The following is a 72,089-nucleotide window of genomic DNA, read 5'->3' as shown; positions in this document are numbered from 1 at the left end:
TGAGAAGAGGACATTTGGTGCCCACAGCACCAACAGTATGCCAGCTACCAGTCATGGGAGATTAGGCATGGGCAGAAAAACACATCTGTATGTTCAAAAATATGGAAATCACTTTTGAAAGGGCTCCCAAAAAACCTATTTATAATCTGGCAGATTATGGATGATTTAGTGTAACAGAGGTGCTCGTGAAGTTCAAGGTTACCTCAAATCCTTTAACTGATCAGCCTTAACTGATGTATATATGATGAGCAGCCAGTAAACTAGTCCAAAGTGCCATTCCTTAGGGGGTACTAATGCACATAAGACTTCACTGAGGGAAAACAACAGTAACTTGGCAGTTATCTAAAATATACAGCAACCGGTTTACAGATCCAGCTCAAGACTTCAGCACTCAGAAAAGTACTGGTTACTCAGCATTTTATTATCTTCTGTGGATTAGCTCTCACATATTTGTCATTCTAGAAGAAAGGTCCCTAAGTAGCAGCCACAGAAATTTTCTAAATGGCTCTAGCTGCCAAACACTGCCAGTTCCTGAGTACTCCTCCTGGTTGCCTGGGCCTGCTTTTCCCTTCTAACCAAGCTGAGCTCCATGCTGTGAATGAGGGAAAATTGCGAAGTGAATTGAAATCTGATTTCTCTATGCTTAGCACTCCAAAGTATTTCACTGATCTAATTTAATGGAAGCCCTAACACTCCAATAATTCATGCTCTATGCAAAGTTCCCCAAGTGGCAGATGAACCACTGCAGAACAAGCAAGAGTGCAGCAGAATTAGAAACAGAATCACACTCTTCCCAGACAATTTTTCAGAATACCCCTCATATGCTCTGCTTAACAGTAGCGTCCCAGTCTGGTGCTTTATAAACAACTCCTATACTGAATTATTTAGAGGCAAACAATTATGCTTTTGGGTTTTTTTTAGTTGTAGCAAAGGAGCTGGACACAGGATGGTTGTTATCTAATGATCACCTCCCAGGATAATAACCTGGGAGAAATATTCACTAATAATACAGCAAGAACAATTTAAGATTGCGAGGGATACATACAACTAGGGCTGAGAGCGCTGCAGTATGCTTGTTTGCTGAAGGACAACGGGAGCTCCAACTCTGCTGAACAGTTTCTAGCCCTCAACTGGTTTGGAGTTCTCCTCTCTCACCTCCTCTTCCCAGATTTTCGGTTCAGGTTTAACTAGTTCTAGGGTGGGGTCTGTTCAATGAAAAACCCCACAAAACCAAATAAAAAATGAAAAAACAGGTTTGGCTTGTTCAATACAAAACATATACAAAGAGGTGGTTCCTCTTCTCTCAGGGAAAATGAAGTGTCATCTAGCAGTGCCCTAACAAATGCCCTACCAAGCAGCTGACAAAATATTTGAGGAAAGGGCGTCCTCAGCCATTTTTTAACTACTTAGAACTCTTCACTATCACAAATGCATAAAACGTTAAATGATGTAAAATCCAGCCCTACACTGTATATGTCATTAGGTCTCCAGAAGATCTTGATGTAAGTTGGCCTATACTCTTGCATTTTCCCAGTCCAGACCTTCACTTGGATTACCATACAGGAAAAACTTCCAAAAATCTGGAGAGTGCCTGGCCAAAGCCAGGGAGGAGCTATAAAATGCAGCAAATAGGCAAAGATATCACTGCTGCATGTGTTGCACAGTACAGCAATGTCTCATCTTCCAGAATGTACCACCAGAGAGACAGAGGAGCACAGCGAGATCCATGGAGGATGCATTATCCATGACTGATTTTTCACACTGACTATTTATGTCAAAACAGCTGTCATGAGCAGCAACAACAACAACAAAACTAAAACTTAATCTTGGCAGTACATTCCCAGATCTAAGAGCCATCTATGATGCACCCAGACAAACTGGCAAAAACATGGATAGCTGATGAAGAACTGGCCTTCTCCTTGCAAAAGCTGCAGATGAAACATTCTTCAGTATCTGGGTTCAGTCATTCTCTGACCTACATGTTACCTTAAATGTTGGCACAGCCACATTGTCTGAATACTGCAGCAGACAACATCATTAGCTAAATGCAACTAAACCAGTGTCAGATACAGTCTACTTCCGTGGTGCTTCTATTGCCTACAAACTACGCACACTGCTGACCAGCGGTGCCTAAAATAAGAGTTGCTTCTCTTTGTGACACTAGAATCATAGAATCATAGAATGGTTTGGGTTGGAAGGGACCTTAAAGATCATCTAGTTCCACCCCACGCTGCCACGGGCAGGGATACCTTCCACTAGATCAGGTTGCTCAAAGCCCCATCCAACCTGGCCTTGAACACTTCCAGGGAGGGGGCATCTACAACTTCTCTAGACTCAACCTTTCTTCACCTGTTCACAAGAGGTCAAAAAGCTGCCAAAATGAAAATTTGTAATAGCCTCCACAGTAAACTACCACATACCAATGACACTTTGGTAAGCTCTTGTTCTTAAAATATCCTGTGAAATATTATATACCCTTCAGTGCTTTTCATAGGTTGAGGATGTGCAGTAGCATACAGCTGTGACAGTGTATGAGCAATGATACATCTTACAAGGATTGCTAAAATAACCATTGTGGCCTCCAATCCATCTCAAAGACATTAGTCTCAAAATGTTAGAGAATACCCTTGTTAATCGTGATCTACCATTCTACATGGTGTCCTGGTTTCGGCAGGGATAGAGTTAATTTCCTTTCTAGTAGCTGGTACAGTGTTTTGGATTTAGGATGAGAACAAAGTTGATAACGCACCGATGTTTTAGTTGTTGCTAGGTAATGCTTACACTAGCCAAGGACTTTTCAGCTTCCCATGTTCTACCGACTGAGAAGGCTGAAGGTGCACAAGAAGCTGGGAGGGGGCACAGCCAAACTGGCCAAAGGGACATTCCATACCATGTGACGTCATGCTCAGTACATAAACTGGGGAAAACTGGCCGGGGGGGCCGCTGCTCGGGGACTGGCTGGGCATCGGTCAGCGGGTGGTGAGCAATTGTGCTGTGCATCACTTGTTTTGTGTATTATTATTATTATTATCATATTATTATTATCATTTTATTTCAATTATTAAACTGTTTTTATCTCAACCCACGAGTCTTTCTAACTTGTGCTCTTCCAATTCTCTCCCCCATCCCACCGGGGGTGGGGGGAGTGAGCGAGCGGCTGCGTGGTGCTTAATTGCTGACTGAGATTAAACCACGACAGTCCTTTTTGGCGCCCAACGTGGGGCACGAAGGGTTTGAGATAATAACAGATTAACCGGAGTGTATTAAGGAACTTATATCTGTTAATAGTTGTGGGTCACAATGTTGGTTTCTCTGTTCTCGATATTGATTTGTATAATCTGCATCGCGCTCTTTTTCCTGCTGTACATGTTAAAGATTGGTGTTGGGTTTTGCAGTTTGCTGTGGTCTGCAGTGATTAGTGATGTCTCGCTTGTGAGGTTTGTTTTTAGAACATTGACTTTGACGTTTCTGTGGTATGTAAACTTCGCAATGAAGCCGTTACTGTACCATGGATACCATATCGTGGAGACAACTAGCAATTGCAGTAACTTTTCTGAGAGTTTTTTTACGGAGGAAATACAGAATGGCAGGGTCACTACCTTCTTCTATGATGTTTCCTCCTTCATTACAGTAATTTTTCAGTATTTTGAGCATCCTTGGGCAGTTAAGATACTTCTATTAATACTTCTTGGGAATATTGTTTCGGTTTTGTCTAAAGTTGGTAAGCAATTTAAGAATATCATCCAGAGATCTGCCCCAAGGGTGAATAATTATGAGTGGCAGGGTGTGTGGGACAAGATGGGCAAGTACCTAGGCCAATGGGCACCCCCAGTGTTTTGGAACTTCACCCCTGAGCAAATGCAGAATCCTGAAAAGTTAGTAGAATATTTGGACAAAGTATGCTGTCACCCTGGCAACTCTAGAGAGATGCAACTCATTGCAACGTGCTGGGGCCTGGCCCATGCCTACCGAGCCCTGTTCAACACCATTCAGTACCCTCAAAGGGAAGAGAAGGTCTCTGGCTCTGACAGAAAAACAACACGCACTGCGGCCACTCAGACCCGGGCAACAGGCCGTGCAGCCACTCAAACCCGGGCAACACGCACTACGGCCACTCCAACCCTGGCGACAGGCTCTGCGGCCACTCAGACCCCGGCGACAGGCCCTGCGGCCACTCCAACCCCGGCGACATGCACTGCGGCCACTCCAACCCCGGCGACAGACCCTGCGGCCACTCAGACTCCGGTGACATGCACTTGCACTGCGGCCACTCCAACCCCAGCAATAGGCCCTGCGGCCACTCAGACTCCGGTGACATGCACTTGCACTGCGGCCACTCCAACCCCGGCAACAGGCCCTGCGGCCACTCAGACTCCGGTGACATGCACTTGCACTGCGGCCACTTCAACCCCGGCGACATGCACTGCGGCCACTCCAACCCCGGCGACATGCACTGCGGCCACTCCAACCCCAGCGACATGCACTGCGGCCACGCCAACCCCGGCAACAGGCCCTGCGGCCGCTCAGACTCCGGTGACATGCACTTGCACTGCGGCCACTCCAACCCCAGCAACACGCCCTGTGGCTGAACCAAAGAACGAGCCTGTGCCAGTATCAGTCGCCCCTGTACACAAGAAGAAATCTTGGAAGCGAAAGTCAGCTCGTTTAGTAAGGGAGGAAGAAGCTTCTTCTAAAAGGGAACCGGAGGAAGAAGTATACGAGACAGATGACCCTAGAGAAGGACCATCACGAGAACGGGAGGAGGAAAGCCGGCCGCTGATCGGGGAGGAGGAAGAGGAAGAACTCATAAACGAGACAGTGACCACCCGATCTCTATCCCTGAGTGAGCTGCGAGATATACGAAAAGATTTCAGCCGCCGTCCAGGTGAGCATATTGTCACCTGGCTGCTCCGATGCTGGGATAATGGGGCCAGTAGCCTGGAATTAGAGGGTAGGGAAGCCAAGCAGCTGGGATCCCTTTCTAGGGAAGGGGGCATTGACAAAGCAATTGGAAAAGGGACACGTATCCTCAGCCTTTGGAGGCGACTCCTGTCAAGCGTGAAGGAAAGGTATCCCTTTAAGGAAGATGTCATATGTCGCCCAAGCAAGTGGGCCACCATGGAGAAGGGTATCCAGTTTCTGAGAGAATTAGCTGTGCTGGAGGTGATTTATGATGACCTGAACAATGAACAACTATCCAAAGATCCAGACGAAGTCAAGTGCACACGACCCATGTGGCGGAAGTTTATAAGGAGCGCACCATCGTCATACGCCAATTCATTGGCAGTGATAACCTGGAAAGATGGAGAGGAACAAACAGCGGATGAATTGGCTAGTCAACTCCGGCAATACGAGGAAAGTCTTTCTTCCTCCATCGTCTCGGCTGTGGAGAAACTGTCCCGGGAGATCCAGCAACTCAGAGAGGATAGGTCCTACTCCTCACCTGTACGGACCAGTATCTCGGCTATTAGAAGTAAGCGTTCTTTTGCTCAAGAGAGAGAATATAAAGGATACACACCACGGGGCACCCTATGGTTTTACCTGCGTGACCACGGAGAGGACATGAGGAAGTGGGATGGAAAACCTACTGCAGCCCTAGGGGCACGGGTACGTGAATTACAAGGGAAAACAATCACAGAAAGAGGTTCTTCCAGGAAAATTGCTGCTCCAGTTTCCAGCGGGCAGTTCCCCAGACAGAGTAGAAGGGCTGATCTTACTCTTGATCTTAATGAAGAAACTTCTGACCCGTACGTACAAGAAATGAGAAATGAGTACTGTGATGAGGATTAGAGGGGCCCTGCCTCCAGCCAGGGGGAGGAAAGGGACAACCGGGTTTACTGGACTGTGTGGATTCGGTGGCCTGGCACATCAGACCCACAGAAGTATAAGGCTCTGGTAGACACCGGTGCACAGTGTACCCTAATGCCATCAAGATATATAGGAACAGAACCCATCTATATTTCTGGGGTGACGGGGGGATCCCAACAGCTATCTGTATTGGAAGCCGAAGTGAGTTTAACTGGGAATGGGTGGCAGAAGCACCCCATTGTGACTGGCCCAGATGCTCCGTGCATCCTTGGCATAGACTACCTCAGGAGAGGGTATTTCAAGGACCCAAAAGGGTACAGGTGGGCTTTTGGTATAGCTGCCTTGGAGACGGAGGAGATTAAACAGCTGTCCACCTTGCCTGGTCTCTCGGAGGACCCTTCTGTTGTGGGGTTGCTGAAGGTCGAAGACCAACAAGTGCCAATCGCTACCACCACAGTGCACCGGCGGCAATATCGCACCAACCGAGACTCCCTGATTCCCATTCATGAGCTGATTCGTCGACTGGAGAGCCAAGGAGTGATCAGCAAGACCCACTCACCCTTTAACAGTCCCATATGGCCAGTGCGGAAGTCTAATGGAGAGTGGAGACTAACAGTAGACTATCGTGGCCTAAATGAAGTCACGCCACCGCTGAGTGCTGCTGTGCCAGACATGCTAGAACTTCAATACGAACTGGAGTCAAAGGCAGCCAAGTGGTATGCCACAATTGATATTGCTAATGCATTTTTCTCAATCCCTTTGGCAGCAGAGTGCAGGCCACAATTTGCTTTCACTTGGAGGGGCGTCCAGTACACCTGGAACCGACTGCCCCAGGGGTGGAAACACAGCCCTACCATTTGCCATGGACTGATCCAGACTGCATTAGAACAGGGTGGAGCTCCAGAACACCTGCAATACATTGATGATATCATCGTGTGGGGCAACACAGCAGGAGAAGTTTTTGAAAAAGGGAAGGAAATAGTCCAAATCCTGCTGAAGGCCGGTTTTGCCATAAAACAAAGTAAGGTCAAGGGACCTGCACAGGAGATCCAGTTTTTAGGAATAAAATGGCAAGATGGACGTCGTCAGATCCCAATAGATGTGATCAACAAAATAACAGCCATGTCTCCACCAACTAGCAAAAAAGAAACACAAGCTTTCTTAGGCGTGGTGGGTTTTTGGAGAATGCACATTCCAAATTACAGTCTGATTGTAAACCCTCTCTATCAAGTGACCCGAAAGAAGAACGATTTCAAATGGGGCCCTGAGCAACGACAAGCTTTTGAACAAATTAAAGAGGAGATAGTTCATGCAGTAGCCCTGGGGCCAGTCCGGGCAGGGCAAGAGGTAAAAAATGTGCTCTACACCGCAGCCGGGGAGAATGGCCCTACCTGGAGCCTCTGGCAGAAAGCACCAGGGGAGACTCGAGGTCGACCCCTAGGGTTTTGGAGTCGGGGATACAGAGGATCCGAGGCCCGCTATACTCCAACTGAAAAAGAGATATTAGCAGCATATGAAGGGGTTCGAGCTGCTTCAGAAGTGATCGGCACTGAAGCACAGCTCCTCCTGGCACCCCGACTGCCGGTGCTGGGCTGGATGTTCAGAGGGAGGGTCCCCTGTACACATCATGCAACTGATGCTACGTGGAGTAAGTGGGTCGCACTAATCACACAACGGGCTCGAATAGGAAACCCCAGTCGCCCAGGAATTCTGGAAGTGATCATGGATTGGCCAGAGGGCAAAGATTTTGGAATATTGCCAGAGGAGGAGGTAACGCGTGCTGAAGAGGCCCCAATGTATAATGAACTACCAGAAAATGAGAAGCAATATGCCCTGTTCACTGATGGGTCCTGTCGTCTTGTGGGAAAACATCGGAGGTGGAAAGCTGCTGTATGGAGTCCTATGCGACAAGTGGCAGAAACTGCTGAAGGAGAAGGTGAATCAAGCCAATTTGCAGAAGTAAAGGCCATCCAGCTGGCTTTAGACATTGCTGATCGAGAAAAGTGGCCAGTGCTCTATCTCTATACTGACTCATGGATGGTGGCAAATGCCCTGTGGGGGTGGTTGCAGCAATGGAAGCAGAGCAACTGGCAGCGCAGAGGCAAACCCATCTGGGCTGCCGCATTGTGGCAAGATATTGCTGCCCGGGTGGAGAACCTGGTTGTAAAAGTCCGTCACGTAGATGCTCCCGTACCCAAGAGTCGGGCCACTGAAAAACATCAAAACAACCAGCAGGTGGATCAAGCTGCTAAGATTGAAGTGGCTCAGGTGGATCTGGACTGGCAACATAAGGGTGAATTATTTCTAGCTCGGTGGGCCCATGACACCTCAGGTCACCAAGGAAGAGATGCAACATACAGATGGGCTCGTGATCGAGGGGTGGACTTGACCATGGACACCATAGCCCAGGTTATCCATGAATGCGAAACATGTGCTGCAATCAAGCAAGCCAAACGGTTAAAGCCTTTTTGGTATGGAGGACGATGGTTGAAATATAAATATGGGGAGGCCTGGCAGATCGATTATATCACACTCCCACAAACCCGCCAAGGCAAGCGCCACGTGCTTACAATGGTGGAGGCAACCACCGGATGGCTGGAAACATATCCCGTACCCCATGCCACTGCCCGGAACACTATCCTGGGCCTTGAAAAGCAAGTCCTATGGCGACATGGCACCCCAGAAAGAATTGAGTCAGACAATGGGACTCATTTCCGAAACAACCTCATAGACCCCTGGGCCAAAGAGCATGGCATTGAGTGGGTGTATCACATCCCCTATCATGCACCAGCTTCTGGGAAAATTGAACGATACAATGGACTGTTAAAGACTACGCTGAGAGCAATGGGTGGTGGGACATTCAGACATTGGTATACGCATTTAGCAAAGGCCACCTGGTTAGTCAACACTCGGGGATCTGCCAATCGAGCAGGCCCTGCCCAGTCAGAACTTTTACGTACTGTAGATGGGAATAAAGTCCCTGTAGTGCACATCATAAAAAATATGCTGGGGAAGACAGTCTGGGTTATTCCTGCCTCAGGCAGAGGCAGACCCATCCGTGGGATTGCTTTTGCTCAAGGACCTGGGTGCACTTGGTGGATAATGCGGAAGGATGGGGAAGTCCGATGTGTGCCTCAAGGGGATTTGATTTTGGGTGAGAATAGCCAATGATCTGAATTATGTGATGTTAAGTACTAATTATAGTTATAATAGTTATACTAATAATACACAGATATACTAATAATACTAATAATATTATATGCCATACTAATGTTATTATAATAGGAATCACCCAGATTAATGAAGAATAACTTCAGTGAAACCAAGCAAAGCACAGTGATGATGGTACCAGAACTGACTTCAACCTGAAACAATCCAACACCACATACCATCTCCATTTTTCCTGCCCTGAAAGATTATTATGACAGATGGAGCCTGAAGTCATGGACTAAATGAACTCACCGAACATTTTAGAGGGATGGCCCACAGACTAAGGGAATGATATCTGTGTATGTGTGTGTATATATATATATAAGGGGGTGGTGATTAATGAAAATGTACTGGAAAATGTGAGACTTGAGCATGATGCAAATGGTATAGAATAAGGGGTGGATATTGTCCTGGTTTCGGCAGGGATAGAGTTAATTTCCTTTCTAGTAGCTGGTACAGTGTTTTGGATTTAGGATGAGAACAAAGTTGATAACGCACCGATGTTTTAGTTGTTGCTAGGTAATGCTTACACTAGCCAAGGACTTTTCAGCTTCCCATGCTCTACCGACTGAGAAGGCTGCAGGTGCACAAGAAGCTGGGAGGGGGCACAGCCAAACTGGCCAAAGGGACATTCCATACCATGTGACGTCATGCTCAGTACATAAACTGGGGAAAGCTGGCCGGGGGGGCCGCTGCTCGGGGACTGGCTGGGCATCGGTCAGCGGGTGGTGAGCAATTGTGCTGTGCATCACTTGTTTTGTGTATTATTATTATTATTATCATATTATTATTATCATTTTATTTCAATTATTAAACTGTTTTTATCTCAACCCACGAGTCTTTCTAACTTGTGCTCTTCCAATTCTCTCCCCCATCCCACCGGGTGGGGGGGGAGTGAGCGAGCGGCTGCGTGGTGCTTAATTGCTGACTGAGATTAAACCACGACACATGGACATCTGCAACCACATACAGTTAATTATGATTGATACAGCCTCCCTGATCCAGCATGTCACAACAGCTACAGTCATGACCTTTTATCAGTGATAGCAAACTGAATCCTTGTCAGTGATCCTATCACCTGCTTTTCTAATATATATATACACTTTTTTTTTTTTTATGTTGCACCATTATAGCCCGTTCAGCGAGGTCACTGAATTGGCTGCATGGTGACCTTAACATTAGCATTAATGCCAGGAAAAAATGTTCCCAACTGAAACAGTTTGGCAAAAAACCTATGAAGCATTTCAAGTAACTTCTGGCAAATAATATTGACAGAATATTTTGTCCAAATCTACAATACATTTGAACCATGAGAGGGATGAATGCATCAGTATGAATATTCTCCCAAAGTCACCACATTTCAAAACACAATTATATCCCAGTGTTGTGGGAATTTGTTTTTCTGACTGATTTCCTATTCATGTCAGGGTTCTGAGGGTACCAGCAGGCCTTACAGCCCGGCCCAGCCTCCCCCAGGAGCCCATTTCACACAGCCCAGAGCTGCCAGTCCATGCTCCTGCCTAGCCATGGACCTCGTTGATTGTGACCCCTACCTGCGGGCTGATGTCCCGGCCCAGCCTGAGCCTATACCTGTACCCAGGGAAGTGCCCAATGTCTGGGACTGGGGCTGCCTGGCTCCCTGGCTGAGTGCTGGGATGGGCCCTGGCTGCCAGGCTCTGACTTGCCACGCCAGGGAGCCTCTGTGGCCCCCATGGAGCTGCCAGCCCGTGCAGTGCCATGAGAATTCAAATGAAGAAACATCATTTGCATTTTGGACAAAGGATTGCTTTGAATGATTTTAAATTCAGTAGCACACAATGAAGACTGAAAAAAAACTACAGATGAATTTTTTTTTCACACTACTGAAAGAACCATAGCACTTATTAGCTCCAGTTTATAAACGCATGACTAAAGAGGTACCTGAAGTACAGATGAAAATAATGAATGGTGAAGTATCACAGCCCCAAAATAAATCTGATATGACACAGAACAGAATTATATGGCACAGCCTTTTTCCTCCCTCCCTCTAATAGTACCTCCAATGCGTGAGAATTTACCCCATGTTTTTCTGCTCAGCGGCACATTTTTATCTGACAGGTAACTCATATTAAGCACTTTAGTCTTGTTCAGTATTATCTGTCCATTTACCACTGTTCAGCCAGAAAGCAATGCTATAAAGACCAAGGCCAAGTGGCATTAAAAAGGTGAAAGCTGGCATTCAAAGCAGCATACCACTTATGCATGTGTAAAAAAATAGCAAATTTGACTAGCTCAGACGATACAATTAGGTGATAACCAATAGATAGCTGGAAAGCATATACATTATCTGAAAAGGGGATAAGTGCCTATATGGACAGCTGCTTAAAGCTGATTGATAGAGCGTTTTTGAGGTAATAAGTGAATCAGGCTGCAGAGCCTTGGTTAATCACAACAAGACACCTTTCATCTGACTTATATCAGCTATGGAAATGGCATTGCTCAACAAGGACAGAGACCAGGAAAGATCTTAATGTAACATTTACCACAGACTGGATGAGTGACACTAGTGGCCATGCATGCTTAGCATGTGAGTAGAGTTATTAACTAATTAGGTGAAACCAGGACAATTATACAGATGCAAGAGAGGAGCGATAAACAAACCTTAGTGATTAGGAAACAATAAACTTGGAGTTACAATTCCTTCTCCATGGTCACTGAACTAGGGCTGCTACAGAGAGGACTGCACAGGGTGCACTGCCAGACTTCTGCTTGTTCCTTGCTACATTAGATCATAAAGCACTCTGAACGATGAATCTGAAAGTCAAGTCAAGTATTAAGTCTGGGCAAGGCAGGATAAGTGGTTTCTGGAAGAGGTGCAACTAGAAGCAGCCAGCTGTAAACTGTAGGAAGAAAGATTGAACATAGCTATATTGAGTCAGGTTGTCAAGTTGAACACACAGTCTCTAACAGGAGCCCAAACAGATGCCTAAAAGTGAATATAAAAGTAGTGTAAGCAGATAGCGATGCTTCCAAAAAACATTCACCCAGACTCCAACAACTTGCAGCTCAGGGACCCTTGAGCCAAATATATTTAACAATTCTCAGAGGATTTCTCTCGCATAATCATGTCTTGACTGCCCTAAGCCTTCTGGTACTCACAACAACCCCTGAAGTAAGGAGCTCCTCAGGTCACCAATATGGTGTATGAGGAGCCTCATCATCATATCTCTTGAACCTGGCTTCTATTAACTTAATTTGAGGACTTAAGCTCTTAGAATCATAGAATCATTAAGGATGACCTCTAAGATCATTGAGTCCAACCGTCAACCCAACACCACCATGCCCACTAAACCATGTCCCTAAGCGCCACATCTACACGTCTTTTAAATACTTCCAGGGATGGGGACTCAACCACTTCCCTGGGCAGCCTGTTCCAATGTTTAACCACTCTTGCAGTAAAGAAATTTTTCCTCATGTCCAATCTAAACCTCCCCTGGCGCAACTTGAGGCCATTTCCTCTCGTCCTATCGCTAGTTACTTGGGAGAAGAGACCAACACCCACCTCGCTACAACCTCCTTTCAGGTAGTTGTAGAGAGCCATGAGGTCTCCCCTCAGCCTCCTTTTCTCCAGGCTAAACAGCCCCAGTTCCCTCAGCCGCTCCTCATAAGACTTGTTCTCCAGACCCTTCACCAGCTTCATTGTCCTTCTCTGGACATGCTCCAGCACCTCAATGTCTTTCTTGTAGTGAGGGGCCCAAAACTGAACACAGCATTCGAGGTGCGGCCTCACCAGAGCCGAGTAGAAGGGCACGATCACTTCCCTACTCCTGCTGGCCACACTATTTCTGACACAGGCCAGGATGCCATTGGCCTTCTTGGCCGCCTGGGCACACTGCCGGCTCATGTTCAGCCGGCTGTCAACCAGCACCCCAGGTCCTTTTCCGCCAGGCAGCTTTCCAGCCACTCTTCCCCAAGCCTGTAGCGCTGCATGGGGTTGTTGTGACCCAAGTGCAGGACCCGGCACTTGGCCTTGTTGAATCTCATACAGTTGGCCTCGGCCCATCGATCCAGCCTGTCCAGGTCCCTCTGCAGAGCCTTCCTACCCTCGAGCAGATCAACACTCCCGCCCAACTTGGTGTCATCTGCAAACTTCCTGAGGGTGCACTCGATCCCCTCATCCAGATCATTGATAAACATATTGAACAAGACCGGCCCCAAAACTGAGCCCTGGGGAACACCGCTCGTGACCGGCCGCCAACTGGATTGAACTCCATTCACCACAACTCTCTGGGCCCAGCCGTCCAGCCAGTTTTTGACCCAGCGCAGAGTACACCTGTCTAAGCCGTGAGCCACCAGCTTCCCTAGGAGAATGCTGTGGGAGACGATGTCAAAGGCCTTACTGAAGTCCAGGTAGACCACATCCACAGCCTCTCCCTCACCCACTAGGCGGGTCACCTGGTCATAGAAGGAGATCAGGTTGGTCAAGCAGGACCTGCCTCTCATGAACCCATGCTGGCTGGGCCTGATCCCCTGGTTGTCCCGCTCATGCCTTGTGAGTGCCCTCAAGACTTGATTGTTGGACTCGATGATCTTAGAGGTCTTTTCCAACCTCAGTGATTCTATGATTCTATGATTCTAAGATGAACCGCTCCATAATCTTCCCTGGCACCGAGGTCAGGCTGACAGGCCTGTAGTTCCCCGGATCGTCCTTCCGGCCCTTCTTGTAGATGGGCGTCACACTGGCAAGCCTCCAGTCGTCCGGGACCTCCCCCGTTAACCAGGACTGCTGATAAATGATGGAGAGCGGCTTGGCGAGCTCCTCCGCCAGCTCCCTCAGCACTCGGGTGGATCCCATCTGGCCCCATAGACTTGTGAGCATCCAGGTAGCGTAGCAGGCCGTTAACTGCTTCCTCTTGGATTATGGGGGGTTTATCCTGCTCGCCGTCCCTGTCTTCCAGCTCAGGGGGCCGAGTACCCTGAGGATAACTGGTCTGCCTGTTAAAGACTGAGGCAAAGAAGGCATTAAGTACCTCAGCCTTTTCCTCATCCTCAGTGACAATGTTCCCCCCCGCATCCAATAAAGGATGGAGATTCTCCTTGGCTCTCTTCTTGTCATTAATATATTTGTAAAAACTTTTTTTGTTGTCTTTAACGACAGCGGCCAGATTGCGTTCTAGCTGGGCTTTTGCCTTCCTCATTTCTTCTCTGCACGACCTAACGAGATCCCTGTACTCTTCTTGAGTTGCTTGCCCCTTCTTCCACAAGTGGTAAACTCTCCTTTTTCTTTTTTCCTGAGTCCCAGCAAGAGCTCCCCGTTCAGCCAGGCCGGTCGTCTTCCCCACCCATTCTTCTTACGGCACATGGGGACAGCCTGCTCCTGCGCCTTTAAGACTTCCTTCTTGAAGATCATCCAGCCTTCCTGGACCCCTTTGCCCTTCAGGACTGTCTCCCAAGGGACTCTCTCAACCAGCGTCCTGAACAGGCCAAAGTCCGCCCTCCGGAAGTCCATGGTTGCGGTTTTGCTGGCCCCCCTCCTTACTTCACCAAGAAGCGAGAATTCTATCATTTCATGGTCGCTAAGCCCAAGACGGCCTCCGACCACCACATCTCCCACCAGTCCTTCTCTGTTTGTAAACAGCAGGTCGAGCGAGGCACCTCCCCTGGTAGGCTCACTTACCAGCTGTGTCAGGAAGTTGTCTTCCACACACTCCAGGAACCTCCTAGACTGCTTCCTCTCTGCCGTGTTGTATTTCCAGCAGACATCCGGGAAGTTCAAGTCCCCCACGAGAACAAGGGCTAGCGATTGTGAGACTTCTGCCAGCCGCTTGTAGAATATATATATATATGAGTATATACATATACTCTTGTATATGAAAAGATCCTAGCAATCAATTATTTTGCATCATCTCCAAGCTACTTTGATCTAACACACCTTTATCATATCTCCTGTCAGCAGTCTCTGTTCTGGGCTGGAGAGTCTTTGGTTTAATGAGTAATTCCTGGAATGTAAGCCATCTCATCTCTCTCACCAACCTTGTCACATTCTTCATTGTATTTTTGCTAGTTCTACTAGATTGGTTCTTTTAGATGGGGAGGGGGATACAGTCACTTATAAAATTGCTACTGATCATTCTCATCTAGCTTCTTTCTTGTCTCTCTATCCCTGAAAAGGCCTTTGCTTTTATTCAATGCTTTTATTCAAAGCTTTGTTTTTATTCAATGGCAGTTTCTTTAGGACCCTGTGGTAAGGGAGCTCAAAGAACACCTCTTCAAAGTCCAGGTAGACTAGATTGAGGAGATCTCACTCCCTGTGGCTCAAGATTCCTAATGCCTCTACACAATTACTCCTCTCCACACGTTTATCCAAGTATCCAGGAATCATTCTTTATTACAGTTTTCTACTAATTTGCCTGTTACAGATACCAGGATTAGTAGATTTTAGTTCCCCTAGATCTCCCATACAGCCCTTTCTAAAATTACCGTCACACCTGAGACCTTTGAGTCCTGAAGTGCAAGGGATTTTTAAACATGTGGCTACACACTCCAGTTAACTAGTTCAGAGATTTCATCCTTGAGCTGAACTTTCATAAGTCCTGGGTAAATACTGTCTGGTCCTGGCTGTAGTTCAGTTTCTGTTTGTTCCACAATTTCTTCCACTAACACTTCACTTTGAGACAAATACTCTGATGAATTCCCCCTCAAAAGAATTCCAGCATACAAACCTCTTGAAGCTCATGTGCATTGAACAGAAACCTCATTTAGTTTTTCTGATAGATGTTTACCTTCTCTGAGTGCTCTTTTCACATGGTGGTATCTATTGGCCCAGCATACCCTCTAGAAGGCTCACTCCTCCTGATGCCTTTGGAAAAAAGATTTTGACACTGGACTCGGGGTTTGGTTTCTGCCTTTTGCTAGTTGTTCCTCCAGCTTTCTTGATTGTTTCATTATGTTTTACGTTTAACTAGCAAATACTTCCAATGTTGCTTGAGCTTTCTGAAAGATACCTTTTTGCTTTTAATAACCACTTTTCCCCTTATGTTGATATTTAGTCATGCCAGCATCCTTTTGACTTTTCTTAGGGATTTATATTTCTTTATTGGGTAAGTGGTATGCATTTGCTCTGTACCTCTGCTATGGTGCCCTTAAATATCAGCCAGAAACATCCAAAACTACACAGTTGGCCATCCAAGAGATACAAAACTGATTCTGCACTCTGCTCATTTGCTCAACTCAGTGAATACACAGGGATTTCAAATGTCATTTTAATTTCCTCCTAAATACTCCAAAACTTTCTCTAAGCTATAATCTCAAAACTTTTGTACCTTGAAGATATTTCTTCCCTTTCATTGCCCAGGTCTCAGATCCCTATATAAGCTTGCGTATCTGCAGCTTAGTCACCACTATCAGTGTTTAAAGATTGCGCAATAATGCGATAGAAAGACTGTGCTCTCCCATCTTACATTGGGGAGGGAAAGGGGTCAAATGTAAGGAACAGTTTCTACCCATCCTCCATCTCCCAAATGTATGTAGAGCAAAGACAGAGATTTGATTCTTCTGTTATGGAGAAGTGTGTAAGATGAAAAGACTTCATATGACATAATAAAAAAAATGAACTTTCTTGGTTTGGGAACCTAACTATTAAGGAACAAGGGACTGGGCTGGAATTTGTGTCTTTGCTCTTCTATAGAGCAATATCTGGTATTTAGACTCCCAAATATTAACTACTGAAGACTAGTAATCTCACAATTTATTTTTTTTTTAAATGAAAGTGCAGTCTCTATTATATTCTGTCCCTATCTTTGTCTTCTCTCATCTTGAGTCACACTGACAGCCAGATGGTTTTTCAAAAAGAAAAGCTAGAGAGAAATGGAGAAAAACTACAGCAATTTCCCTATTTCTATTATCAGAAGATAACACTGAACAAAAATTCAGTGAAATTGTTATGTTTCAGTGAGATCACCATCATTTTCCCCCAAAATTCTCATTCTTGCCATGAAATTATATGGTCATGGTTTGTAAATAATACCAGCCAGAATCTGATCTCATTTGCATCAAATTCAACCAAGGACAGCTGCATTGGTGTAATGAAACCAAAATTAGAATGTGATTCCTTTGCAATTTTTTGGTCTGTACTTTCTACAGAGTCCCAAAGCTCTTGGCAAACACAAACAGCATTTATCGTGCCCTCTTGCTAGTACCAGAGCAATTACAGTCCCTGAGACATGGGAATTCAGTGACTGCTCCCTAATGTCCATATCTTAGAGCATCTTGCACTGCACTGCCATAGTGCCTTGAAAAATGGGGCATTCCCTAAAAGATAGGAAGGTAACATAGGACATGTATCGAAGACCTGTAACCAGGCACAGCCCTCACTCCCTGGCCAACCCTACATTCTGTATCTGTGTGCATAATGTCTGTGAGCACATAATAAGTGCCCCAACAGCCATCTAGAATACATGCCATACATAACAGCCACATTCATTTAATGACAAAAACAAGACAGAGGTATGAGCTAGGGAAGGGTGCAGGATGGAGAAGTAGAAACACAGCCATTAAATTTAAATGAGGGTAGTTCTTTAGTCTCAAACTTTCTGCACATGCAACCAATTTTCTCTCTCTAAAATTAAATTCCTGTATGGATACTGATTTCCAGTACATCTAGGATAATTCTGTCTCTTTTCTCTTGTTTTCTTAGGAATGGCAGTATATAATACAATTATATAAAATGTTTTGTAAATAAATTTGTCCTTGTTTCAGCTGGGATAGAGATAATTTCTTCCCAGTAGCTGGTATAGTGCTGTGTTTTGGATTGAGGATGAGAATAATGTTGATAACACACTGATGCTTTAGTTGTTGCTAAGTAGTGCTTACACTAGTCAAGGACTTTTCAGCTTCTCATGCCCTGCCAGCGAGAAGCTGGGAGGGAGCACAGCCAGGACAGCTGACCCAAACTGGCCAAAGGGCTAGGCCATATGACGTCATGCTCAGTATATAAACTGGGGGGAGTTAGCCGGGGGGGCAGTGACCGCTGCTCAGGAAATGGCTGGGCATCAGTCAGCGGGTGGTGAGCAATTGCATTGTGCATCACTTGCTTTGTATATTCTTTTATCATTATTATTATTATTTTCCCTTCCTTTTCTGTCCTATTAAACTGTCTTTATCTCAACCCACGAATTTTACTTTTTTTTCCCCCAATTCTCTCCCCCATCCCACTGGGTGTGGGGGGGGAGTGAGCAAACGGCTGTGTGGTATTTAGCTGCCTGACGGGTTAAACCACAACAGTCCTTTTGGCACCCAACGTGGGACAATAAGGGTTGAGATAACGACAGATCTGACCAGAGCGTGTTAAGGCAAACTTGTTATAAGCATTCATCATATTGGTTTAACAGTCACTGGTCACAATGTTGATTAATTTACTCCCAAAGTTGTCGTGCTGGCTCTCAAAGTTGTGTTATGTAACACCTTACTTGCTGCATATGTTCCCTGTTGTGCTGCCTATCACCTCTGGGAGCTGGGTCAAGGATATCATTTTGCTGTACTGTGTAACACTACTGGTTTATGATGTGATAAAATTTTTGGTCGTGAGACTAATTTTTGTATTTGTACTCAGCATTGCCATCATCTCCGTACATCAGGAGCCACATTTCAGAAACTATTAATAATTACACCTTTTACCTTTTCTCCTCGGGGAACCAGTCTACGGGGGAAACGGGGGGGGGGGGAAACTTTCCCCTGCTCCTTCACCTTCCCTTTCTCCTTCAGGCTAGTTACAACAGCTCTTGAGAATTCTGAATATCCTTGGGATGTTCAAACCCGAATGTTCCTATTGCTATGTCTCCTGAATGTGGTTCAGGTCTTGTTTAAGGTTAAACAATTATTTAAGAATACCATCCAGAGATCAACCCTGGCGACAGGCACTGTGGCTACTCAAACCCCAGCAACAGGCACTGTGGCTACTCCAACCCCGGTGACAGGCACTGTGGCTACTCCAACCCCCGCGACAAGCACTGTGGCTACTCCAACCCCAGCTACAGGCACCGCAACTACTCCAGCCCCCATGACAGGCACTGCAGCTACTCAAATCCCAGCGACAGGCACTGCGGCTGAACCAGAGAAACAACCCGTGCCAGTATCAGTCGCCTCTATACACAAGAAGAAATACACAAGAAAATCAGCTCCAGCTTCCCTTCAAGGAAGATGTCATATGTCACCCAGGCAAGTGGACCACCATGGAGAGAGGTATCCAGTACCTGAGGGTATTAGCTGTGCTGGAGGTGATTTATGATGACCTGAACAATGAGCAGTTATCCAAAGATCCAGATGAAGTGCAGTGCAAGACCCATGTGGCGGAAGTTTGTACGGAATGCACCATCGTCGCATGCCAACTCATTGGCAGTAATGACTTGGAAAGACAGAGAGGAACAAACGGTGGATGAATTGGCTGGCCAACTCCGGCAATACGAAGAAAGTCTCTCTTTCCCCCCTATCAACATTATTCTCATACTAAATCCAAAACACAGCACTATACCAGCTACTAGGAAGAAAATTAACTCTATCCCTGCCGAAACCGGGATAAAATTGTACAAAATCGCACTAGATAAGATTGTGCTGTTTCCCCCAAGATAACATAACTAAGGGCTTGGATAAGATTTCAAATTGCAAATTGTAAGAGGCACATGACACCTTTTACCTAACAAAGCACAAAAGTAAAATTTTCAGAGGAAATCTGAAACCCAGCACTGGTATTCCACAATAAACCAAGACTTGCCAAAAGACGTTATTATAAAATGATGACATGCATAAATTTACATGCCACAATTTAATTAGTTTTTACTAATCTGCATATTGTAACAATAAAATAAATAACATACACCTCTGTGATTCTGCTCAAACAGTGTATAGCCTGCTATTAATAACTCTCAGTAAATGATACAGAGGAGAATTAGTATATACTATCGCATTTCCATACAAAATCCTTGAGGCGTTATTGCAGCTTTGACTACAACAACATATATTAACATCTTTTCCCTTTTTGATATCTTTACTAATGAGAATAAAATGATAGCTCAAATCACTTGATAAATACCTAGATAAATAGCTTGATTTTATTCTTTTATTGTTTATTTTTTTGCATTGTGAAATTGTCAAATTTAAAGAAAATAAATAACATGCAATCTCAACCTAGTTTTCACCTGCACACAACTAAATGTAGTTTCTTTCATGATTAACCTTCTCAGAAATTTCTTTAATATTGCCAGGGCAATGGCTATGGAGTCGAAGGCATAGGTCTGGGTACAGTAGGAAGCCTTTGCTTCAATATTCTGAAGACTCAGGCTCCTGAGAAAACCTGCAAAAGAATTAAGCATAGGAAGTTTATGCAATATTTTAGAGTTGCTTTCCATGTCTGGAAATAACTCTGCAATTCCTTTGATTTGTGTGGATATTGTATCACTCTGGATCTTCAGTGTTGCATCAAAAAAATGTACAGTTTCAGTTCTGAAAGCATACATGTACTTTCCTCCCCTGTTTCCCCAACTGACATTGAAAGCATCCCACTGAGAAGTACTTACACATCAGTACATCAAAAATTTGAGGTACAAGCAGATATAGACATGGGAGGATAGAAGTGTGCTGTAACAAGCATTTTAGGATTAATTCCTTTTATCTTAGCAGTCCAAAATGAAGTGAACATTTTGTTTTGCTTTCTGAGAAGAAAACAAAGCACAGCTAGAAGGTATTACAATCCATTCTAAACTAATTTTTTGCATAAAAGCATTCCACCCATCTAAATGAAACTATCATTCCCTTCCTAAATTATTTGAGGAAGAGAAATATGTCAAAGGCTCTAGTCTGTCAGGATATTACTATTGAAATGTTCATCTCTTCACAGTACTTGCTGTAATACCACATCTCTACAAACCTAAAGTCTTCAGAACTGGTTAAGTGCAACATATTTAATGGACTAATTGCTACCAAAGCTGAAGTATTTCTAGATTCTAGCAACAAGGATGTTACACCCACTGAAGGTGTTAGTTGCCCAAAATGACAACTTGTCCTGAGATTAGGAAACATTTAGATGTCCTAGCAATTGTTCACTAATAAAAGTTCCTCCTCACTGTCTGGATCTCTCTTGGAGGACTCTCCCAGTGATTATTCTGCAGTTTCCCTCCTGCTGACAAAGATGTGGAAGAACCAGGCTTTCAGACTCCAGAGAAGAGCTTAAGGGACTTATTTTCATGCTGAACTCTTAATATGGTTCCAAGGAGTAAAGAGTAGCTTTGCTTTTGTTGCAACTTATCAGAAATACTAAGGTTAAAAGTAGGTTGGTTGTCATATCTGTGGCATGCCTAAGCCCTTGAGTGCAGATGCAGGGGGCTCCCATTTTATAGGAATTCAGTGAAGAGTAGCAAATGGCATCAGTCAGTTGGTAGGAAACAAGATGCAAGAAACAGTTTAAAAGGGGAATGGTTTGTTGTGGTCTTTATCCTAAGGTCCAGCATTACAAATTAAGTCTCAATGCTGATAAAGTGGCAGTAGCTAGTACTATTTCTTTTTAACCATTCACCTCACAGAGCCTGCTAAGGGATAACACTTGATCTGGCTAGTTTTCTATTCCCACAGATTATTTTCTATTTTCCTGCTCCCATCAAAATTAACAGCAAAACTCCTATTGATTTGCAGCCAAAGCGTAAGTAACCTTTAGATTATCTTAAGGCTCAATTCTAAAAGCTAGAGATAATACTACCCAATTTGGTCAAGCAGAGAAACATGAACACCAAGGCTTAGTGGCTTGCCTGACAATTTTGCAGTCAGACAGTGGCAGAATAATGATTAAGATGTTTTAGTTCCCTTTCTAAATCCGTTTGAATATGCTGTTCCTGTGTAAGCAGTTTGGGATCTAAAAATCCCAATTTTCACCTGCCACTTTGAGAGATTTGCTTCAGTTTCTGGGTTTCCAGCACTGCCACAAAATGGCACAATGGAGGCAACACTTTAGGTATAACCTAGCTATAACTGCAATCTAAGAAAGCCTTTTCTCATAGTTTTCTGCCAAATTTCTTCATGAACCACCTCAGAGAAATCCAGATAAAAAAATAGGAATTCTGAATTCCAATGTTTCCCCATTTTTTTCCTATTATTGCCCTCTTTTTTCATATTTCCATCATAACACTATGTTCAAACAACAATAAAAAAAAAGGCAAAGGAAGTTGGCTGTAAAGGTGGAACCCTTAGGGTAAACAGGCAACTTAATATATCAGTCATGACAAGAAGGATGCTATGGAAAAAAACCCACACAGTAATTTTTCTTTTAAAGTTTTCTTGTACCCAAAGGAGAAAACAAAATAAAACTGAAAAGAAAGCAAGAGCTGAATGTTTTAGCCAAAAAGTTGTGCGATATTTCTTATGTTTCTTTATAGAAGAAATCCATCTGAGATCTTTGTTCAGCAATGCTCAGGTTTTCTATGGTTTATTTAAAAGCTACACAGAGAACAACTTTGACTCGTGTCTAGTGTGATATGTAGCTTCCATGCTGAAATCATCATATTCAAACTGATGCTTAAGGTCTTTTCTCAAATATGTTTCATGTCAAATTTACAACTGTGAATGGAACCATTTGTTCTACTTCTCCTACAATCATTTTTTATTTCCTATAACACACAGAGTCTACTGTTGGCCATGAGGGCATTTAAATTCTTCTGGAAGAACCATGTCCCTGTGACATCTGCAAAGAACGACCAAGGAGATACTTAGACTTTATGCAATTCAGCTACTTGGTAATATCAATGGAAAGATCAAATTATAAAAAGAGAAACCTGTCATGCACTTCAGATTTTCCTCCAAAAACTGCCCCCCTTAAATTTCAGAAAAATTCCATCTTTCAAAATACATTGTCTGGACTGAGGACGTCCTCCACTCAACCTCTGTCCCAAGTTGGTTTTGTTGTTTCATTTAAAATATCACTCAGGTCATTGTGTGTTCCTAATGTTGCTAACATTCATTACTGAAACTAAGTGTTTTCTATTGAAAACCACGCTTCCTGTACCTACAGGCTTTCTCCTTAGTAAGGAGAAGAGGCTTAACGAGGTTTTCTTGTAAGCTAATTCCAGTAATAAATGCATGAACTAGGAACAAGAAAGAAATTATGAGACTGCTGATTCCCTGTTTTCAGGGTCTTCCTTTCAAAACAGCATGTTCTCTTTAAAGTCCTCAAATGTTGTAGCCCCATGAAAGGCTAATATATTTTAGACTTTGGAAACATGAAGGCTTAACAAACTCTCAAACAGATAACATCTATTTTGGTTCTAGTTCTGTAGGCAGTAACAGAACCACAATGTTATTTCAGGTTATGGGTGTAAGTTACAGTAGAAACAAGGGAGAATGCCCCTTATATAGAAAAGCGTGACACTGGCACAGACCAGTCTTCGTTCCGAGACTTGTATTGGAAAACAAAATGAGAAATTCAACTGTTGCTTGTGATAAATGTGTGAAGGAAACAAGCAGCAGTCAATTGCCTACTGCATAGGTGAAAAAAAAAAAAAGTTCTGCAGAAGAAAACAAACACCACAAGAAGAAAAAATCTCTTCTAAAGAAGCCAGGTACCAGCCTGTGTGAGTTAACAACATATTTGAACACAGTCTGCTTCAATGTGTATTTGCAAACAGAAGGGAAGCAAGCGAGTTACTATGTATGCTAATGTCCTGGGTTTGGCTGGGATAGAGTTAATTTCCTTCCTAGTAGCTGGTACAGTGCTGTGGTTTGGATTTAGTATGAGAATAATGTTGATAACACACTGATGTTTTAGTTGTTGCTAAGTAGTGCTTACGCTAGTCAAGAACTTTTCAGCTTCCCATGCTCTACCAACTGAGAAGGTTGGAGGTGCACAAGAAGCTGGGAGGGGGCACAGCCAGGACAGCTGACCCCAACTGGCCAAAGGGACATTCCATACCATGTGACATCATGCTCAGTATATAAACTGGGGGAAAGCTGGCCGGGGGGGGGGGGCGCTGCTGCTCGGGGACTGGCTAGGCATCAGTTGGTGGGTGGTGAGCAATTGCAATGTGCATCACTTGCTTTGTATATTATTATTACATTATTATTACCATTTTATTTCAATTATTAAACTGTTTTTTATCTCAACCCACGAGTTTTTCTCACTTGTGCTCTTCCAATTCTCTCCCCCATCCCACCAGGGGCAGGGGGGAGTGAGCAAGCGGCTGTGTGGTGCTCAATTGCCGACTGAGGTTAAACCGCGACAGCTAAACACAATGATGTCTCCCATCTCACCACCTTATGAGGCATAGAAAAGTATAAAACATCAGACAAAGCAAGTCAGGACCACCTATTATGTTCTGTGACAAATTTTATGACCACAGAAGATGCAACTGTTTCTGTACGTATTGTTTAGATTGTACATGACTAAAATGACCTCCAGAGGTCTCTTCCAGCCTCAACCATTCTGCAATTCTGTGAGAATTAATAGAAAGATGTAGAGAAGATCCTATTTTCTATGTCTGCAATTCCTTATTACAACATACTTCTCAGCATTACCAGCCAGCAATCAAAGTGCTGAAGTTTCCAGGGGAAAATGGACTTGATTTCCTAATGTCAGAGCTATTTAAATATGGAGGACAGGAAAGTTATATTGACTAAAAAGTTTTGGGTTCATGTTGTACTCCAGTGATAATTTTAATGTATTTTAATGAAAACTAAGGTATCTATCTGACAGGGTACAAATTTGTTCTCTTCCAAAGGAAGTGTAAGGAAGATCTTGCATATCTCATTTAGCAAGTCATAACCACAGGGACAATCCAAGGTATCCCAAAAAGAATTCCAAAGGACTGAGGACAAAACATTGAAGAGCTAAAACAAGCGTAAGAAATAATACACATAATCAGTGAGTTTAAGGGATGAGCAGAAGCTGGAGATTTGAAACCAAAACAGATATTCTGTGAACTACTTCAAATCCTTTAAGATTGTTCTTCCCTGCTGCTTTAATACTGATGTAATATTAAAAAAGAATAAGTGAAAAAGTTAATTTTTTAGTATGCCATCTAGAGGTAGGTCAATGGCAGTAACTAAAAACTGAAAGACAAGCAACAATTCAAATAGGTGAACAGTTGGCTTACTGAGGTCCCTTTTTGTTTTTAAGTTTACAGTTTTTCTGAGATGGACGATGCAAAACATGGATAAGGGCAGATGTAACCACATGCTAGAGATGTAACTCTGACATATCTTCATCTTTGATATCAAAATGGTTCATATTGCTGTCATAGCTGAGCACTTTGCAAGTTTTAATGCCTTTGGCTTTTTATCCCTGTAATGAACTGTTTTATTCTTGACTTAGGTGTCCGATTTCTACGAATTTGGGAAAATTACCTAAAAGAAGTGGGGTTTATGGCTACATGCAAACTGTAAAGAAACAGAAATTCATTTCTGATTCCTGGCTGCTGGAATATAGGTTTTCTCAAGAACTGGTTCCACCAAACCATGGAACATTAGAATTACTGTAACACATACCTCTCATTTCATAATATTATTCCATAATATTCATAATGCCACAAAAATATTACATTCTCCAGCATGACAAAGTCAAAACTCAGAGGCTTACCTCAAATTAATTAAATGTTTATATATACTTTCCCCATGCTACTTTAGGATTACACTCTAAAACAAGGACAAATATTTTAGCTGCTTAGATGAGCATGAAGGCTGTGCATGGTCAACTTACACCCTGATTACTGCTATATACTCTTTTCTGACTGTGACGGATAAATCCTGTCCTGCTGATATCTATCCACAGTGCTTCCAGTAAAGCAAAAAATCAAGAGGATAGGAAAAGGGCTTTAGATGATGCAGGAAATGCTATGAACTTCTCATACAGATTTACTACAACAAGCAAGACAAGCTTCTCATCTTCTATCTTCATTTTCAAGACCTTTCAGTCCCTGTCCCAACATTATTGTGCTTTATTGATTATTGAAAGATTGACTCCTCTCCAAACAGACTGCAAAGGCAGCCAGCAGTGCTTCCTACTTATTTTCAAAAAAAAAAAAAAAAAATACTTGTGCTTTTTCAGACATCACATTTTGAGAAAACTACTTACACGTATCCATGCAACTAACCCTGTTCTAAACCAGCCCCTGCTCAACTCAAAATGTTGTTAATATGGATCTTTTTCACAGAAGAAATTGCATAAGTTGCTCCCTTATAAAAACACACTTAACATTATAATTAAAATAGCCAGTCCTTACCAGCAGTAGAGAAGGGATGCCTCTGCTATCCAGTCCTCATCTACTTAGGCCTTTCCTTCTAAGACTTTATATTGGGTTTGTGTGGCAAGGTTATGACGCAGGGGGGCTACGGGGTGGCTTCTGAGAGAAGATGCCAGAAGCTTCCCCTATGTCCGATAGGGCCAGTTCCAGCCAGCTCCAAGACAGACCCACTGCTGGCCAAAGCTGAGCCAATCAGCGACGGTGGTAGCACCTCTGTGATAACATATTTAAGAAGGGGGAAAAGCTGCTGCACAACAGCAGCCAGAAGGGAGGAATGAGAATATGTGAGAGAAACAACCCTGCAGACACCAAGGTCAGTGAAGAAGGAGGGGGGAGGAAGTGCTCCAGGTGCTGGAGCAAAGATTCCCCTGCAGCCTGTGGTGAAGACCATGGTGACACAGGTTGTCCCCCTGCAGCCCATGGAGGTTAATGGTGGAGCAGATATCCACCTGCAGCCCGTGGAGGACCCCATGCCGGAGCAAGTGGACATGCCCTGAAGGAAGCTAAGAGCTCGTGCTGGAGCAGGCTCCTGGCACGACCTGAATTTAAAGAATTGAAGTCACTTTGACATGAATACTTAGTTTATCAAATAAACCCTGGAAATGAAACTGTCTTTCATTTGCAAGGTTTCCATTGGATCAGAAGTTAGGTCCAATGGCAGATCTGTGAGCAAAAGCTCCCTCTGCCCCCCACTCATTATAGCAATCCCTAACAGCCTTTGAAGACTTTTACTTATATCAGTGCAATGCAGTCCCAATATTTTTCAATGATTTATAATTTAAAAAGCAACAGAAAAAAGCCATTTCATAAAGATAGCCTATTTTGTATGAAGTTGCTAAAATGAGCCTAAAATTTTCCAAAGGTATTTGCTAGCTAGCTTGTACTCCTACTGATAATGAGAGGTGAAGTATAGGGTGGAGAATATTTAGATTTCAATGCTGAAGGAAAGGGTACAAGGGTGGTGGTGTTATAATGCAGACTGAACATCCATCTGGTGCCAGAATATAAGTAAAGAAATATATCCAGAGGGAATAGATTCCTTGGAATAGAGGTGAGAAAAGAAAAAAAACACCAAAAACAACTCCACCACACCAAACCTTTCCTACCTGGTAAAAAAATATCACAAGTTCTTTAGTACTAATAAAATGTCGTTTGTTGCAGCTGAGGTTCTAAAGCAATTCATCTCTTGGAGCCAGGAATACAGATGAAAAGTCTGTCCATGGAGGTGTTATTACTTTGATGCCTTCACAGCTTCATAAGCTTCCCCCCCCTCCCCCTAGAAGATAATATTGAATTTTAAAAGTCAGTTTCCTAATAATGCCAGTTAGAGATGTAGGTTTCTGAGGCAAACCACCAATTATGCCTTCAACATTCTGTTACGTTATCAGTAAATGCAGATATTGCAGTGTTAAAGATCTTGTCTTCCTTGAAAATAATATTAGATAACTGAAAAAAAAAAAAAAAAACCATGGAAATTATGCAAATACCTGAAATAATATGTCAATATGACTGCTTATGTACTTATCTGTCCAAAAAGGAATGTTAAGCACAAATAGTAAGCACCTTGGAGAGTATATTAGTATATGCATACAGTTTATTTAAATGAACGGTTTATATCACCTTCTATTTCACTTCAGAAAATGAAAAACACATTTCTTTGCATAGGAAAATTATTCCATCTGCAATGACACAAATACCAAATGAAGCATCATACACAGTTTCTATGAAAGAAACACTACCACTAATTTTTCAGTTACTATAACAATGATTGTACTAGATTGCACCCTAAGACACTACAGCTTTCTTTGGTTGAGGAAGCACTTTCCTATGAATTTATTGACAGGATATTATCTAACCAGGTACAGAGATATTTTTAAGCTTATGTAATCCCACAAGGAATCCTCATTAGCTCATACAGCAAAGATCTTCATCCAATATTTGATCCCCATCACATATTTCAGAAACAGTACTATGCTAAACCTAAATGATATGAAGAAATAGATTTTCATTTGTTAACACACCTGACAAAAACTCATCCATCCTGCAGAAGATAACAATACATACATAGCCTGCTCCAAACCCTGACTATATTTACTTTTGTCAGAAAGCAGCACACTTGGGGCCAATCTGCTCCCACACTGGTTGTCAGCTGATTTCTGCTGCCTAATCTCACACACTTGTGTTGGATGTAAATTAGAGCTTCATGGGAGCCTTCTGGCTCTCTGATACCTGTACAGTCTGACAGGTACTCCAGCAGAGAAGGAACAGAATTAGCACTGCTCTTCCCCCTTAAAATCTCTGTCTTGTAGAGCTTCATGATTGGTTTAAGCCAATGTAAGTGATGTGGCAGAAACACTTGGCTAGGATGGGGGATGCGTATCCTGACACACAGCTCTCACTGGGGGAAGGAGGATGGAGAAGGGGATGATTTTGAGAGGTTGCTGAGATGTATTTCACAACTTTATAGTGAGAATGTTTTGTTGGCCCTCTCCTCTTGCTTTATACCAGGTAAATGCAGAGCAGCCTTGAGAACTATCTTGCAAGCAAAATTATGGCTTTAAGTATAACAGTTAGTAAAAGATCTATGACATGCTCATTTTAAACAACCTCCACTGAGGGGTCCACGATCTTCTGTGTTGCTACAACAAATTACAAGGGCTCTATAAATTCAGGCTCTGACTGTCCCTTAATCCTCTGAGCAGTCCTTTGCTGTCCCCTCCCCAGTTCATCATCACGTCTAGGACTGGTGTCCCAAAACCAGATGTAGTGCTCCAGATATAGCCTCCCAAATGTGGCATAGGAGGGACACATCACTTCCCTCAGCCTGCGGGCTCCTGTCTTGCACTGCAGCCCAGTATACAGGTAGCCGCCTTCACTGTGAGGGCACACTGCTGACAAAAAGTATTTTTTCCAAATTATATCAACTTATTTTAGTTTTGTGTGCAATAAACAGCTCCACAGCCTCTACTCCCATAGAGAAAAGAGCGATACCACCAGAGATGAGTCTTGCATGAACCTCACTGCCAAAGGAGATCAAATGGTACAGCAGAATCTTTCCATTTTGTCTTTGTTAATTAGGTTAAATTCCTCCCTTCTTATTACTTGTTGGTACAAAGAGCTGAGATCCACCTCCCCCCCCTTTCCCTCTCCCTCCTCAGGCACCATCTGAAGACAAACAGAGAGGGGGGTCACGAGGAGACAAAACAGATGAAAACCGGACTCCTCTGCTCTCTAGCTACATTGCTTTGATATTCAACAAAGCCAGCTAATACTTTGCCTTTCCAAAGGCACCTGTGCTCTATGCAAGCCCCGGAGGGCTCAGCGGTGGCAGCACTGCCTCACCTGGGGAGCGGCATATCGGCTGTTGTCATCGCTGAGAGCTGCCTTGCAGGGCAGCTGGGCCTGGTGCCCGCTCACAGGCTTTGTGTGAAAATGCCCGATGAAACACTCCCGGTGGCCAACTGGGACCTTCACCGCCAAAACACAACACTGTCTTTTAAGTACAGCCTCTGGGTCTGCAGCTTGAGGGGAGGCCACAGCAAGACACCAAAGCCAGTCCACAGCTCGCTGAGGCAAACTGAAAATGGCAAGTGGTGCCGTGAGGTCCCTGTGGGGTGGCACAGGCCCAGGGCCCTCTCAGGAACACCCAAGAGGTGGCTGTCTTCTGTAGGCTGAATTAAAAGGGCCTGTTGTAAGCAGGCATAAAGTCATATAATGTAATTTCTACCCAGTCTAATGCTACTACTGTGCCAGAGGGATGGTCCAGGACCTGTGGCATAAATGGAAATTGGGCCATCGGTCTTTAGAGTAAATGTCTGTGCATCTGTCGCTATAGATAGGCTGAAAGGAATTTATTACATTTTCCCCCGTATTTGCATTTTTCTCACTCATTAAGCTTTGTAGCCTAACATGCAACTCAAATGAGGATCATATAGCCATTTCCCAGTCCCACTGGCAGAGAAACCATAGGTGTAGCAAAGCACAGAAAGCATGCTGTGGTTTTTGCCTCTTGCGAGTGGGGCAGTTACAGGTTTTGTTGGGTTTTTTTGTTGTTGCTTTGGGGTTTTGTTTATCTTTTGGTTCAGGCGGTGAAGATTGTCTCAGCACGACACTATTCCCTTTGAACTGGTAAACAGGAATCACTGAGTGGCTCACACATGCATCTGTCCTTTCACACGGCCAGCTCCAGCTCCTGCTCTGGGCTGTCTCTCATGGGGCCTCTGATGCAGAAGAATGGTTGAGGTCCTCTTTCAGTGAAATGCGCTTTCTTCTGTGTCCTGGTTTTGGCAGGGATAGAGTTAATTTCCTTCCTAGTAGCTGGTACAGTGCTGTGTTTTGGATTTAGGGTGAGAACAATGTTGATAACACACTGATGTTTTAGTTGTTGCTAGGTAGTGCTTACACTAGTCAAGGACTTTTCAGTTTCCCATGCTCTACTGACTGAGAAGGCTGGAGGTGCACAAGAAGCTGGGAGGGGGCACAGCCAGGACAGCTGACCCAAACTGGCCAAAGGGATATTCCATACCATGTGACGTCATGCTCAGTATATAAAGCTGGGGGAAGAAGGAGGAAGGGGGGGACGTTTGGAGTGATGGCGTTTGTCTTCCCAAGTAACCGTTACGCGTGATGGAGCCCTGCTTTCCTGGAGATGGCTGAACACCTGCCTGCCGATGGGAAGTAGTGAATGAATTCCTGGTTTTGCTTTGCTTGCGTGTGTGGCTTTTGCTTTACCTATTAAACTGCCTTTATCTCAACCCATGAGTTTTCTCACTTTTACCCTTCCGATTCTCTCCCCCATCCCACCGGGGGGGAGTGAGCGAGCGGCTGCGTGGTGCTTAGTTGCCGGCTGAGGTTAAACCACGACATTCTGTCATTTACATAGTACAGCATTTCCCTTTCTGGCTAAGATAGTGACACAGATGAGGACATGAAATCAGGTTCTGAAGTTTAATTAGTGTGGTTAGAAAATTGGATAGAAAGGCAATTTAGGATGCTGCTGCTGAGGGAAAAAAACCCTTGCTGACAGCAGAGAATTGGACTCATAATATACTATTCACATACAACTAAGCTCCCTATCTCTGAACTGGCAAAGATGTTTTTTCAGTAATTTGAACACCAGCTGGCTTCAGCTTTTTGAATAATATGAACACTTGTAATGCAATTCTTACAGTGTCTATTTATATCTCCTTTATCTTTCATTATGAGTTGATACCTACTTTCTCAACAAGGAGGGAGTCCAACTTGTCATTCATATTTTTACTTGACATACTGTCTCCAACTGTTCAATAAGGTACCCAAATGTCAACTGAAAATTTAAAACTGCCACTGAACTCTTCAGTGTGGGTTCAATTCATTGCTCATCTACAGACTTTCTATGCTACCACAAGCAAACTTAGATCATGCTCAGGTGTCACAGCTGGGACTTTCTAAGAGGTGCAAAGCAGATTAACCACTCTCAAGCATTACCTAATTGTCAAAGTTGCCTGAAATCCATCATGTCTAAGTTCTGTTGCAATTCAGAAATACTTTACATACATCCCCTCTTACATGGCATCTGATCATATCCTGTTCAAATAGCAAAGACATAAAAGAGCTCACTTAAATATGAAAGAGGAGATTGACAGGACCTTTCCAAAGGACGTAAAAGACTTGCAAGGGAAACAGGAGATTAGGGATCGATATCCTTTAGCTTGGCATGACGGTACCTAAGAGTGTGTTTCCTTATCAGACTGAAGACCAATACACAGCCAGAAATGCAAGATCCCTGTGACTGACATACTCTTTCATCTGGTAAGGAGAATAAGGAAAGAATGTGGTTTCTGACCTCTGGGAGAACAATGTCTGTGTTTTCCACTTAAGAGCCAACGAATAAATGAGCTCTGGGAGCAAGAAACAGAACTCAAGACAGTCTTCCCACTGAGTGGCAAATCAGAATTTCTCTTGATTATTCTCTCTTTGGTGCCATGAGTTTTGCATTCCTTTTGCACTGGCTTAGCTTTTCAGAGAGTTGCCCTACCTCAGGCTACTTTGTTGCTGTAAAGCTGGAGCAGTGGGCTAAAGTCCTTGCAGGCTGATGAGAGTCAACAACGTCCTTCCTCATTTCAGGACACGTCATAACCACAAAACTATTGAACTACAGAAATTGTTCTCCTCCCTGCAAGCCTCTCCAGTATAGACAAAAGAGGTCTCAAATTCTGAGTCCTGAACTCTGAACCAGAATGCTCAGACACACCCAACTTCTGAGTCTTAACTCTTATCTGTCAGCTCCCCACTTGAGGGTATGGGTATCCATATGGCAAGTGCAATTCTATTATAGCAGTGCCTCTGCACCCTCAGCAGTCAAGTTTCCTAATTTAGACATGCTCAGTTGTTCTTCAGTCCCACTTAGCCCTTTCCGTTAGAAAGTATTTCCCTGCCTTCTCAGTGTTGCCAAGTATCACTGCTTTAAAGATCTTAGAACTGCTGTTTGTGCCACATATGCTGGTGATGCACCTGAAATACCTTATTTCATGCATGTGCAAATTTTTCATTTGTTTGCAAGATCCACTGTGGATACAACAATTTGTTTAGAGAAATGTGTCTCATGCTGCCAGACAAGCATGGCTAGACAAACTGGGTTTTATTTTTTAATATCTTTTAGACATAATTTCTTTGACAGCCATTTTGTCAGTCTCAATGATGACTGAATTCAGTGAATAGTATCTGCCAAAGGCAAAAAAAAAAAAATGTCTAGGATGGCAAAACAATTAATTTACAATTTCCATAACAGAATATTTGAAATGTTTAGCCTGTAACTAAAGAAACGTTGGTGAGGAAGAGGCAGTTGCATCAATGCTGCTGCTATCTTTTACACAGTATAGACCTTAAGTTCAGAAGTTATTCTAGTCTTCAGAAAAAACAGAAATTCTAGCTCCTTCTCTGCCTGACTGAATGCCTGGTTTGAGCTGAGATCTCCACTTCCTGAGAGAACAGCCCAAAGCTCTAATTAAACATGGTTGTTTGGCTCAACCCTTTAATCAAGACCTATAAATTCTTGTCATACAGCCATCCGTACTTGCAGCCCTAGAGATGTATATGTGAACTGAGAACTGCAGGAGACATGCAGGGTGTCCTGGTTTCGGCTGGAACAGAGTTAATTTTCTTCCTAGTAGCTGGTATAGTGCTGTGCTTTGGATTTAGGATGAGAATAATGTTGATCACACACTGATGTTGTTGTGGTTTAACCTCAGTCGGCAACTGAGCACCACAAAGCCGCTCGCTCACTCCCCCCACCCCCGGTGGGATGGGGGAGAGAATTGGAAGAGCACAAGTGAGAAAAACTCGTGGGTTGAGATAAAAACAGTTTAATAATTGAAATAAAATGATAATAATAATATGATGATAATAATAATAATACACAAAGCAAGTGATGCACAGTACAATTGCTCACCACCCACCGACCGATGCCCAGCCAGTCCCCGAGCAGCGGCCCCCCCCCGGCCAGCTTTCCCCAGTTTATGTACTGAGCATGACGTCACATGGTATGGAATGTCCCTTTGGCCAGTTTGGCTGTGCCCCCTCCCAGCTTCTTGTGCGCCTGCAGCCTTCTCAGTCGGCAGAGCATGGGAAGCTGAAAAGTCCTTGGCTAGTGTAAGCATTACCTAGCAACAACTAAAACATCGGTGTGTTATCAACTTTGTTCTCATCCTAAATCCAAAACACAGCATTGTACCAGCTACTAGGAAGGAAATTAACTCTATCCCTGCCGAAACCAGGACAGATGTTTTAGTTGTTGCTAAGTAGTGCTTACGCTAGTCAAGGACTTTTCAGCTTCCCATGCTCTACCGACTGAGAAGGCTGGAGGTGCACAGGAAGCTGGGAGGGGGCACAGCCAGGACAGCTGACCCAAACTGGCCAAAGGGCTATTTCATACCATATGATGTCACGCTCAGTATATAAAGCTGGGGGAAGAAGAAGGAAGGGGCGGACGTTTGGAGTGATGGCGTTTGTCTTCCCAAGTAACCGTTACGCGTGATGGAGCCCTGCTTTCCTGGAGATGGCTGAACACCTGCCTGCCGATGGGAAGTAGTGAATGAATTCCTGGTTTTGCTTTGCTTGCGTGCACAGCTTTTGCTTTACCTATTAAACTGTCTTTATCTCAACCCACGAGTTTTCTCACTTTTACCCTTCCGATTCTCTCCCCCATCCCATTGTGGGGGGAGTGAGCGAGCGGCTGTGTGGTGCTTAGTTGCCGGCTGAGGTTAAACCACGACACGGAGACAGAGGAGAATCAGAACGGAGATCCAAAATTCTCCCTGGGATTGAAACACTATAACAAAATATATCAGGAACACAAGACTGGACTCTTGTGCTCTCTTGTGCTCTGATAGTGTCTAGGCCCAACATCACATAAACCCTTTCCATAGTACATAGGTTTGCAGTGGTGGAGCTACCATGAAGGAGATAGATAGACTGTGAGGCTGTTCATGGGAGCCAGAACTGCTGGACTGTGGGGCCGTGTGAAGGAGGCACCTATGGAGCTGGGGAACAAAGGGATGTGGGAGGCCAGGATTAGGTCTGGTGGGAGAAAGGAGGAGATCAAAGGAGTTATGAGGCCAGGTGCAATGCACTGAAGTTGAATGCTGGAACGGTACATATACTGAGGATATGGAGAATATGAGGAGATGCAACTCTGTCCATTCTGGTCAAACCCTTTGCAAGCAGGGTTGGAAGGAAGGAAGAGGACAGTGATGGTTACTAGAGGAGAGGTGTCCATGTACAGATCAATAAAAATGCATTTGGCTCTTGAGTCAAAGTAAATAGTCACTACTGACTTCAGTAGATTTTTTCCCTCACTGGTATTGATTGGTGTCTATTTCTTTGACAGAAAATTATACTACTAATTCACTTTTGTTTAATTATGAAACCGAGTTCTTCTAGCCTCCCCTGGTTAGAGAGATTCTTCATTATGCTGTAGACTGTTTGAGTTATGCCAGTAACCTACTGAACCACAGGCCTGTAACGTTGCTAAATGAGGGAAAAATCACTGCAGCAACCCCGAAGTAAACAAAGGGTGATTCTTGCTCTGTACACAGGGGAACTGGCAAGCACAGGACTAGATAAATTGCAGTTCTCAGTTTCTGACAATGAAATCAGCCAAGACATCCGTACAATCAAATAAACCTAGAGCTTCAAAATCGGTCTGATTAGAATACTTCAATTTAATAAGAAACAAATTTAATGAATTATTATATCTACATATATATATCTCCTTTATCATTTCTAAAGGAAAAGCAAGACACTCATTTTGCAAAGACTCACATGCTAAATTTCAGGCATGTGACTACTATTAACTTTGATGACCCTTGCCACATATGTGGTACTTGAAGGATCTGAATCCATAGTCAGATTCTAGAGCATATTAAGCATATTAAAGGAGTAATAGTACTGACCCTATTACATTTATGGCAGAAATGCACGCTGATGTCCTAGAGTTTAAAATAAACATAGTCTGTACAGGAAGCTCTTATTATTCTGCAAACAATGGGGTAATTTCCTGGAGGGAACAGCAGTGTGACCTCTGTGTGATTGCTACCAAGGAGCAAAACACGATATTGCCAGTGTCCAGATAAAAGCAGAGTATTAACTGGGAGACACTCCAGTACTTTTTTATCCAAGACTTTCAGGCTGTCTCAAAGAGATAAAAAAAAAGGAATTAAATATCATAAACCAAATTCTTTAGGAGCAGTGATGTTGCAGTGTGCTAAAGTAACACAGGAGCTCTGAAATGCTCTCTGGGGGTGCATCTCTTTCTCTCTCTCTCTCTGGGCTTATCTCCTCTGAGGTGCCAGTGCTCTGTACTCCACCCAAAACCTAAAACTTAGTCGCAGTCATATTGATAGTGAGCTGGAACCAGCTGGAACCAACTCACAATGCACTCTGTTGGCAATAAGCCACCATACAGGGCTGTCAAGGTGCAGTGCTGCAAACAGTATCTCTCTTTGGGATGTGCTGCAGCTGAAGTACAGTGCAAGCATGGACCACAGCTTACTGAGGCCAGGATGTGTGCTTCACAGAGCCTCTGTGATCACAGTGTGTCAAAAAATGATCCAGGAAGAAATAAAAATATTTAATTCAAAGATTTAACTCACTGCATTTGTAATTTGGAAATACAATATTTATATATTGTCCTGGTTTCGGCAGGGATAGAGTTAATTTCCTTCCTAGTAGCTGGTACAATGCTGTGTTTTGGATTTAGGATGAGAACAAAGTTGATAACGCACCGATGTTTTAGTTGTTGCTAGGTAATGCTTACGCTAGCCAAGGACTTTTTAGGTAATGCTTACACTAGCCAAGCAACCGACTGCCCCAGGGGTGGAAACACAGCCCCACCATTTGCCATGGACTGATCCAGACTGCGCTGGAACAGGGTGAGGCTCCAGAACACCTGCAACACATTGATGACATCATCGTGTGGGGCAACACAGCAGGAGAAGTTTTTGAGAAAGGGAAGGAAATAGTCCAAATCCTGCTGAAGGCCAGTTTTGCCATAAAACAAGGTAAGGTCAAGGGACCTGCACAGGAGATCCAGTTTTTAGGAATAAAATGGCAAGATGGACGTCGTCAGATCCCAATGGATGTGATCAACAAAATAACAGCCATGTCTCCACCAACTAGCAAAAAGGAAACACAAGCTTTCTTAGGCGTCGTGGGTTTTTGGAGAATGCACATTCCAAATTACAGTCTGATTGTAAACCCTCTCTATCAAGTGACCCGAAAGAAGAACGATTTCAAATGGGGCCCTGAGCAACAAGCTTTTGAACAAATTAAAGAGGAGATAGTTCACGCAGTAGCCCTGGGGCCAGTCCAGGCAGGACAAGATGTAAAAAATGCGCTCTACACCGCAGCCGGGGAGAACGGCCCTACCTGGAGCCTCTGGCAGAAAGCACCAGGGGAGACTCGAGGTCGACCCCTAGGGTTTTGGAGTTGGGGATACAGAGGATCCGAGGCCCGCTATACTCCAACTGAAAAAGAGATATTAGCAGCATATGAAGGGGTTCGAGCTGCTTCAGAAGTGATCGGCACTGAAGCACAGCTCCTCCTGGCACCCCGACTGCCGGTGCTGGGCTGGATGTTCAGAGGGAGGGTCCCCTGTACACATCATGCAGCTGATGCTACGTGGAGTAAGTGGGTCGCACTGATCACACAACGGGCTCGAATAGGAAACCCCAGTCGCCCAGGAATCCTGGAAGTGATCATGGATTGGCCAGAGGGCAAAGATTTCAGAAAACTGCCAGAGGAGGAGGTGACACGTGCTGAGGAGGCCCCAATGTATAATGAACTACCAGAAAATGAGAAGCAATATGCCCTGTTCACTGATGGGTCCTGTCGTATTGTGGGAAAGCATCGGAGGTGGAAAGCTGCTGTATGGAGTCCTATGCGACAAGTTGCAGAAACTGCTGAAGGAGAAGGTGAATCGAGCCAATTTGCAGAAGTAAAGGCCATCCAGCTGGCTTTAGACATTGCTGACCGAGAAAAGCGGCCAGTGCTCTATCTCTAGACTGACTCATGGATGGTGGCAAATGCCCTGTGGGGGTGGTTGCAGCAATGGAAGCGGAGCAACTGGCAGCGCAACCCATCAGGGCTGCCGCATTGTGGCAAGATATTGCTGCCCGGGTGGAGAACCTGGTTGTAAAAGTCCGTCACGTAGATGCTCCCGTACCCATGAGTTGGGCTGCTGAAGAACATCAAAACAACCAGCAGGTGGATCAGGCTGCTAAGATTGAAGTGGCTCAGGTGGATCTGGACTGGCAACATAAGGGTGGATTATTTCTAGCTTGGTGGGCCCATGACACCTCAGGTCACCAAGGAAGAGATGCAACATACAGATGGGCTCGTGATCGAGGGGTGGACTTGACCATGGACACTATTGCGCAGGTTATCCATGAATGCGAAACATGCGCTGCAATCAAGCAAGCCAAGTGGTTAAAGCCTCTCTGGTATGGAGGACGATGGCTGAAATATAAATATGGGGAGGCCTGGCAGACTGTATATATCGCACTCCCACAAACCCGCCAAGGCAAGCGCCACGTGCTTACAATGGTGGAGGCAACCACCGGATGGCTGGAAACATATCCCGTGCCCCATGCCACTGCCTGGAACACTCTCCTGGGCCTTGAAAAGCAAGTCCTATGGCGACATGGCACCCCAGAAAGAATTGAGTCAGACAACGGGACTCATTTCCGAAACAACCTCATAGACCCCTGGGCCAAAGAGCATGGCATTGAGTGGGTGTATCACATCCCCTATCATGCACCAGCCTCTGGGAAAATTGAACGATACAATGGACTGTTAAAGACTACGCTGAGAGCAATGGGTGGCGGGACATTCAAACATTGGTATACGCATTTAGCAAAGGCCACCTGGTTAGTCAACACTCGGGGATCTGCCAATCGAGCAGGCCCTGCCCAGTCAGAACTTTTACGTACTGTAGATGGGAATAAAGTCCCTGTAGTGCACATAAAAAATATGCTGGGGAAGACAGTCTGGGTTATTCCTGCCTCGGGCAGAGGCAAACCCATCCGTGGGATTGCTTTTGCCCAAGGACCTGGGTGCACTTGGTGGATAATGCGGAAGGATGGGGAAGTCCGATGTGTACCTCAAGGGGATTTGATTTTGGGTGAGAATAGCCAATGATCTGAATTATGTGATGTTAAGTACTAATTATAGTTATAACAGTTATACTAATAATACACAGATATACTAATAATACTAATAATATTATATGCCATACTAATGTTATTACAATAAGAATCACCCAGACTAATGAAGAATAACTTCAGTGAAACCAAGCAAAGCACAGTGATGATGGTACCAGAACTGACTTCAACATGGAACAATCCAACACCACATACCATCTCCATTTTTCCTGCCCTGGAAGATTATTACGACAGATGGAGCCCAAAGTCATGGACTAAATGAACTCACCGAACATTTTAGAGGGATGGCCCACAAACGAAGGGAATGATATCTCTCTGTGTGTGTGTGTGTGTGTGTGTATAAAAAAAAGGGGGTGGTGATTAATGAAAATGTACTGGAAAATATGAGACTTGAGCATGACGCAGATGGTATAGAATAAGGGGTGGATATTGTCCTGGTTTCGGCAGGGATAGAGTTAATTTCCTTCCTAGTAGCTGGTACAGTGCTGTGTTTTGGATTTAGGATGAGAACAAAGTTGATAACACACGGATGTTTTAGTTGTTGCTAGGTAATGCTTACACTAGCCAAGGACTTTTTAGTTTCCCATGCTCTACTGACTGAGAAGGCTGGAGGTGCACAAGAAGCTGGGAGGGGGCACAGCCAAACTGGCCAAAGGGACATTCCATACCATGTGACGTCATGCTCAGTACATAAACTGGGGAAAACTGGCCGGGGGGTGCCGCTGCTCGGGGAGTGGCTGGGCATCGGTCGGCGGGTGGTGAGCAATTGTACTGTGCATCACTTGCTTTGTGTATTATTATTATTATCATATTATTATTATTATCATTTTATTTCAATTATTAAACTGTTTTTATCTCAACCCACGAGTTTTTCTCACTTGTGCTCTTCCAATTCTCTCCCCCATCCCACCGGGGGTGGGGGGAGTGAGCGAGCGGCTTTGTGGTGCTCAGTTGCCGACTGAGGTTAAACCACGACATTTATCTTACAGGACTTTACATTTAAGGCTTACCTTCTGTGAAGTTACTCTGGAACTGTTTTATGACATTTTAGCCCTGAATATAAATCCGGTGTGCTGATGCTCTTTTCCCAAGACAGGAGTATGTCCTTCTGGTGTAGTTTAATCCACTTTGAATGAACAAAGTGCTCTTATTTTGGAGTAGGAGTGGTCTTACATGCAGTTGTTCAAGAATAGCCATTTTTTTCTGAACTCACTCTCTAATTTGAGGCAATTTTCAAATGTAGACAGTCTGTTTAGATATTTCACAGAGGTGTCAGGAAGAAGATACCCATTCTGAGGAGTGATGCCCTAGCTGTCATGCCAGCTTCTATCTGCACTCAGATAAATATGCAGCCTGACAATTTCTGGCAACGTTGCAAGCGCCCCTCTGGAACAAGTCTTTCTGCCATTGCAAGGAATGCTGTGACACCACCAATATTCCAGTATCCAAATATCTCCATTCCACTTTTACACACACACAAAGAAATCAAACTAGCAACATATAAATGCACAGAAATATTCGAGTAGCATTTTCACCAGGAAAATACTGAGTCAGGCTTCAAGATTTTTACTACATACTGTGCCACAACTATTGAAATTCCGTGGATGCAGCTCAAATATTCTGAGACTTTCCTTTCTTCTGGTGTATGCAATTCTGTGTGCTCAAATATAGGGTAAATTTATACACCTGGGATGTGATTAGGATTAGGAGAGGGTTCCCGGCATATGGCTACACCTCTAAGTGCAAATCTTGTGGGCCACAGGGTCCAGCTGAAGCACAGTTCTGAAGTTTCTTCCACTCCCTGACTTCAGATTCATTTGCCCGGCAAATCACAGGTCAGGCCAATGAAATTAATTTGGTGCACAGAGTAACAGAGCAGGAAAGAAACTGCTGTGCTGTACTGCTTAGAGACCAGAGATGCATTAAATATACCCCTGGGGGAAAGTAAGACAGGAGCTGACTGTGAGTCTCGTGCTCAGCGTGTGAGACTTGAAGGGGTGACTCCCCCCTCAGGTGGCAGTATGAATACCCATAAACAATGGGCACTGTGGAAATATCAATATTGGGTTTTTGGATGTTAGCCAGAATTTTCCATGATTGGTGATTTTGGGTGCCTACCATGAATCTTGTTGGTTACTGTGGCAGCAGTTTCCAATGCCTTCTGTTAAGATGGGCCCTTGAAACTATTTCACCCTCAGGCACATTCAGGCATACCAAGTCACTCCTAAAAATCTTTACACTGATACTCCTTTAACTTGTTTAATTTTCAATTTATTTCTAAATTATTAGCTATTTGTGACTGGAACAAGTGATCAGAGAACTGCTAGGGGAAAAATGTCTCATTGTGTGTCTGTACACCAGCTGATTTATATCAACTCACATCCTGTGGTGAAAAGCAATTTAAAAAACATAAATACTTGGTGGAAGTTGTGCAGCTGTATCAGTGCATCCTTATGCTATATTGTGCAAGGTTTGGACATGTGATGAATGAAGGTTATATTCTAAAAAGAGGATTCCCAGGTAACTTGTTTACTTAAATCCTTGTAATTCAGATTCATGACATAATTTTAAATAATTTATCCCACAGAATTTAATGTATAGCACATATGTAGGTCAAATTTAAACTATTGCTTTCATATGAATTAAAGTTATGGACATGTCTTTAAATCTCCAAAAAATTTAAGATTAAGCCAGATGAATTTCAAAGGTAATTGGCTGTGAATACTATCAGTCTTACAGGAGAAAGTTCTAAGCAACTGCTGTTTGTAGATTCATTTGCTAAGGAAACTTGTATAAATACCTTTCATAAAAGACAAGCTGGATTTGATTCAAAGTAGAGAAAAAGGCTTGGGTTTGTTCTTGGAGAGTAGCCCTTATATGTTCACATTTGTGGAACATGTCTCCCCTGACATCAGGCTGTGGAATTGCCTTCATAATTCAAGTCTGTGGAGAAGATATGAAAGATGCCACACCAAAATGATATCCCTTTATCAACAGAACACTCTTGATTAAGAAATACAGCCCTCAGTCCCTCAGTTCCTCTCAACCTACCTCAGTTCCTTGATTGTCATTCCTGAGACCAAATAGAAGAGTTTATTTTCTTGTCATTACTTTGCAGAGTAGTATTAAATAATTTAATGAATACAGTAGGTGTTTCTGGGTTGTTACCAGGATCACTTCACAATGCAAGACTTCAGAGCTTGGAGAAATGTACTTCTGGGACAGCGTCAGACTTTCATACTCACAGCTCTCATCTCCCACCAGTTTGCCAAACTATGGAGGAATTTGAGGCTCTAAGACTAGTAGTGTTCAGCTTTTTTGATGGAACAGATGGCTTGATTGATTTCAGCCTTCAGGAAAAGACTGAATGCCTTTTTTTTTCTCTCCCATCACGTGACCAATTCTGCATGCTGTCATGTGCAGGGCCGGTGTTCCCAGAAACACTAGGCTCCTTGTGCAAGGACAGCCAGAAATATTGTAAGTGTACATTCAATGGGCCAACAGGTGCTTCAGAAAGCTCCAGATGTTGAGCAAAGACAAATGCAAAGTACTGCATCTGGAAGGGAACACAGTGTGCGTCAGTGCAGGTCAGGGACTGACTGGTTTGGGAGCAGCTCTGCAAAAGGGACCTGAGCTCCTGGTGGACTAGTGAACCTGGATTCAGCAGTATACCCATGCAGTGATAAAGGCTAACCGCATACTGAGGACAAGTGCTCATTCCCCTCTGCTTGGGACTTATGGATCTGAATCTGGAGTACAGTGTCCAGTTTTGAGCCTGCAGTATGAAAGATATTATAAACTAGAGAGAATCCAGCAAAGGGCCACTAAGATGGTTAAGAGACTGGAGCACATGCTGGGGGACGCCCAGGGACCTTGGCCAATAATGCACAAGACTGGTACCTGCAAGCAGTTGCACAGCACAAACTGACAGGACTTTCTGCCTGACTCTGGACCAGCTGTAACCTCTCTGCTGGGAAGGGAAGGTTAGACATAACGAACGTAATGCTGGAGAGGGAGTGAGCTAGCGTTGGAGATAATCTAATCTCACTGGTTCTTAAATATATCCCTGTATCCAGATCCACCGTGTTTTGTTGTTTGCTCTGTCTCACCTGTTGAACATCTCTGCTATACGCCTACCTACATTCTTGATTTGTAGTTTCATCCTCCTGAGGGAACTGAGAGCAGCCTGCGTGCAAACATCCTCTGGCCTGAGATTTAAGCACAAGCTCTAGCTATATCACCTTCTGTAACTGGCCCAAGAATATTATTTCTTTATTCTTGTACATAAGGAGAATACTCAAATGTTTTGCGTCCTCCCTATTTTAAAGGGCAAAGTACACATACCCTATTAAGGATAAAACACAGAATTAGCATAGTATAGCCTCCCATGGATTTTCCCTTGAAACTCCCATATGTCCTGATTAGAAGATATACAAAAATGTCTAGAAAACTGAGTTAATTGTGGATAAAGATGAAAAAAAAATATAGACAGTTCCTATCTCTGGCCAGGTTCATTAAAAAAAAAAAAAAACTTCTCAAATGGAACGTTTCCGACTTGTTAAGCATCAAACACATATACCAGCTTGAGGGCAATTACAGCTGAATGTGCACCATGTAGCCATTTATCTAGGTACCAAGAAAAAATTGTTTGTGAGACTATTGCATTTCCATGGAGAGAGAGATTGATTAAAAAACAAAACAAAAAAAAAACAACCCAGAAAAAAACAAATACATGCATAGGTAAAAAAGCCAAGGGAAGTTTCTGAACATTCATCCAATAATTAAAAAAACATTTAAAAGGTGGAAGACTAGGACTATCAAAAAAGACGTCAATATGGAAAATGCAATTCCAGCTCTAAAATGTTGGCTCCCTTTTTATAAAAATATTTGCAACTGTGTAGAAAATTTCAAGCCTAGTACACTTCACATCTGCAAATGGCCACAGGTATTTGAATAACTGATAGGTCCTATGTATTTGATAAATGTCCTGAAATACTAAGGATTCTATTTAACATTTGTTCATGGCATCAGAGGTATGTCCAGTTTAAGCTAATAATTTCACTGGAACAGAAAGCAGAAGATGCTGAAGTCTTTTGTAGTTGGTTAATAAATAAATCACAAACAAGAAACAACCAAATCTTACAGGGTAGTTTGTTTGCTTCTAAGAATTTTGGTCTGGGATGACAATTCTCCTGCAAGCTCTATTTCTTGTCTAGGCATTGTTTCTGGAAAGAAATACAGAGGAATTTACTCTTTTGAAAGAGATATTGTCTTTCTGTCAACCTACAACGTACAGTATATTTTCTTTGGTTGGGAACCGTCACTGTCAAGATCGCCACTGAATATATTTACTAAATGTGTGATGCGTGCCATAGGGCTGTGCTGGTAAACTAACCTAGTGTTACAGAAGAGATTAGATTATCAGATATACTGAGAAAAGATTGCACCCTAAAGGCCCCAGCTTAAAAGAAAGAAAAAAAAACAAAACACCCAGATGCCCCCCAAAATCATTTCTTCATCAGCTGCTGGAATCCAGGCAATCCTACTTGTACTTCTAATTCAGGACTATAGTTGAAAGAATGTTAATTATTAAAGTACATGCAGTGAAATATATGCACGTTTGTCTCCTTTCTGACAGTGCTGTGTCAGGACAAGATTCTCACTTCATCTGAACTGCAAAACACAAAAGTCTCTATACAGTAAAACAAAGCAAGTTCCATTACTGTGCATTTTTACAATCTGCTTCTTCCAGAAGCCACTCAATTCCACTTAGCAATCCAGATAAGTTGCAGCTACAGTGTCCTGCACCTGTAAAAATAAAAAAAGCTAATGTATTACAGATAACAGGTAATGGATCTAACAGTATTTTAGCATCACTCCATGTTTGTCCTTAAAGTCAGAAATACTCACGTCAAATCTAAATTTTTATCACTGGTTTAAAGGTCCCAACAAAGAGGAAGTCAGGCAAAAACGCCAGGAGGCCTGCATGGATGAACAAGGAGCTCCTGGACAAACTCAAACACAAAAAGGAAGCCTACAGAGGGTGGAAGCAAGGACAGGTAGCCTGGGAGGAATACAGAGAAATTGTCCGAGCAGCCAGGGATCAGGTTAGGAAAGCTAAAGCCCTGATAGAATTAAATCTGGCCAGGGACATCAAGAGCAACAAGAAAAAATTCTATAGGTACATCGGGGATAAAAGGAAGACGAGGGAAAATGTGGGCCCTCTCCGGAATGAAACGGGAGACCTGGTTACCCGGGATACGGAGAAGGCGGAGGCACTCAATGACTTTTTTGCCTCTGTCTTCACCGGCAAGTGCTCGAGCCTCACCGCCCAAGCCGCAGAAGGCAAAGGTGGGGACTGGGAGAATGAAGAGCCGCCCACTGTGGGAGAACATCAGGTGCGAGACCATCTAGGGCACCTGAAGGTGCACAAGTCCATGGGACCCGATGAGATCCATCCACGGGTCCTGAAGGAACTGGCGGATGAAGTTGCTAAGCCACTATCCATCGTATTTGAGAAGTCGTGGCAGTCCGGTGAAGTTCCCACTGACTGGAAAAGAGGAAACATAACCCCCATTTTTAAAAAGGGAAAAAAGGAAGACCCGGGGAACTATAGGCCAGTCAGTCTCACGCCTGTGCCTGGGAAGATCATGGAACAGATCCTCCTGGAAGCTATGCTAAGGCACATGAAGGACAGGGAGGTGATTCGAGACAGCCAGCATGGCTTCACCAAGGGCAAGTCCTGCCTGACTAACCTAGTGGCCTTCTAGGATGGACTGACTACATCAGTGGACACGGGAAGGGCTACAGATGTCATCTATCTGGACCTCTGTAAGGCCTTTGACACGGTCCCCCCCAACATCCTTCTCTCTAAACTGGAGAGGTATGGATTTGATGGGTGGACTGTCCGGTAAAGGGTGAGGAATTGGTTGGATGGTCGCATCCAGAGGGTCAACGTCTCAATGTCCAGATGGAGGTTGGTGATGAGTGGCGTCCCTCAGGGGTCCATATTGGGACCGGTACTGTTTAATATCTTCATCAATGACATATAGACAGTGGGATCGAGTGCACCCTCAGCAAGTTTGCAGAGGACACCAAGCTGAGTGGTGCGGTCGACACGCCAGAGGGACGGGATGCCATCCAGAGGGACCTGGACAAGCTCGAGAAGTGGGCCCGTGTGAACCTCATGAGGTTCAACAAGGCCAAGTGCAAGGTCCTGCACCTGGGTCGGGGCAACCCCCGGTATCAATACAGGCTGGGGGATGAAGGGATTGAGAGCAGCCCTGCCGAGAAGGACTTGGGGGTACTGGTGGAGGAAAAGCTGGACATGAGCCAGCAATGTGCGCTCGCAGCCCAGAAGGCCAGCCGTATCCTGGGCTGCATCAAAAGAAGCGTGGCCAGCAGGTCGAGGGAGGTGATTCTGCCCCTCTACTCCGCTCTGGTGAGACCCCACCTGGAGTATTGTGTCCAGCTCTGGAGCCCTCAGCACAAGAAAGACATGGACCTGTTGGAGCGGGTCCAGAAGAGGGCCACAAAAATGATCAGGAGGATGGAACACCTCTCCTATGAAGAAAGGCTGAGAGAGTTGGGGTTGTTCAGCCTGGAGAGGAGAAGGCTTCAGGGAGACCTTATTGCAGCCTAACAGTACTTAAAGGGGGCTTATAAGACAGTTGGTGGCAATCTTTTTAGCAGGGCCTGTTGCGACAGGACAAGGGGGAATGGCTTTAAACTAATGGGGGGTAGATTTAGACTAGATATAAGGAAGAAATTTTTTACGCTGAGGGTGGTGAAGCACTGGAACAGGTTGCCCAGAGAGGTGGTGGATGCCCCATCCCTGGAAACATTCAAGGTCAGGTTGGACGGGGCTTTGAGCAACCTGATCTAGTTGAAGATGTCCCTGCCCACGGCAGGGGGGTTGGACTAGATGACCTTTAGAGGTCCCCTCCAACCCAAACTATTCTATGATTCTATGTCAGACTATCATATCATTATTACAAGCTAAGATGGGCAATTAAGCAGAACTTCTTAGAAGCCACAGAACATTTTATACTTGGTCAAATACACACTCAAAAGGAGCTTGGAAGCCTGTTCAGCAGCAGCCTAAGCAGCAGGTGAGTTCCCTACGTTTACAAGCACACAGCTGCTTGTTGCGAAGCTCTCAATTTCACCAGCTCCAAACATCTCGTTAAGGATCCGGACAGTTTGTTTCAGGGGCCAATTTGAAGCCATACCCTAACTGAAGTTCACTGAAGACTTCCATACTCTGCTTTTGGGGTTTTGCAGAGTTTTAGGAAACACAATCATTTCAGATTGACATCACTACCATGAAACATCTCCATTAAAAGCTAGACTATATTGAGCACACTGGTGACGCCCTGTGGCATCCTGCTGAACTCTCAAACAGAAAGGGCTTCAAGATGTTTGACATTAATCTTCCTCCAGCACCAATGCCTGTCCTCACTTAAGACTAGCAGGCCACAATGATGTGCTACTTCTGTAGCAAGTTTGGCATAAAGATCTTTTAAGTGCCAATGGTAACCAGAAAGACTAGGTTGAAATTAATTACTATGGGAATGGCAAAAAGGGTCTCACATTCCCATGTAATTTTAAAGGGCCTTTAGAATGTATAATTCACTCTAGATTATTCATCCAAGCCATAAATATGATGCTTTTTGGTTGTAGTGCATTTAAATTAATAACTTCAAGCAAGCACTTCCAGAATTTCACTCTGCTTGCAAGTTATCCACAACAGGAATCAGAAAATTTGTCATAAGGTAACAATCTTGGATTTCCCATTTACCTCACGGAATAAAACCTTGATTACCGTTATCATGGCTTGCCACTCCAGCAGTTGTGCACCGTAACAGAGGAATTAACCTGTGACAAGAATAGGTCTTCAAAATCAATATACTTATATTTATTTTCTTATGCCTTTGAAAGATAGGGTATTTGGCTGAACATAGGTTCAAGGGGGTACTTGGCAGTCACACTCCCAGGTAGCAGACTTCCAGCATGACAACCAGAACACCACAGACACTTCGCATCCTACTCCACAAGAAACATGGACTGCTTGCCCTAGCAAGGACAGTGCAGGCATTTGAATGGTTGAACACTCAACTGTAGTCCAGGAAAAGGGACAGGGGGGCTTTTAATACAGATGAGCTTCCCAGTCACGTTCATCTGAGAGACACAATTACATGAGCATAACTTACAAGGCAGCATCAAAAAGAGTGGGAAGAAGGGGCAAGAGAGCAGAGCAGCTGTTTAAACTAGTACTCTTCCAAAATAAATGGTTGCCAAACTAAGGCATGACACCTCTGTCTTGTATAAAACATTCTCAAGTACACGTTGCTTTTTATCCATCCCATGATCCTTTCAGGAACCTTTTTTTCTTTCCTCAAAAGAAACCCCAGAAGAACCAGAAAAGCTTTAATGCTAAGTGCTACATAGATTTATACAATATCCCAATTAGTAGATTTAATTTCACTATGATCCAGTATAAAACCTCTTATGGTGGCGCAAAACTTTACTAAAAGCGAGATGAAGGTTCTCTGAGGGTAAGTTACACATTACAGTGTCAGAAGGAAGTTACAGTCTCAGACAGAGGGGAAGTTGTCCAAATTGCCATTTATGTAGCTTATGGCCACCTGGATCAGCTTGGTGATTCAACTGCAGACTAGGCCTGTGGAGAAAACGGGAAGCATTCAGTCAGATAAGCAAGCTGACCTTGCACACCAAGCAGTCACTTGACTCTAGGATTAATACAATTAAAGATGGGAACATGCAGTTAGGGACATGAGTCTGGTCACTTGGTTTTTGGCCAAATGACATTATTTCTGTGTTAGCTAAAAGTCAACTGTGAAATAATATCCCAAATTACATACACAGTAATCTGTAACAGTTGGAGACTGAGGTGAAGATTGTTGTAAAAAAGTTCTCCTAGATCGACATGTACAGGAACCCATAAATGAGATGTGGCAGGCACAAGCATTCTTCTGGATGAAGGAGTCCACAGTACACACCGTTCTTTGATCGCTAACCATATAATGTAGAAGATTGCACACTTTATACTTGCTGTTTAAAAAGTTACTTAAACTCTTCCTCCAGTAGCAAGAAGCAATCCCTATGTGTCAGTCCCTAATGCTCCCTTCTTCTAGGGAAGTCACTTTAGAAGAGCAGTTCCAACTTCAAAGTTCAGTGCATGCCACTTCTAATAACCAATAATCAAGCTGCTAAATCATCTTGTATGTTCAGAACCTATTTAAATGCCAATCAGGTACCATGTTGTCCCATGTGCAAGTGTCGCGGATGGAGTGAGAGTGCACTTCACTCGTAAGAGAGAGAAGCAAAAATATACTTTATTGATAGAAAACAGTGAGTTAACAAAGTTCAGTGGTAAATGCGACAGTGGTTTAACAAGATTCGATGGCAAGGTACACTTGATTATTTACTGCATAGAAGACAGGGTCAGACAAAACTGTCAGGGAGACCCTCCCATTGAGTCGTGAGGTTCAGAAAGGACCCCCTTCCTTTCTAGACTCCTTCTCAGAGAGGAGTCTAGGTGCAGCTGGATCCAATCCTAGTCCCAGACTTGGTCAACGGTTTATGTCTAAAGGATTATATATGCGCAATCAATCCTTTATATCACTTAGCTAAGATTTCAAAGTTGAGCATGCTATTAGTCACTTACCGAGGATCTGTTGCGGCAAGGAATCTCTCAACCTCGAGGAGTAACCTTGAGAGGCATCCCTACTCAAGGGGAGATCCTGTCACGCAGCCTGCTGCCGTGCAGGAGAGCTCAAAGGGCTCTTGGACTGCTCACTATTTATAGGGGTAAGATGCTTGACTCATAGTCATATTTGCATACTGATAACTATGGTTAGGTGGGCATATTTCTCACAATAGCCCTTGGTTATTGTGTTGTTATCTGGCTCCCCAATCCACTTTGAATGGACGCAGCTATCACTATCAGCATCCATTACAACCACCCCGGTAGTTATCGCTTGAGCAGGGTTACAGGACACACCATCACAGCAAGTGACCACATCGTAAGAAAACAGCTGGTTTATATATTGTCAGGGCACCACCTGAACTATACATAGACTAGAAGCAGCAACATAAATGAAGAAGTGAGTACTAATGTTATTCAGCCAGAGAATTAATTACTTCATTATTTAAATTAAAAATCTGAAACAGGATAGTAGTATTTGTATTTTTGATGGGCAAAATTTAAGATATTTTGAAAAATTTTCAAGTCTTATTTGTATTTAAATAGTGATTCCTGAAAATATTTTTTCAAATAACTTGTTGCGTGCTCAGAATTTTTCTTGCTAACATTTCAGGGTTCCAGATGCTTTTGGCAGTTTAAATCCAAAGTATTAGGCTTGTGTCTGTGACCGTTGCTGTTAAGTACAGCCTCTAAAGTTAGAGGCTTAATCATAGAATCATTGAGGTTGGAAAAGACCTCTAAGATCATCGAGTCCAACCGTCGACCCAACACCACCACCCACTAAACCATGTCCCTAAGTGCCCCATCTACTCGTCTTTTAAATACGTCCAGGGATGGGGACTCAAGCACTTCCCTGGGCAGCCTGTTCCAATGTTTAACCACTCTTTCAGTAATATAACACTGTTTGCACGTGTGAGTGTGTGTATGAATAGTTCAGATAGTTTACTTTTGGGTTAGCCAAGTTTGTTGGATTTTATTTCAGCCCATCAACAGCCCTTGGTACAGAGTTGTTAGAATGTCTTTACTGGAGAAAAGGAGCCCTGCTTTACATGTATTGTTATACAGCAAAAGAAAGGAGTGAACAGCTACAAAAAAACATTGCCTTATTTAAAAAAGTAAAGGAGATTAAAAAAAGTTCCATGAGCATGTGAATGCCCATAAATACAGTTTTAAAGTATGACTTTTCTCTCTTAAAATAAGTTGCTTGGTTTTTTTTCTTTTAAATAAGGTTTTGGGAAATTCATAGCTGGAAGTATTTCTGGCTATCGTTAAATTAATCAGAATTTATCTAAAAAGGTTTTTTTTCCTCATTTTTTAACTGTACTCAGTGTCTTAATGATGGAGTTCATTACTTGATGAAGATGCTTAGCTTTAGATGCCCTCTTCAGCTAAATGAAGATGTCTCACTTCAAGATAAAGACATAGCTAGATTACTCAGTGAAGGTAAAAAAAAAAGTACAACTCCCTCCTCCAATAACTGCTCCACTTTATAAAATGCTTTATTGCGTATTTTTGTTGTTAGATTTCATTTGTATTCACAAACTTTTTAGAATCCCCCCAAAGTAGATGCGACAGATAAGCAAGCAGTAGTGTTCTCCTCCCTGCCCCTTCTTTTGACTCATAGATTTCAGGAGGTGGTAATGTTCGCTTTCTCTATGTTTTTGAGTGCACTGGAGGAAAATGAACTGAGGCAATTTGTTTTATACACAGCATGTGTGTTTTACAACCATCCAATTGTCAGTTGACAAATGGTGAAAGCACAAATATGAATGCAGAGGGTGCTATATGTTCCCATGTTGGTCTTCCTGTTTAGATCTAGGACACAGATATGAAAACAGAACTACTGATTTCACACAGGTAGAAAGTACATGCAGAATTGGTTCGAGTTGGGAAACTTTTATCCTCTCTCTCCACTTTCTGTAGCTTTATGTAAGTTGCATTAATATAGCGCCTTTACATGAGCATCTGAGGCAGCATTAGTGTGATGCAGGTAGGGTGAGGCAGCAGGAGGGGATTTGTAAAGTAAAACAACTGGTGCTGAGGACATGATATCCACATTGTACATACTCAAAACTAGCTCTACTCTGGCTATGGGGGGGATAGAGCACCTTCTTGCTTCATTTCATCTGAAAGTGGGATTGCTCCAATTCAGCTCCACAATGCAAAACCAAGTTCAGTACAGATTTTATAGATTTATTTAGCAGGATTTTTTTTTTTTTTTTAATGACCATGGACATGTATGACGCTTTCTATTCAAATACTAAAGCTGCTGCTGGTTAACCTGAGTTAAGATGATGCTCAAATAGCATCTTCGAATAGGCTTAAATTGTGGGAGTGTTGTGGTTTAATCTCAGTCAGCAACTAAGCACCACGCAGCTGCTTGCTCACTCCCCCCACCCGGTGGGGTGGGGGAGAGAATCGGAAGAGCACAACTGAGAAAAACTCGTGGGTTGAGATAAAAAACAGTTTAATAATTGAAATAAAATGATAATAATAAAGATAATAATAATAATAATAATAATAATAATAATAATAATAATAATAATACACAAAGCAAGTGATGCACAGTACAATTGCTCACCACTCGCCGACCAATGCCCAGCCACTCCCCGAGCAGCGGCACCCCCGGCCAGCTTTCCCCAGTTTATGTACTGAGCATGACGTCACATGGTATGGAATGTCCCTTTGGCCAGTTTGGCTGTGCCCCCTCCCAGCTTCTTGTGCGCCTGCAGCCTTCTCAGTCGGCAGAGCATGGGAAGCTGAAAAGTCCTTGGCTAGTGTAAGCATTACCTAGCAACAACTAAAACATCAGTGTGTTATCAACTTTGTTCTCATCCTAAATCCAAAACACTGTACCAGCTACTAGAAAGGAAATTAACTCTATCCCTGCCGAAACCAGGACAATATCCACCCCTTATTCTATACTATCTGCGTCATGCTCAAGTCTCATATTTTCCAGTACATTTTCATTAATCACCACCACTTTTTTTTTTTAAATATATACACACACACACAGATATCATTAAGAAGGCTTTAACCGCTTGGCTTGCTTGATTGCAGCGCATGTTTCACATTCATGGATAACCTGCACAATAGTGTCCATGATCAAGTCCACCCCTCGATCACGAGCCCATCTGTATGTTGCATCTCTTCCTTGGTGACCTGAGGTGTCATGGGCCCACCAAGCTAGAAATAATTCACCCTTATGTTGCCAGTCCAGATCCACCTGAGCCACTTCAATCTTAGCAGCCTGATCCACCTGCTGGTTCTTTTGATGTTCTTCAGTGGCCCGACTCTTGGGTACGGGAGCATCTACGTGACGGACTTTTACAACCAGGTTCTCCACCCGGGCAGCCATATCTTGCCACAATGCGGCAGCCCTGATGGGTTGGCCTCTGTGCTGCCAGTTGCTCCGCTTCCATTGCTGCAACCACCCCCACAGGGCATTTGCCACCATCCATGAGTCAGTCTAGAGATAGAGCACTGGCCGCTTTTCTCGGTCAGCAATGTCTAAAGCCAGCTGGATGGCCTTTACTTCTGCAAATTGGCTCGATTCATCTTCTCCTTCAGCAGTTTCTGCAACTTGTCGCATAGGACTCCATACAGCAGCTTTCCACCTCCGATGCTTTCCCACAAGATGACAGGACCCATCAGTGAACAGGGCATATTGCTTCTTGTTTTCTGGTAGTTCATTATACATTGGGGCCTCCTCAGCACGTGTCACCTCCTCCTCTGGCGATATTCCAAAATCTTTGCCCTCTGGCCAATCCATGACCACTTCCAGGATTCCTGGGCGACTGGGGTTTCCTATTCGAGCCCGTTGTGTGATCAGTGCGACCCACTTACTCCACGTAGCATCAGTTGCATGATGTGGACAGGGGACCCTCCCTCTGAACATCCAGCCCAGCACCGGCAATCGGGGTGCCAGGAGGAGCTGTGCTTCAGTGCCGATCACTTCCGAAGCAGCTCGAACCCCTTCATAGGCTGCCAATATCTCTTTTTCAGTTGGAGTATAGCGGGCCTCGGATCCTCTGTATCCCTGACTCCAAAACCCTAGGGGTCGACCTCGAGTCTCCCCTGGTGCTTTCTGCCAGAGGCTCCAGGTAGGGCCGTTCTCCCCGGCTGCAGTGTAGAGCACATTTTTTACCTCTTGCCCTGCCCGGACTGGCCCCAGGGCTACTGCATCAACTATCTCCTCTTTAATTTGTTCAAAGGCTTGTCATTGCACAGGGCCCCATTTGAAATCATTCTTCTTCCGGGTCACTTGATAGAGAGGGCTTACAATCAGACTGTAATTTGGAATATGCATTCTCCAAAAACCCACGATGCCTAAGAAAGCTTGTGTTTCCTTTTTGCTAGTTGGTGGAGACATGGCTGTTATTTTGTTGATCACATCCATAGGGATCTGACGACGTCCAACTTGCCATTTTATTCCTAAAAACTGGATCTCCTGTGCAGGTCCCTTGACCTTACCTTGTTTTATGGCAAAACCGGCCTTCAGCAGGATTTGGACTATTTCCGTCCCTTTCTCAAAAACTTCTCCTGCTGTGTTGCCCCACACGATGATGTCATCAATGTATTGCAGGTGTTCTGGAGCTCCACCCTGTTCCAGTGCAGTCTGGATCAGTCCATGGCAAATGGTGGGGCTGTGTTTCCACCCCCGGGGCAGTCGGTTCCAGGTGTACTGGACGCCCCTCCAAGTGAAAGCAAACTGTGGCCTGCACTCTGCTGCCAAAGGGATTGAGAAAAACGCATTAGCAATATCAATTGTGGCATACCACTTGGCTGCCTTTGACTCCAGTTCATATTGAAGTTCTAGCATGTCTGGCACAGCAGCACTCAGCGGTGGCGTGACTTCATTTAGGCCATGATAGTCTACTGTTAGTCTCCACTCTCCATTAGACTTCCGCACTGGCCATATGGGACTGTTAAAGGGTGAACGAGTCTTGCTGATCACTCCTTAGATTTCCAGTCATCAAATCAGCTCATGAATGGGAATCAGGGAGTCTCGGTTGCTGCGATATTGCCGCCGGTGCACCGTGGTGGTAGCGATTGGCACCTGTTGGACTTCGACCTTCAGCAACCCCACAACAGAAGGGTCCTCCGAGAGACCAGGCAAGGTGGACAGCTGTTTAATTTCTTCCGTGTCCAAGGCAGCTATACCAAAAGCCCACCGGTACCCTTTTGGGTCCTTGAAATACCCTCTCCTGAGGTAGTCTATGCCAAGGATGCACGGAGCCTCTGGGCCAGTCACAATGGGGTGCTTCTGCCACCCATTCCCAGTTAGACTCACTTCAGCCTCCAATACAGTTAGCTGTTGGGATCCCCCCATCACCCCAGAAATACAGATGGGTTCTGCCCCTATATAGCTTGATGGCATTAGGGTACACTGTGCACCGGTGTCCACTAGAGCCTTATACTCCTGTGGGTCTGATGTGCCAGGCCACCGAATCCACATAGTCCAGTAAACCCAGTTGTCACTTTCCTCCCCCTGGCTGGAGGCAGGGCCCCTCTAATCCTCATCACAGTACTCATTTCTCATTTCTTGTACGTACGAGTCAGAAGTTTCTTCATTAAGATCAGGAGTAAGATCAGCCCTTCTACTCTGTCTGGGGAACTGCCCGCTGGAAACTGGAGCAGCAGTTTTCCTGGAAGAACCTCTTTCTGTGATTGTTTTCCCTTGCAATTCGCGTACCCGTGCCCCTAGGGCTGCAGTAGGTTTTCCATCCCACTTCCTCATGTCCTCTCCGTGGTCACGCAGGTAAAACCATAGGGTGCCCCGTGGTGTGTACCCTTTATATTCTCTCTCTTGAGCAAAAGAACGCTGACTCCTAATAGCCGAGATACTGGTCCGTACAGGTGAGGAGTAGGACCTATCCTCTCTGAGTTGCTGGATCTCCCGGGACAGTTTCTCCACAGCCGAGACGAGGGAGGAAGAGAGACTTTCCTCATATTGCCCGTGTTGACTAGCCAATTCATCCGCTGTTTGTTCCTCTCCATCTTTCCAGGTCATCACGGCCAATGAATTGGCGTATGACGATGGTGCGCTCCTTATAAACTTCCGCCACATGGGTCGTGTGCACTTGACTTCGTCTGGATCTTTGGATAGTTGTTCATTGTTCAGGTCATCATAAATCACCTCCAGCACAGCTAATTCTCTCAGGAACTGGATACCCTTCTCCATGGTGGCCCACTTGCTTGGGCGACATATGACATCTTCCTTAAAGGGATACCTTTCCTTCACGCTTGACAAGAGTCGCCTCCAAAGGCTGAGGATACGTGTCCCTTTTCCAATTGCTTTGTCAATGCCCCCTTCCCTGGAAAGGGATCCCAGCTGCTTGGCTTCCCTACCCTCTAATTCCAGGCTACTGGCCCCATTATCCCAGCATCGGAGCAGTCAGGTGACAATATGCTCGCCTGGACGACGGCTGAAATCTTTTCGTATATCTTGCAGCTCACTCAGGGATAGAGATCGGGTGGTCACTGCCTCGTTTGAGTTCTTCCTCTTCCTCCTCCCGTTCTCGTGATGGCCCTTCTCTAGGGTCATCTGTCTCGTGCACTTCTTCCTCCAGTTCCCTTTTAGAAGGAGCTTCTTCCTCCCTTACTAAACGAGCTGACTTTCGCTTCCAAGATTTCTTCTTGTGTACAGGGGCGACTGATACCGGCACAGGCTGGTTCTTTGTTTCAGCCACAGGGCCTGTCACCGGGGTCTGAGTGGCCGCAGGGCCTGTCGCCGGGGTCTGAGTGGCCGCAGGGCCTGTCGTTTTACTGTCAGAGCCAGAGACCTTCTCTTCCCTTTGAGGGAACTGAATGGTGTTGAACAGGGCTCGGTAGGCATGGGCCAGGCCCCAGCACGTTGCAGTGATCTGCATCTCTCTGGAGTTGCCAGGGTGACAGCATACTTTATCCAAATATTCTACTAACTTTTCAGGATTCTGCACTTGCTCAGGGGTGAAGTTCCAAAACACTGGGGGTGCCCATTGGCCTAGGTACTTGCCCATCTTGTCCCACACACCCTGCCACTCATAACTATTCAGCCTTGGGGCAGATCTCTGGATGATATTCTTAAATTGCTTACCAACTTTAGACAAAACCGAAACAATATTCCCAAGAAGTACCAATAGAAGTATCTTAACTACCCAAGGATGCTCAAAATACTGAAAAGTTACTGTAATGAAGGAGGAAACATCATAGAAGAAGGTAGTGACACTGCCATTCTGCATTTCCTCCGTAAAAAAACTCTCAGAATAGTTACTGCAATTGCTAGTTCTCTCCACAAAATGGTATCCGTGGTACAGTAACGGCTTCATTGCAAAACCTACATACCACGCTAATGTCAAGGTCAATGTTCTAAAAACTAACCTCACAAGCGAGACATCACTATTCACTGCAGACCACAGCAAACTGCAAAACCCAACACCAATCTTTAACATGTATAGCAGGAAAAAGAGCACAATGCAGATTATACAAATCAATATCGAGAACAGAGAAACCAACATTGTGACCCACAACTATTTACAGCTATAAGTTCCTTAATACACTCCGGTTAATCTGTTATTATCTCAAACCCTTCGAGCCCCACGTTGGGCGCCAAAAGGACTGTTGTGGTTTAATCTCAGTCTAAGCACCACCCAGCCGCTCGCTTACTCCCCCCCACCCGGTGGGATGGGGGAGAGAATTGGAAGAGCACAAGTGAGAAAAACTCGTGGGTTGAGATAAAAACAGTTTAATAATTGAAATAAAATGATAATAATATGGTAATAATAATAATACACAAAGCAAGTGATGCACAGTACAATTGCTCACCACCCACCGACCGATGCCCAGCCAGTCCCCGAGCAGCGGCCCCCCCGGCCAGCTTTCCCCAGTTTATGTACTGAGCATGACATCACATGGTATGGAATGTCCCTTTGGCCAGTTTGGCTGTGCCCCCTCCCAGCTTCTTGTGCACCTCCAGCCTTCTCAGTTGGTAGAGCATGGGAAACTAAAAAGTCCTTGGCTAGTGGAAGCATTACCTAGCAACAACTAAAACATCGGTGCGTTATCAACTTTGTTCTCATCCTAAATCCAAAACACTGTACCAGCTACTAGAAAGGAAATTAACTCTATCCTTGCCAAAACCAGGACAGGGAGGCACAGAAGTATTCTAAAGTAGATATGCATAATCATACCTGCGTTGTCCCACAAGCGGGGTCCAAGTACCCGGTGTGCAATAAGCCAATCTTATACACAGAGCCAAGATATTTATTTATCTCATATTTGCGCAAAGATGGGTGCTAGGTGGTAATTCCACAAAGCTAGCACACCACACAAAAGAACTACAGCCTATTTATATTGTTACATGATTAGCAAAAGCCCGCCCAAGTTCATGCTCATTGGTTAGTTGTGTTCAAATTAGCCTCGCTTGCCATGTAAACTAGCACACATGCTCCTTGCAGGTGTGGGGGGGCAAGTCTTTCCAGTCTTGAATTGAGTCGGTCTTCACTATCTCCCCCTGCTGCCTTTACCTTTCTCGTAGTTACTGCAGTTTTTTGCTGACTTCTTGTTTCTTTGGCAATCATCTAGCCTCTGATGCCTTCTAGGGCATGATGTTCCCCTTTTATCAGTCTTCTAGTTCTTCTTCAAGGGCATAGTCCTTGTAAGGCATGCATTGTTTATACAAGGTAATCAGTCTAGTATAATGAAGACTACAGTCTAGGATAGGTATTAACCCAAACATATGGCTACACCTGCACTTAATGGATTGTAAAGAAATACTGAAATTCTCTAAGATAAATAGGCAAACACAATTATCAGAATAATATTTATATGGCAATCTTAAATATTTTAACATTATGGAAGGGCAAAATAGATGGAGTAATGAGCAAGGCCTTGATCTATGTTCCCTTCTGGGCAGTGTCAGTCATCTAATGGTTAAAACTGTTTTTTTGGTGTACCTCTTTAATAGGCTTATATTGCCTTTTTTGAAATTTTTTCTGGTGTTACAGTAAAAAAAATTGAAGTTAACAAGCTGTGTACTTGTTTACAATGGAACAATAAATTACTTGATCTAAATTATTTTTTGCAGGTATATTTAGTGATACGTACTGGCGATGTGCAGTGGAGAAATGTGCTACTAGGGACTGCAACACTGTGGAGAAGGGAAGCAGGAAAGCCTTGAGATGATAGATCCCGTGTCTAACAGTGACCTGGGCTGCAGATTACAGAGCGTGTCGCTGGATTTCTGAGAAATGGGAAAAACATGTTAACAAAGTATGTGGCTGTATGTGAGAGACCTTTAAAAGGCCAAGGGTGGAACACAAGTGCAAAACAAATGTTGTGTTACTTCAGGAAATCCCACAACTAAAATATGCTGCTTTTACTCTGCTGGAAGAAACCCTGTCTGGAGAGCACACCTAGGGAGGTGGTCTGCACTGAAGGGAGACAAAACACTGCTCCGCCTCAGTGTCTGACCGTTCTTCTTATGAAAATGTGTACTTTTGTTGCATTAAAAACATGAATTCAAAGAACTCCTGGAATGTAGGTCCAAGGTCCTATAAAGTGGAATTTCTCGGAAAAAAAAGACTGTTTAATAAATTCGCTCGCAGGCGAGGATGACGTTTCGGACAGGCGCCTCTACCGTGCGGAGTGCTGGTGCCTGCATGGCCTCCACAGTAGCAGGGGCTGCCCGCCCTCCCGCCTCGCCCGGCGGCGCCGGCGCGCTAGGACCGAGGGGCGGCCGGGCAGTCGTGGCGGCGCCTCCGCCACTTCCCCAGGGCAGGGCCGGGCCGGGCCAGGCGCTGCCCTCCGCCCGGAGGTGCCGCCAGTAGCGGCACGGCGGGCCCCAGCGCCATGGCGGCGGAGCGGGGCGCCATGGAGCCCGCCGTGTGCGTCCGCCTGCGCGTCATGCGGGAGCGCTGGGCGCGGGGCACCCGGGAGCGCGGCGGTGCCACCACCGCGGGCGGGGGACCCGCGGGCGGCGGCGGGGAGGCCGCGGAGGAAGTGAGCGCCCTGCAGGCGCTGCCGGAGGCCTGGCCCTCCTCTCCCCTCTCGCCACGGCGGCCAGGCCCCTTGGGGCAGCATGGGGTACTTAATCCGAGTGCCGGTGGCCTTTTAGGAACCGTGCGAGAATGCCGCGGTCCGTAGGTGCGGCCTTTAGCCTGTGTGGCAGCCGCATAGGGCGGTCGGCGGTGGCCCTCCTGCCTGGTGCGCGGCGTTTTGTGCGGCACCACCGCGGGAGCTCGGCTTCCCGCCTCTTGGTTCTTCACTGCTAAATTCCTGGGGTGCTAAACCTCTCCTCGACGTTTTCAGATCGACGTGCAGCTGAACATTACGTCCTTCCTCTCACCCCAAGATTTGTGCCACTTGGGAAGCACAAGTTGTTACTGGAGGGCAGCTGTGCAAGACCCGTTGTTGTGGAGGTATTTTCTCCTGCGGGATCTCCCCTTTTGGACATCTGTTGATTGGAAATCACTCCCAGATGTAGAGATTTTTAATAAAGCCTTTTCAGAGGTCAGCAATAATGTGCTGTACGATTACATGGCAGTGTAAGTATCTTCGTATTCTCTTATATGACTTGCAGTCTCTCTATAACAGTGATATTCAGCCCACAGGTTTCATATTTACAGCAGTAAAGCTGTGCTGTAAGCTGCTGCTTAAATTTTGATGTGTCTCAAATCCGTTGCTTATTTTGGAAATATATTTTCCTGTTGTTTGACAGTTTGGTCATCTCTTTCTGTTTGGAATTCAACAGGAATGTAAAGCATTATTAAAAAAATCAAAGCTTTTTTTAAACTATGCCTACTATGCTACAGAAATACAGTCATCTCAGAAGCTGTGTACACTGTTGATCTTGATAAAAACGTGTTCTTCGTTCTCCGTACAATGACAAATAATTTCTTATTTTAATAAAAGTACTAAGAAGTCTTCAAAATACAGCAAATGGAATGAATCTTAGGTTTTTTTCATCTTATCTGGAAGACCTAGAAAAAAAATAAAATGGTTTTTTTGAATGTGCACGGAATAACAAGTAGTACTGCTTTAGCTCTGATGGTCAAAGGCCATAAGACAAAGATTGTGGTTTCAGCTAGTATAGTTGGAAAGCATAGCAACACTCATAATGTGTTTGGATGACTGAAAAAAGCAGATTATTCTGTGGGGTTTTTTTAAACTTCATTCAATTCCCTTAATTAATTTGCAGGTTTTTTTTTTTAATTTGCAATTAAATTTTCCAAAGGTGATTTCATTAAGCTATTGCTTCATGATAAATGCACTAACCTCTGCAATCTCTGCGCCCTTCATCCCCACTTTACAGCTGGGAAAGGCAGCCAGAATTTAAAGTGTAAAATATCCACAGATTTTGAACACTGGATTTAAATCTCTTTAGGTCTGAATACTTCAGAGCATCGCATATTTGGAACCACCTGTCACTGATTTCCATTGTGTCTGTGAGCACTTAACATTTTTGCTGATCTCAACTGAAGTGTCTCAATTTGGGTGTAGAGGGGCACACATTTAATGTTTCCTTGAAGTGCTTTGTCCATCATCAGCCTGCCATGACCATAGAAGCAAAGAATGAAGCTGCTTCTCCAGGATATCTGTTACTTCTATGACTGTTACTTCTTTCCCTGTGATTGCCAGTCTTTTCATGCCTTCCAGCTTCTGCATCAAATGAACACTTAAGCTTGCAGACAACACCCGTCTCCTTTCACAACATGCATTCTCTATGCCTAAATGGGAAATGGTCCTTTTCAGGTGGAGTTAACTGCTTCATAGTTAATAAACACAAAAGCGGTCTAATTAAGGTTGAAAATGCACTCATAAGTCTCATATTGTTTATATTGTATGTGATGACTCAGCTTTGATGTTATTTTACCAATAGCGTGTGTGCAGTGAGGGTGAGGGAGTTTGTTATTTTATTTTATTTTATTTTATTTTATTTTATTTTTTAAAGTAAACTAAAAGATCCATCAGATAGAAGTATACTAAGGTCCAAAAAGTCAGTATTTGGACTTTGAAAGGACTGATGCTTTTACCTGCTTTGTACTGGTGATTGAAACCATCAGTTTGGAACTTTACCATTTTTTACCTGTACTTGAGTTGTACCAGTAACAAAGGTTAATTTAGGTGTGGGACCTAAATTAATTTATGTTGTTTGATTAATACCTCTGATGTAAGTTTGTAGGAAGCTGCCATTGATTAATGTTGCAATTATTTTGTCCAGTGCTTTGTTAACTATTCAAGGCCGGGGAGGTTTGAAGTAAATACTTGGCATGGCATCTAATCTCAAGGAAGATAAATCAGAAACATCCTGGACAAACAGGGCATCCTGGCTTGTATAAATCAGGCTGTTAGGAGATAACTTGTTTTATCAGCAAAACCACAGGAATTTGGCTGCAACAGCTGAAGCGTGAAACTAAAGGTGAAGGAGAGTTAATTCCGACAAGGGGAGATCACGACCACTGACTCACAGCCCACCGACTCAGGAAACCCTCCGACCCAAAAGAAGAGAAAGACTGAGCATGTGGACTAATTAGCATAAGAAGTGAGAGAATCATTTAACCAATAGGTGATAGAATATAAATAGTGTGAAGTTTTGATAATCAGAGAGCTAGTCTTTTGTGGGCTACCACCTAGCTCCCTACTTTGCACAAACTAGAATAAAAGAAATGGAAATACCTCGCCTTGGTGTGTAAATTGGCGTTGCGCACCGGGTAACGAGCCCGTGTTCGGGACAACACCTCTTTTGTATTTTGTGTTTAATTTCTAGTTGTGTCTATTTTGCACAGATATAAAAAAAGCTGTCTTCAGAGTAGAAGTTGTTTGAAATCAAGCTGTCCCTGGTATGGGGCTGTGACTTCCTTTTTGCAATCACTGGTCACTCAGGCAGAACCTCGCTTTGCTATGTTTGGGCTGGGTTTGGAAGAGCTGGACGACTCTAGTGCAAAAGATGATGACATGCCCAGAAATTCTACTAGTAGCTGGCCTACCTCAAAGACGAATTCATGGTAATGCTGGTTTTGGTTTTTGTTTTGTTTTATAAACAGATATAACAAAAAAAAAAACCATTGGGGTAGAAATGGAGAAAAAGGATGCTTTTTAAATTCTCCTCTTGAAACTCAATAGCATAATGGTAAAAAAAAATCTTTTCTCTCTTTGTATTTATTCAAAAGGATAAATGCAATGAACATTTGGGATAAAATTATAGCTGCAGTGAATTTAATGATTAAATTTACACAATGTCAGAGGGATCATTTGCTCTTTGTACTTATATTTTGATCCTGAATTCCATGTCACACGTGCTGTGGTAATGGATAAATGCAGACAGAACTTTCTTTGCAGTAAGCGGCTAAAAAACACGCTTGTGTTTTTATACAGGAAGTCAAGACTGATCTTTATCTGATTCAGTCTTCTGATGTCAAATGGTGTAAACTTCATTTAAAAGAGTTGTAGGACCAGGTGAAGGATTTTTTTTCAATGTTTAAAAACATAGTTTTATAGTTTAAACATCTGTAACTTCACTTCAGTCCAAACCAGGGACAAAAATTTATTACTTTTTAACTAATGTTTATTAAGCACAGCAGAATTGGAATAATTACATTATATGTATAGAAAGTGTGAAAATGTGAATTCTTAGTGTTGTTATCTTTTTTCTCTCTTATGGCCTTTTCAATGCAGCTTGTCGTAAACAGACTACAGCCTTTTCTATGCCAGTTTCGGCTAATAGATACAAGTCTAGCTCCTCTCTGACTTAGGTTTCTAGGTTCTAATCTAAGTATCAAAACCATGGAAATGCCCCCTTGTTTTCTTTTAATACTATTTAATTGATTTTAATTAAATTAATAGTCTGATCAATTTAGAGCATGTATAAAATTTCATCATGAAATAGTAAATATCCTACCCCTAACAGCAACACCTAGGCTTGGATATATCCATTTTATAGCATCACTGGAATTTTCAGCCTACCATTTAGTTGTATTCAGTAACCAAATAGTTGTAATCTCAGAAGTTCATTTTTTCCCTGTAGGAATTGGATCAGGAGTCAGTTTTCAGTTTAATAACAATCAAAAATTCAATATTCTGACATTGTATTCAACCACCAGGTAAGATTTGCTCTCCACAAAAAAAGTACAGTTTCTCAGTTATTTCATACTTTTCCTCATGGTTTTGTGATATGATTTTTATGTGTGTATTCACATGCATGGATATCCTTTATAAACTGAAGCTTCAATACATATTTTCACTTTTTCTTTCTTTCTTTCTCCAACTGCTGAATTTTCACATGGAAGTAATAAACCTTCTTTTCCAAACCATATACATAACAAATGTGTATGACATACATAATAGGTGCTTCTATCCCTCTTGATACCTTGATTGATTCCCTTTTGAAACACTATATAAACTCATCCTGGGGTGTATTTTCACCCCAGAAAAAAAGGGGGGGAATAAAACTGTTTTGCTGGCTTAGGCCATTTTCCTGTTCCTTTCCTGTGCTGCCTAGACTCTGTTTTTGCATTCTCTACTCAATTAACCTGACTACTGAAATATTTTAATATCTTTCAGTGTGGAAAGGAGGAGAGCAAGGGCAGAGCAAGCTGTTGTTGTGAATAAGATGTTCTGCAAAGAGAACAGTATAGTAGGGAATCAGCAAGCTGTGCACTACAATGTAATAGCTCAAGTTAAAAAGGTGTGCAAAGTAGTTGATGGATTCATTTATGTTGCTAATGCAGAAGCTCATAGAAGTAAGGCGTTTCTCTATTTTATTTATTCATGTTTTGTGAATGATTGGAATGTTATAAAAGATTGTGAAGAATATGAAATACATCAAAATCCATGTTCTGATTCTTTCAAAATCTGCTTCATTAGTGCTATTTCTTCATGGCTTATCCAGTCGAAGAGGTCCCCTATCCTAGACACTCTCCCTCATCTCCCTGTGAGGGGTTATGGCCCCTTCTTTCGGTTACAGCTGATACTGACATGGCTGCTTTCTAAGCTAGATGTGGGAAATGATCTGGACTAAAAAAAAAATTAACAAAACAAAACAAACCCTGGGGGTTACATTCATCAACTTTAAATGGAGGGAAAGGGCTAGCGCAGAAAAGAGGAGGGTAAAAAAAAATGTGAGGGGATATACTAAGGAGAAAAATAGAGTTGGTAGGGAAGGTCTGCTGACTGTACAGTGTGTCAGTATTTCTTAATGGCTTGTTGCAATTTTGATCTCTGTGAGGTACTTGGAAAACACTCTGAGGTTAAGGACTGGAATAGGCTGCCTGTAGAATGTATGGAGATCTTTAAATAACAGCTAAGTATGACATGAATGCGGATGATCCAGCCTTGAGATAAGCAGAACTAAATAATTTGGCCATGCCCCTTCCAGCCCTGTGTTTCCTCACCTCTGAAATCTTAAATATTTGAAAAGTAAAAAAAAAAAAAAAAATTTCCTTGGGTTTTGTGCATATTTAATACTTGTATATTAAAAATTGTTGCCACGAGCATGATCGTCAAGAGGAACTGGCTCATTGGCAATGATTGATCCAGCTCTTGGGCCTCCGAACAGACCTCTGCTAGTTCTGTCTTGTGTCTCTCATGTCAGTGTGAAAAGAATTCCGTGTGTTTACATGGCACATCAGTTGCAACTAAATCTGCTGTCAGCCCTGGATGGTGCTTACTTTTAAACCTTTGTTTTCTATTTCTCTGTGGCTTAAATGTAATTTAGGCTTATGGTAGTTCCTGAACTGTACCTACCTAAGCAAGTATACAGCTTTCAACACTAGTATGTGATCTCTCCATAGTTTCTCTGATCCTTTAAGCTAAAGCATTAGCCTAGCTGAACAGAGAGGAGCTAAGTGGCTTGCACAGGAACACACAAAAAACTTCAGATGGAGCCAGAATGTAAGGAAGGATGAAATGCTAGTCTTAAAAGGAATAAGGAAGCTTCAGTTAATTTAAATCTAAATTTCCTGAGTCATGACCCAAGGCCTTAGCCACAAGGTAGATTTTTCTGCCGTTTTCAGGAGACTGTTAATTGTGACTTGCTTGACATGATGTATTGAGTTTTTGACAAATCAGTTTTTTACCTAGCATGTGAGGTCCTGAACCCATTCTTTTATGCTTGTCGAGCACAGTATATATCAGTATGGTGCAGTAACATAATTTTTTTTTTTGTGATGTTGTGTAGCCAAAGGATAATACTTAATAAGAAAAAACAAAATCCTGATTTGAGTTTTCATAAGGAAAATGTTTACAAGCGTTTTAAAAAACATACCATTTATAATAGCCACTTCATAATATGTTACAAAATCTGAGAATTAATAATATGCCTTGAATTCTAAAGCTGGCAGCATTTTTGCTCTAAGAGTTACGAGAAGAATTTTCAAGTAGATTCTCATCTGTAAAGTAAGTATAATGTTCCAGAATAGCTGATGGAGCAATTGAGATAAAATTCACCTCAATATCAAGAATGCAAGGCTTTCCTAATGGGTCTCATAATTCATTCTGTAAAAATAGTGTTTTCTTTTTGTACCTTACTCTTAAGAAACCTTTTCTGTCTAAGGGACTGTGGCGGTGTGCTCCCCTGCCCAACCTGACCTTTATCTCCTATAACCCTGCTCAAGCGATAACTACCGGGGTGGTTGTAATGGATGCTGATAGTGATAGCTGCGTCCATTCAAAGTGGATTGGGGAGCCAGATAACAACACAATAACCAAGGGCTATTGTGAGAAATATGCCCACCTAACCATAGTTATCAGTATGCAAATATGACTATGAGTCAAGCATCTTACCCCTATAAATAGTGAGCAGTCCAAGAGCCCTTTGAGCTCTCCTGCACGGCAGCAGGCTGCGTGACAGGATCTCCCCTTGAGTAGGGATGCCTCTCAAGGTTACTCCTCGAGGTTGAGAGATTCCTTGCCGCAACAGATCCTCGGTAAGTGACTAATAGCATGCTCAACTTTGAAATCTTAGCTAAGTGATATAAAGGATTGATTGCGCATATATAATCCTTTAGACATAAACCGTTGACCAAGTCTGGGACTAGGATTGGATCCAGCTGCACCTAGACTCCTCTCTGAGAAGGAGTCTAGAAAGGAAGGGGGTCCTTTCTGAACCTCACGACTCAATGGGAGGGTCTCCCTGACAGTTTTGTCTGACCCTGTCTTCTATGCAGTAAATAATCAAGTGTACCTTGCCATCGAATCTTGTTAAACCACTGTCGCATTTACCACTGAACTTTGTTAACTCACTGTTTTCTATCAATAAAGTATATTTTTGCTTCTCTCTCTTACGAGTGAAGTGCACTCTCACTCCATCCGCGACACTTGCACATGGGACAACATGGTACCTGATTGGCATTTAAATAGGTTCTGAACATACAAGATGATTTAGCAGCTTGATTATTGGTTATTAGAAGTGGCATGCACTGAACTTTGAAGTTGGAACTGCTCTTCTAAAGTGACTTCCCTAGAAGAAGGGAGCATTAGGGACTGACACATAGGGATTGCTTCTTGCTACTGGAGGAAGAGTTTAAGTAACTTTTTAAACAGCAAGTATAAAGTGTGCAATCTTCTACATTATATGGTTAGCGATCAAAGAACGGTGTGTACTGTGGACTCCTTCATCCAGAAGAATGCTTGTGCCTGCCACATCTCATTTATGGGTTCCTGTACATGTCGATCTAGGAGAACTTTTTTACAACAATCTTCACCTCAGTCTCCAACTGTTACAGATTACTGTGTATGTAATTTGGGATATTATTTCACAGTTGACTTTTAGCTAACACAGAAATAATGTCATTTGGCCAAAAACCAAGTGACCAGACTCATGTCCCTAACTGCATGTTCCCATCTTTAATTGTATTAATCCTAGAGTCAAGTGACTGCTTGGTGTGCAAGGTCAGCTTGCTTATCTGACTGAATGCTTCCCGTTTTCTCCACAGGCCTAGTCTGCAGTTGAATCACCAAGCTGATCCAGGTGGCCATAAGCTACATAAATGGCAATTTGGACAACTTCCCCTCTGTCTGAGACTGTAACTTCCTTCTGACACTGTAATGTGTAACTTACCCTCAGAGAACCTTCATCTCGCTTTTAGTAAAGTTTTGCGCCACCATAAGAGGTTTTATACTGGATCATAGTGAAATTAAATCTACTAATTGGGATATTGTATAAATCTATGTAGCACTTAGCATTAAAGCTTTTCTGGTTCTTCTGGGGTTTCTTTTGAGGAAAGAAAAAAAGGTTCCTGAAAGGATCATGGGATGGATAAAAAGCAACGTGTACTTGAGAATGTTTTATACAAGACAGAGGTGTCATGCCTTAGTTTGGCAACCATTTATTTTGGAAGAGTACTAGTTTAAACAGCTGCTCTGCTCTCTTGCCCCTTCTTCCCACTCTTTTTGATGCTGCCTTGTAAGTTATGCTCATGTAATTGTGTCTCTCAGATGAACGTGACTGGGAAGCTCATCTGTATTAAAAGCCTCCCTGTCCCTTTTCCTGGACTACAGTTGAGTGTTCAACCATTCAAATGCCTGCACTGTCCTTGCTAGGGCAAGCAGTCCATGTTTCTTGTGGAGTAGGATGCGAAGTGTCTGTGGTGTTCTGGTTGTCATGCTGGAAGTCTGCTACCTGGGAGTGTGACTGCCAAGTACCCCCTTGAACCTATGTTCAGCCAAATACCCTATCTTTCAAAGGCATAAGAAAATAAATATAAGTATATTGATTTTGAAGACCTATTCTTGTCACAGGTTAATTCCTCTGTTACGGTGCACAACTGCTGGAGTGGCAAGCCATGATAACGGTAATCAAGGTTTTATTCCGTGAGGTAAATGGGAAATCCAAGATTGTTACCTTATGACAAATTTTCTGATTCCTGTTGTGGATAACTTGCAAGCAGAGTGAAATTCTGGAAGTGCTTGCTTGAAGTTATTAATTTAAATGCACTACAACCAAAAAGCATCATATTTATGGCTTGGATGAATAATCTAGAGTGAATTATACATTCTAAAGGCCCTTTAAAATTACATGGGAATGTGAGACCCTTTTTGCCATTCCCATAGTAATTAATTTCAACCTAGTCTTTCTGGTTACCATTGGCACTTAAAAGATCTTTATGCCAAACTTGCTACAGAAGTAGCACATCATTGTGGCCTGCTAGTCTTAAGTGAGGACAGGCATTGGTGCTGGAGGAAGATTAATGTCAAACATCTTGAAGCCCTTTCTGTTTGAGAGTTCAGCAGGATGCCACAGGGCGTCACCAGTGTGCTCAATATAGTCTAGCTTTTAATGGAGATGTTTCATGGTAGTGATGTCAATCTGAAATGATTGTGTTTCCTAAAACTCTGCAAAACCCCAAAAGCAGAGTATGGAAGTCTTCAGTGAACTTCAGTTAGGGTATGGCTTCAAATTGGCCCCTGAAACAAACTGTCCGGATCCTTAACGAGATGTTTGGAGCTGGTGAAATTGAGAGCTTCGCAACAAGCAGCTGTGTGCTTGTAAACGTAGGGAACTCACCTGCTGCTTAGGCTGCTGCTGAACAGGCTTCCAAGCTCCTTTTGAGTGTGTATTTGACCAAGTATAAAATGTTCTGTGGCTTCTAAGAAGTTCTGCTTAATTGCCCATCTTAGCTTGTAATAATGATATGATAGTCTGACATAGAATCATAGAATAGTTTGGGTTGGAGGGGACCTCTAAAGGTCATCTAGTCCAACCCCCCTGCCGTGGGCAGGGACATCTTCAACTAGATCAGGTTGCTCAAAGCCCCGTCCAACCTGACCTTGAATGTTTCCAGGGATGGGGCATCCACCACCTCTCTGGGCAACCTGTTCCAGTGCTTCACCACCCTCAGCGTAAAAAATTTCTTCCTTATATCTAGTCTAAATCTACCCCCCATTAGTTTAAAGCCATTCCCCCTTGTCCTGTCGCAACAGGCCCTGCTAAAAAGATTGCCACCAACTGTCTTATAAGCCCCCTTTAAGTACTGATAGGCTGCAATAAGGTCTCCCTGAAGCCTTCTCCTCTCCAGGCTGAACAACCCCAACTCTCTCAGCCTTTCTTCATAGGAGAGGTGTTCCATCCTCCTGATCATTTTTGTGGCCCTCTTCTGGACCCGCTCCAACAGGTCCATGTCTTTCTTGTGCTGAGGGCTCCAGAGCTGGACACAATACTCCAGGTGGGGTCTCACCAGAGCGGAGTAGAGGGGCAGAATCACCTCCCTCGACCTGCTGGCCACGCTTCTTTTGATGCAGCCCAGGATACGGCTGGCCTTCTGGGCTGCGAGCGCACATTGCTGGCTCATGTCCAGCTTTTCCTCCACCAGTACCCCCAAGTCCTTCTCGGCAGGGCTGCTCTCAATCCCTTCATCCCCCAGCCTGTATTGATACCGGGGGTTGCCCCGACCCAGGTGCAGGACCTTGCACTTGGCCTTGTTGAACCTCATGAGGTTCACACGGGCCCACTTCTCGAGCTTGTCCAGGTCCCTCTGGATGGCATCCCGTCCCTCTGGCGTGTCGACCGCACCACTCAGCTTGGTGTCCTCTGCAAACTTGCTGAGGGTGCACTCGATCCCACTGTCTATATGTCATTGATGAAGATATTAAACAGTACCGGTCCCAATATGGACCCCTGAGGGACGCCACTCATCACCAACCTCCATCTGGACATTGAGACGTTGACCCTCTGGATGCGACCATCCAACCAATTCCTCACCCTTTACCGGACAGTCCACCCATCAAATCCATACCTCTCCAGTTTAGAGAGAAGGATGTTGGGGGGGACCGTGTCAAAGGCCTTACAGAGGTCCAGATAGATGACATCTGTAGCCCTTCCCGTGTCCACTGATGTAGTCAGTCCATCCTAGAAGGCCACTAGGTTAGTCAGGCAGGACTTGCCCTTGGTGAAGCCATGCTGGCTGTCTCGAATCACCTCCCTGTCCTTCATGTGCCTTAGCATAGCTTCCAGGAGGATCTGTTCCATGATCTTCCCAGGCACAGGCGTGAGACTGACTGGCCTATAGTTCCCCGGGTCTTCCTTTTTTCCCTTTTTAAAAATGGGGGTTATGTTTCCTCTTTTCCAGTCAGTGGGAACTTCACCGGACTGCCACGACTTCTCAAATACGATGGATAGTGGCTTAGCAACTTCATCCGCCAGTTCCTTCAGGACCCGTGGATGGATCTCATCGGGTCCCATGGACTTGTGCACCTTCAGGTGCCCTAGATGGTCTCGCACCTGATGTTCTCCCACAGTGGGCGGCTCTTCATTCTCCCAGTCCCCACCTTTGCCTTCTGCGGCTTGGGCGGTGAGGCTCGAGCACTTGCCGGTGAAGACAGAGGCAAAAAAGTCATTGAGTGCCTCCGCCTTCTCCGTATCCCGGGTAACCAGGTCTCCCGTTTCATTCCGGAGAGGGCCCACATTTTCCCTCGTCTTCCTTTTATCCCCGATGTACCTATAGAATTTTTTCTTGTTGCTCTTGACGTCCCTGGCCAGATTTAATTCTATCAGGGCTTTAGCTTTCCTAACCTGATCCCTGGCTGCTCGGACAATTTCTCTGTATTCCTCCCAGGCTACCTGTCCTTGCTTCCACCCTCTGTAGGCTTCCTTTTTGTGTTTGAGTTTGTCCAGGAGCTCCTTGTTCATCCATGCAGGCCTCCTGGCGTTTTTGCCTGACTTCCTCTTTGTTGGGACCTTTAAACCAGTGATAAAAATTTAGATTTGACGTGAGTATTTCTGACTTTAAGGACAAACATGGAGTGATGCTAAAATACTGTTAGATCCATTACCTGTTATCTGTAATACATTAGCTTTTTTTATTTTTACAGGTGCAGGACACTGTAGCTGCAACTTATCTGGATTGCTAAGTGGAATTGAGTGGCTTCTGGAAGAAGCAGATTGTAAAAATGCACAGTAATGGAACTTGCTTTGTTTTACTGTATAGAGACTTTTGTGTTTTGCAGTTCAGATGAAGTGAGAATCTTGTCCTGACACAGCACTGTCAGAAAGGAGACAAACGTGCATATATTTCACTGCATGTACTTTAATAATTAACATTCTTTCAACTATAGTCCTGAATTAGAAGTACAAGTAGGATTGCCTGGATTCCAGCAGCTGATGAAGAAATGATTTTGGGGGGCATCTGGGTGTTTTGTTTTTTTTTCTTTCTTTTAAGCTGGGGCCTTTAGGGTGCAATCTTTTCTCAGTATATCTGATAATCTAATCTCTTCTGTAACACTAGGTTAGTTTACCAGCACAGCCCTATGGCACGCATCACACATTTAGTAAATATATTCAGTGGCGATCTTGACAGTGACGGTTCCCAACCAAAGAAAATATACTGTACGTTGTAGGTTGACAGAAAGACAATATCTCTTTCAAAAGAGTAAATTCCTCTGTATTTCTTTCCAGAAACAATGCCTAGACAAGAAATA

At 43.8% G+C, this 72,089-nt stretch overlaps 1 protein-coding gene and 1 pseudogene across 1 annotated transcript; both read left to right on the top strand.

Annotated features, from left to right (window-relative positions):
• Positions 1 to 49,276: 49,276 nt before the first annotated feature.
• Positions 49,277 to 59,043, top strand: LOC143172183 (RAB7A-interacting MON1-CCZ1 complex subunit 1-like; annotated as a pseudogene).
• Positions 59,044 to 59,290: 247 nt separating this feature from the next.
• LOC143172182 (F-box only protein 4-like) lies at positions 59,291 to 65,350 on the top strand. The gene is given in 9 exon segments (XM_076361433.1): positions 59,291 to 59,330; positions 59,458 to 59,705; positions 59,988 to 60,223; positions 62,465 to 62,608; positions 62,610 to 62,683; positions 63,703 to 63,778; positions 64,239 to 64,416; positions 65,166 to 65,190; positions 65,193 to 65,350. Coding segments are annotated over 9 exon segments (1,179 nt in total).
• Positions 65,351 to 72,089: the final 6,739 nt, after the last annotated feature.

This window comes from Aptenodytes patagonicus, chromosome W (genome assembly GCF_965638725.1).
Source record: "Aptenodytes patagonicus chromosome W, bAptPat1.pri.cur, whole genome shotgun sequence".
In the NCBI taxonomy this organism is placed as follows: domain Eukaryota; kingdom Metazoa; phylum Chordata; class Aves; order Sphenisciformes; family Spheniscidae; genus Aptenodytes; species Aptenodytes patagonicus.
This window is presented reverse-complemented; position numbering and strand designations above follow the sequence as displayed.